Source organism: Zalophus californianus, chromosome 7, assembly GCF_009762305.2.
Source record: "Zalophus californianus isolate mZalCal1 chromosome 7, mZalCal1.pri.v2, whole genome shotgun sequence".
NCBI classification, from domain to species: Eukaryota; Metazoa; Chordata; class Mammalia; order Carnivora; family Otariidae; genus Zalophus; species Zalophus californianus.
The window spans coordinates 16,462,268-16,534,356 of NC_045601.1; the positions used below are offsets into that span (position 1 = coordinate 16,462,268).

The window sequence follows — 72,089 nt, forward strand, 5'->3', positions numbered from 1 at the left end:
CATTATAGAAGTTGCCTGTTCATGGATTCTTAACCAGCTCTGTGATTGTGATTCTCATTGGTAAAGTGGAGTCATTGTCCCAGGGGGCTGGGTGCCCCGCACAATGGCCTCCGCACCCCTGGGCTCAGCACAGAAGTTCCCAGAGGACTTACTGACCCGGTGCTCTTGACTCCCAGGATACTTCCAGGCTCTGTCTCTCCAACCCACTTGTGCCTTCTGTTGCCAGACTTCTCTTGGAATTCACCTACCACCTCAGCCTAGATGAGCCAAACCCCCCTCTCTCCGCATGCCCGTTTCCCCTCTGGTTCCAGCCTCACAGGCCTGGGGATGGATGAACGCTGAGCGTCTCACACTCCAGACTTTGGGAAGCTCCACTTTGTCCCGCAGACCCCCTCCCTCAGCACAGCCTCCTGGCTCGACAGTGGCCCGTGAGCTGCTCCTGCTTCTCCCTGTGGTGCCCCCAGGAGTCAGCATGCCAGGGGTGGGACCCTGGAGGGCCCCCAACCGTTGCAACAGTAGAACGGGTCCTTTGGGTGTTCAGGGGTGTAACTGCTGCTGGGACAACCGCGTCTGGTGGCCAGAGCCCCTCAGAACTACTCTGCCGGCTTCTTCACAGCAGTGCCCCATCTCTTCCACCCATGGAGACCCACGTGCCCCATGGCCCGAGGCCTTCCTGACCTTTCTTCATGGATCAGACTTTGTGAACCTGAGTTGAGGAGGGAAGCAGAGCCTCTGGTGGGAAGCCCTCCGTCACCCTGGCTGCACTGGATTGTTCTAGAGTCTTTACTCCTCTGGCAACATGACCTTGTACTGTACTAGCTGGGGTCCAGGGTACTTTCCCAGGGGCTGACTTTGGGCGTGGCCGTGTGAATTCCTTTGGCCAAAGAAATGTTAGCAGCCACAGTCTGACCAGAGGCCTACCTTAACTGTGGACTTTGGCTTATCCTCTTGCTAGTCTTAGGTCTGCCCTTCCCCTTGGTCCTACGCGCGGCTCCTGCCTGCTTCCGCTCATTACATTCAGGTACCTGCCTCAGGGCCAGGGAGGTGTGGGAATACAGGGCCTGAGTAGCCTGCCGGCCCACCTGCTCCCTGAGCTCACTCCCTGCGTAGCTGCTCTGGGCGCCCCCTGCCCCGTCTCTGCTGCCTCCAAGAGCAGGCTCCCTGGTGTTTTTCTGTCTTGTGGGATGACTCCTCTCCCAGCTCCTCCACCATTTCCAGTGCTCCTCCTTTCTTCTCTCACCTGATCCCACATCCATGTTAGCTTTCAAGACTTGAAAGACTTGGGTCATCTACTGACCCTCTGTTCTGTAGCCAAAAATCACACTAATTGCTCTTCACACAGACTTGTCAAATAACTTCCAATCAAGCCCTTAAGTACACAATACGTTTGAGTGTAATAGTCGACGGCAGTGAATACATTTTTATGAAAGGAAAAAGCAGCAAAGGAAATGGGATTCCTAAATATCTGAGTGTAGGTTCAAAACCCCCTATTATCGGTGGAGTTTTTTATCCGTAGGTACTACAATTCCAAAGTGTGTTGAGTTCGGCTAACATGGGGATATTCGCCAACACGTGTGGTACTCAAGTGGATCTTGATGACTTTCTCCAGCATGAGAATCCCACCGACAAGAACCTGTTTGAACCTACTTGATAGGCATGTCATAGGCAGATTCGTTCCTCTGCAAGGTTAAAGAAAAATTATTTCAGGACATTTTAATCTTGCTCTCTGAGACAAACTCTTAGTGGGTAAATTAACCCTCTTTGAGTAAATTAGACACGTCTTGAAAGCTGCCTCAAACTATCATGGGCGTGAGACTTGTACAGTTGCCGAGGGCCTGCACTCTGAAGAGCCTGCTCCTGGTTAATGCTCTGCTCTCAGAATTCGTAATAATTTTGAACTGGGGACCCTGCATTTTTCTTTTAGTACTGGACCCCACCAAGTATGAGGCTGGTCCTGCTTCCAGATCATTATAGAAGAGGGAGTTTCTAAATATCACTTTAGTATCTTTTGTTTTCTGTCCAATTGTTTGTTAATTCACATGCACTCTTGGCATCTGCTTTGGTCACTGAAACCCTCATCCACAGTAGACTGAGCTTTTAGAAACCATCTTTCACCCCATTTAATTACGGAGGGAAGGGGCTGTGGGAGCTGGTGTGATGTCACTGATGTTCAAGGCTGGTGGACATATCATATTCCCTAATCAATTCAGAACACACCCTTAGGTTTATGTGCACCACCGAAAGCCTGCTTTTCTGTTGCCTGCCTCCTCTCAGAAAGAAAAGGGTAAGAATTTGGGAGAAAGGACCAGTGGAGCCAACTTAAGTTTGCATTTGTGGTAGTTGTTTAGAAAGTAAATCGAAAAGGTGGAGAAATGTGAACACAGTAGGCAGCACCCAGGTTCAAAGGACAATTGAGATGTGGGTGTGGCAGCTGGACCAGAGTCAGCCACTGGAGGGGCAGCTCCCAGTGAGATGTTAGTCCCTCCGCCCCCCATAAGCAGGAGACAGCCACCTCCCCTGGAAGATTGCCCATGAAGGATGTGGGATTATGTTTATGAATATTTAATTAGTACCTTTTAATGGGTTGGGTTTTTATCATCTTTCTTATTTAAAAATAATTCTGACTTCATCACCCCCCCGAAAAAACGTAAATGAAGACAAATTAGCGCTGAGAAAGCATTTCCTATGGCTTCCAAATCCTTGTATAATCCTTATTTTACCGTGCAGGACACAAAGCTCCGTGGTATGCTTGAGGTTCAAGATTCTCTGAAGTGCTTCCCCCTTCCTTGATCTCCTCCCGCACTGCCTGAACTTCACCTCTTCTACTGGAGGAACAGCTCAATGATGAATTGCCAAATATGAACTGGATTAATCACGGATCTTTAGTCTCCCCCTGCACCCCCCAATATTGAGTACAACTATCTAGAGAGCTCATCGAGGGTGTGCCGGTTATGCTAGTTGTCCCTGAACAGAGATGAATGGCAAGGGATACCCTGTTTGCCAAACCAGCCACTCACAAGCACAACCACATGAGAAAAGTCACTCAGACAGAGACCCGAAATGAATTGAGATTTAGTGCCTCTGGGATAAATTGCAAATAGCGGCAAATGTTGGAGAAAAGACAATATTGACCCATTTAACCTGTCCCAGGGTGACCTGGCCCTGGTTTTGGCTCAGTCGATCAAGAGCAGCGGGTATTTACGTGGCGCTCTATTAAGTGCCTTTAGGTACGTTACCGTATCTTCCAGCCCCTGAGCTGAGAAAGTGCAAAAGGGCAACTTCCCACTGGAGACGCTCATTAGGGACTTGGAAAATAAATAATGAAGCTAAGACCTCTATTTATACAAACGAAGCGTCTGCAAGAGCAGAGATGGCTCCTGCAAAATTGCCTAATGGGAGGGCTTTCCTTCATCCTTCTTTGCTCCTTTTACATGTTTTTTTTTGTACTGTTCTTCCACCTGTGGGGCTCCAGCCCCTCAGACTGTTCAGGGCTGACTGGCTACCCATCCCCAACTTGACCTTGGGGTTAGGTTCTTCTTGCTACATTTCTCTCCTTCCCAGAGCTCCCCGTTATGCACAGGGCCATGTCCGAGCAAGGCCCCTGGCCACCCTGATGCTCTTCCCTCGGCTCCGTCTGCCACCTCTCCCCACCTCACCCTCCCCGCCCTGACAACACTGCTCGGAGCGGGTGGTGCCCTCACCTTGTGCTTCGGCCTGGGCTGAAGGCTGCCTTGCCTGTGCTCTCAAGGGCCAGATACTCAATATTTGAGGCTTTGCAGGCCACACAATTTCTGTGGCAGCTACTCAAGTTATGAAAACAATCACAGATAATACATAAACAAATGAAAATGGCTGGGTTCCAATAAAATTTGATTTATAGACACAGAGAATTAGAATTCCGTATCATTCTTGCCACTTGCAACAACGTGGCTGGAACTGGAGGGTGTTATGCTGAGTGAAATAAGTCAATCAGAGAAAGACGTGTATCATATGACCTCACTGATATGAGGAATTCTTAATCTCAGGAAACAAACTGAGGGTTGCTGGAGTGGTGGGGGGGTGGGAGGGATGGGGTGGCTGGGTGATAGACATTGGGGAGGGTATGTGCTATGGTGAGTGCTGTGAATTGTGCAAGACTGTTGAATCACAGATCTGTACCTCTGAAACAAATAATGCAATATATGTTAAGAAAAAAAAAGAAGAAGAAGATAGCAGGAGGGGAAGAATGAAGGGGAGTAAATCGAAGGGGGAGACGAACCATGAGAGACGATGGACTCTGAAAAACAAACTGAGGGTTCTAGAGGGGAGGGGTGTGGGACGATGGGTTAGCCTGGTGATGGGTATTAAAGAGGGCATGTTCTGCGTGGAGCACTGGGTGTTATGCGCAAACAATGAATCATGGAACACTACATCAAAAACTAATGATGTAATGTATGGTGATTAACATAGCAATAAAAATTTAAAGTAAAAAAAAAAAAGAAGAATTCCATACCATATTCTTGTAGTCGTGAGATCTTGTTCTCTTGATTTTTTTCCCAATCACTTAAACATGGAAAGGGGCGCCTGGGTGACTCAGTCGGTTAAGCCTTCAGCTCAGTTCATGATCTCAGGGTTCTGGGATCGAGCCTCATGTCTGGTCATGATCTCAGGGTCCTGGGATCAAGCACCATGTCGGGCTCCCTGCTCAGTGGGGAGTCTGCTTCTCCCTCTGCCTTCTGCCCCTCCCCTCTGCCCCCTGCTCATGCTCCCTCTCAAATAAATAAATAAAATCTTTTTTTAAAAAATGTAAAAACTATTCTTGTCCATGGATTGTATAAAAACCTCCAATTGCCTGGATTTGGCCCATGGGATGTAGTCTGCCGGTTCCCGATCTAGACTAATCCTAGCTCTTCGCGGCCGTGTCAGATGTTGCCTGCATCAGGAAACTTCTCTGAACGTTGGGCATATTGGGCAAAAGGCCCTTCATCTGCACTCCCACGGGACCCAGTTCGTGCTTCTTTTTCAGCTCTTTCCATAGGGTATTGGAATAATCTGCTTCTGTGTCTGATTTCCTAACAACTAAGTGCCCCCAGGGCAGGGCTGGTGTCTCCCTGTTCTGGGCTCTAGGGCGTGGCTTGGGGCTGCCAACTGAATCAGAGCCCTGATTTGAGGCTTGAGTGGCCTGAGTGGAGTTGGGTGTTGTCTGAGGCTTCTCCCCTGGTTTGCCTGGGCCCTGAGGAGAACAGAGCACTGTAAGTGAGAAAGGGTGTGAGAATTACACTGTGGGGCAGAAGGCCACCTGACCTGGAGAGAAGGAAGCAGTAATTATGGCAAGCATGAGAGGTACTTGGAACACGGACAGGAGTACTCTGGGAAGGAGAGCCACCCCTCAAAAGGTGGAGCATGTGGAAGGGAGGGTTCTTCTCTGTTACAAGTTTCTTCCGGGGCCAGGGATATCTTTTTGCCTCAGAATCACCAGCCTCACCCCACGGCTACCGCTCAGAATGGCCTGTGGAGCCTGGGGAGCTGAATTTTAAACAGGTACCCCAAGTGATTCACCACACCCTGCCGCTGGGTAACCATGTCACACCGCTTGAACACAGATTCCTTCGTTGTCTCTGAAGACTGATTCAGGCTGCGTCAAAGTTAGGGAGTGCCTTAGTCAGTATGAGCTGCTATAACAAAATACCCCAAACTGGGTGGCTTATAAAGAACAGAACTTTATTTCTCAGGGTCCGGGTGCTGAATGTCTAAGATCAGGGATCCGTTGTAGTCAAGTTCTGGAGTGATCCTTCTCTCGGGTTGCAGACTGCCAACTTCTCGTGGCATCCCCACATGGCAGAGAGCAGAGAGGGGAGGCAAGCTCTCTCACGACCTTTAAAAGGTCTCTGTCCTCATGACCTCATCCAAACCAAGTTATCTCCCAAAGGCCCTAACACTATCCTAATACTATCACATCGTGGAGGTAAGACTTCAACATGAATTTGGGAGTGGGCGAGACACATTCAGTTCATCACAGAAACAGTGGGTGAAACAACAGTCTAGAACCCATACAGCTCTGGCAAGGAGCATGGCCACCATGGGGGCATCAGCAACTGGTAGACCACAGGGTGTGAACACAGGAGCGGTGGCTGGACTAGGAGCTGATGTGGAAAGGAAGACACAAGAAGGCATGGCGAGGAGAGCAGAGGCCAGAGGCGGGGAACAGGAAGGGGTGTTTTAGCTTCCTAGGGCTGACATAACAAAATACCACAGACTCAGTGGCTTCAGCAGCAGACATTTATCTTCTCACAGTTCTGGAGACTGGAGGTCCAAGATCAAGGTGTGGTCTGGTTGGGTTGGGTTCCTTTTGAGGCCTCTCTCCTTGGCTTGCAGATGGCCACCTTCTTGTTGGGCCTTTACACGGTCCTTCCCGTGCATGTGCGCCAAATGACTCATTGTGTATCCAAAATTTCTCATATGAGGACACCAGTCAGATTCGATTAGGTCCCACTCTCATGGCTTCTTTGTGACTTCATCACCTCTTTAAAGGCCCTGTCTCCAGGTACCATCACATTCGGAGATACTGGGGGTTAGCGCTTTGGCATATGAATCTTGGAGAGACACAATTCAGCACATAACAGGGGGTGAGTAGACCAGCAGATATAGCACAAACCTAACCTCAACAATTAAGCAGCGTGGAAAGGCACACAGTCCAGTTAAATGCCCAGACTCTGTAGTCAGCCTCTCGGGTCTAGAGTCCCAGCTCCACCACTTACCCTACCTCAAGTGACCTTGAAGGGGTTACTTCACCTTTCTTTGCTTTGGTGCCTCATCAATCAAATAGCATGAACAACAGTTCCTACCATAGGTTTGTTGTGAGGAGAAAATGAGTGAATATGCGGCAATGAGTTAGGGTAGTCTCTGACATATGGTGAGCACCATGCTGTCATTACCATCATTACCAGTAACACCTAAGGGCACAATTTACTAAGTTGGAGCTTAGCAAATAGTTATTGAACTGCTCCAACTGACTTCAGAAACACTGTGTCCCTCACTGCCCAGCAGGTACCATGCCCCCAAACTGACACTGCCCCCCTCTCGGGGTCTCTTTCCCAAGGCCAGATTTCGCTCCTGCCTGATGGGGTGTGGCACAAGTGGGCTGGATCTGTTGGAGTTGTATATTAAGAAGTGGAACATGACATTACTTTCTTTTTTCTTTTTAATTTTTTTTTTAAGATTTCATTTATTTATTTGAGAGAGAAAAACAAAGTGAGAGAGGGAACACAAGCAGGGGGAGTAGGAGAGTGGAAGAGGAAGAAGCAGGCTTCCTGCCGAGCAGGGAGCCCGATGCAGGGCTCGATCCCAGGACCTTGGGATCATGACCTGAGCCGAAGGCAGATGCTTAATGACTGAGCCACCCAGGCGCCCTGGAACATGACATTTCTTACAAATAATTTTGTATCGGGGCACCTGGGTGGCTCGGTCTTTAAGCGTCTGCCTTCGGCTCAGGTCATGATCCCAGGGTCCTGGGATCAAGCCCCTCATCAGGCACCCTGCTCGCAGGAAGCTTGCTTCTCCCTCTCCCACTCCCCCTGCTTGTGTTCCCTCTCTCGCTATGCCTCCCTCTGTCAAATAAATAAATAAAAACTTAAAAAAACAAAAAACAAAAAACAAATAGTTTTGTATCTCACCAAACTCTATATTGCTGGTGTACAGGTGTAGTAAATACCAGAATATTTTACGCCCAATGTCCAGCTTCTCTTCTTCCTGACATGGGTTCCTGGGAACAGTGCTTGACAGTGGAGTGCCAGTAGACGTGGTGGATGTCACCTCCCGACTTAAGTGGAGGATGATTTTTGCATTCTTCTCTTCTCTCCCTGGCTGATAGGATGCAAAGCATTGGTGGAGGAAACAAAAGCCCCAGAAGATGGCAGAACCGCCAGCGAGAAAGAGCCTGGATCCCTGAATGAGGGTGTGGATCCTGAGAGACCCACGGCCAACTGTGATGAGCGTGAGATATAAGCATTTGTTGCAATAGAGCCCCTGAAATGATCAGCATTTTGTTACCGCAGCCAGCATTTCTTGATTATGACTAATGCTGGGTATAAATCATACATAAATCTTTGCCATCCCAGAATGTAGTTTATTCTCCCAAAGCTGAATCCAGGTCTACTTTCTTTAACATTTGTGTTTTCTCATAGGACATATCATTTTTTATTTATTAATTTTATTTTATTATGTTATGTTAGTCATCATACATTACATCATTAGTTTTTGATGTAGTGTTCCATGAGTCATTGTTTGCATATAACACCCAGTGCTCCATTCAATACGTGCCCTCTTTAATACCCATGACCAGGCTAACCCATCCCCCCACCCCCCTCCTCTCTAAAACCCTGTGAGGAATTGTTTCTCACAGTCCATAGTCTCTCATGGTTCATCTCTCCCTCCTATTTCCCCCTCTTCATTTTTCCCTTCCTACTATCTTCTTCTTCTTTTTTTTTTTAACATATAATGTATTATTTGTTTCAGAAGTACAGGTCTGTGATTCATCAATCTTGCACAATTCACAGCACTCACCATAGCACATACCCTCCCCAATGGACATATCATTTTTTAAATAACAAGAGCACCAAGACCCTAGACCATGGTTCTAAGGTACAAATGTATGATGCCACATCTTATTACATGATATTTGGATCCAAAGAACAGAAAGGTGGGGTTTATTTATTTATTTATTAAGATTTTATTTATTTATTTGACAGAGAGAGACAGTGAGAGCAGGAACAAAAGCAGCAGGAGTGAGAGAGGGAGAAGCAGGCTTCTGACTGAGCAGGGAGCCCGATTCAGGGCTCGATCCCAGGACCCTGGGATCATGACCTGAGCCGAAGGCAGACACTTAACGACTGAGCCACCCAGATGCCCAGAAAGGTGGGGTTTAAAAAGAAAAAGGAAATAAGGATTATTAAAAATGTAATACTATATAAAAATTGATCCAGAGTATTCAAAAGTTAAAAGAACTCTACTTTTTAATGAATGTCAAAGTGATGCAAGGTTCTGTTTATATCCCAAGGACAGAGCAAGTAAAAAAAAAAAAAAAATCTTTACCCATACACTTCTAGAATTGAAGGTCATCTCTGAAGACCTCAGTCACATACTTATAAATAGATCCTAAAATCTTGTCCACACAATTGAGAGCTGTTTCTTAATGTTTTTCTCTTAAAACAACAACAACAACAAAACTAGATCACACCTTGTTTTGTAATTTAGACTCCACTATTTCTGTTTCCCCCTATGGAAAATGAGCACCATAAGGAAATTGAGGAAAGCATGCCAGTGTGTCTATTCTTACCCCATACACCTTCCACCATCTTGGGTCGGGTCTGCTGCCCTTTCCTCAACACCTCCCACTCCAGGGGCTGCCACCACCTCAGGAGGGGTCTCTTCTTCAGATTCCGTGAGATCCCAAACTCAAGAATTTCTCAAGACAGCCACAGGCACCCAGCCAAGAGGTGGAACTCCCAGCCTCCAGCTCCAAGTCTGCGGGTGGTTCCGGCTTTGCACTTGTGCAGGACGAGCCTCATGATGGCGGCATGTGCAACACTGTGACCTTAGACTAAGGGAGTCTCATTTCTCTCTTCTCGCCCCTAAGCGTCTTGCATTAGTTTCTTCTATTGGCTCTGGACTTGCTAGCTTTTCCTCCGGGGGCCCACGTGTGTCTGGCTTTAGAGGGGGTGCTGGCTGGGGCCAGAGGGGATGGGGAGGGGGCCCACCTCAAGTGATCACAGGTGGCGCAGTCTCAATAACATGCCTGGTCTTGCTGGTTCAGCTTCTGACTGTGAACAAAACGTTTCCTCTCATTTTTTGTTTTGTTGTGTTTTGTTTTTCAAAAGGCAAAGACAAAGCCGGGTCTACTTTGTGTCTCGGGACATTTCTTTTCCGTAACATCATTCCAAAAGCTGGAGCTCCCTAACAGCGCAAAATCAGATGAGTGACACCTTAAAGAGGGCTAGGAAATTGATGTACTGGAAAAGAATTGCGAGCACATTAAAGATAGTCGTTTCCCTGTCCTTCAGTCTGTGTACAACAGAAAAGCGATCCCGTCCACTGATGTAACTGTAGGAAAGACAGAGGAATGTGTGACAAAGGAATTGTCAAAATACTTGAACTGGAAACAAAGGGAAATGCTCCGTTATACGGTGCGGAGTTAGTCACCGAACAGTTGATTTGAATGGCTGACTCTAGCACATCTGTATTTACATGATCTGGAACACACAGGAAAATTCTAGAGGTGGGGGCAAAAAAGATGCCAACGACGGCTCCTGAAGTATCTGATGGAGTTATCTAGTGAGAGTCATTCTCCTCCCTGCTGAGCTTGATCACATCCGGCGACACGGTGCCATCTAGTGGCTGCACGGGAATTGCCGCCAGCCGGAGTTCCTGCCTGTTCAGAAATGTGCTTTGAATTGCCCATTAGCTGCGGTAAAAGGGGGTTGAAGGAGGCTTTCTATGGCACCCACATGTAGCTATTTCCCAACTACTGAAGCCAATGGAGTGAAAGCTCATGAACTTCACACAAATGCCTGATTTCACGCCCGTGAATTCATCATGTAAAATGGTGAATTCATCCACTCACTGCCAAAATGTGCACCAGTGTGTGTATCACGGTGTCTTCAATACACCAACCGGCTCTGTCTGGATTCAGTCACTACCCTCCAGACGCCTGTGTCGAGGAGAGGAGTTACAGACTTCTCTTTCCTGCTGTTTTTAAGGTGCTAGGAGTTAGAGATAGTATTAGTAGCAACTAATAAACAAATAGAAGAGGAATTCCCAAACTCAGTAGACAGCCTTCAAATAACCAAAGGCTGACGCTCTTCATGAAGCAACAACATTGACCTCCCAATTCTTTGCTCTGAAATTTGATGATTTCCGCTAATTTTAGTTCTAAATGTGAAGCCTGGCCACACCAAACTTTTGGCTCTCTCTTACTTTACCTGGAATCCCTTCCTCCTTGTCCTGTTCTGACAGCCCCCAGCCCCCCCAAGTTTCCCCACATAAATGCAGTTCTGTGCTTGGTCTTCTCCTCTCTGTTTGAGTGTGGGGGTCAGTGCCCACCACGGTGAGAGAGTCAAAGGAGATTCGGGAAAGAAAAGTTAGAAAACAATCTTGATGGTTTATTTTACAAGTTGTTTTGAGATGACTGTGCATTTCACGTGGATCTAGAAAAATATATAAATGTACCGAATGGTAAACTAGCTGAGCCAGGAAGGAAGCAAAGCTGGGGCAAAAGCCTCCGTATCCTTTGGAAAAGCGGGAAAAATAGAAGAGTTTCAGAATTCTAGAAACATATTCGACGTTTGAAACTAGAACATTCCAAATAGTCAATATTATTTTTTAGTGGTATTTTTTAGAGATACACATAACACAACACAAAATTCACCATTTGAAAGTGTATAGTTCAGTGTTTTTCAGACCAGTCACAACGTTGTACCATCATCACCTGAAACTAATTGTGGAACATTTTCATTACCCCTCAGAGAAACCCCTTTCCCATGGCAATCATTTCATATCCCCCCTCCCCCTCCAGTCTCTGGCAACCAATAATCTCCTTTGTTTCCCTCTGGATTTGCCTAACCTAGATAGTTCATATAAATGGTATGTGCGTGGCCTTTGGTGTCTGTCTTCTCTCACTGAGCATGTATTCCAAGTTCATCTATCTTGTAGCATTACAGCACTTTATTCCTTTTTGTGGCTGAATGATATTCCATTGTCTAGCTATATTTCACTTTATTTATGTGTTCGGTAGTTGATGGGCACTTGGGTGGTTTCTATTTTTTGGCTATCATAAATAGTCCTGCTTTGAATATTAATGCACAATTTTTGTATAAATGTATGTCTTCAATGTTCTTGGGTCTATATCTAGGAGGGGAATTGATGGGTCATATGGTAATTGTACGTCTAACTCTCTGAAGAACTACCCAGCTGTTTTTCAAGGTGGCATTACATTCCCACCAGCAATATATGAAGGTTCTAATTTCTCTATATCCTCACCAGCACTTGGTATTTTCTGTTTAAAAAAATTACTGTTGTTGTTGTCATTACTATATTATTATAGCCATTTTAGTGGGTGTGAAGTAGTCACCGATTTTTAAGAGCAAATATTTAGGCAAATATAGACTGGAAAAAAAATGCATGATCTTTGGGCATAGAAAAGACTTGGCTATAGTAAAGTCAGCTATGTGCTTTGACCATACCTAACCCAGAGGAGAATAATCATATGGCTTGTTTACATTTATATTCGATGACCAGGGTACTTCTAGAGTCTTGGAGTCAGAACGGAGATTTCTCTACCTGATGCAAGAAAGTTCTCTACAATGTATCTGACAGTTTCTTTCATCCAGTTCATCCAATAACAGGGAACAGTTTTCTTCACAAGGCTTACCATTTCATTTATAATTTCTATGCTGGTCTTCCTTACATGTAAAGTTTGTCATCTTATAACTTCCTGTAAAGTTTGAGACCATGTGAAAAAATCCTTTTTTTTTAAAGATTTTATTTATTTATTTATTTATTTATTTATTTATTTATTTGAGAGAGAGAGAGAGAGAGAGCAAGTGGAGGGAGGGGCAGAGGGAGAGGGAGAGAGAGAATCTCAAGCAGATTCCATGCTGAGTGTGGAGCCCAATGTGGGGTTTAATCTCACGATCCTGAGATCATTGCCTGAGTTAAAACTAGGAATCAGATGTGTCACTGACTGAGCCACCCAGGCAGCCCCCACGTGAAAAAATCTTAAACTATGTCAAGGCATCTACTATATTCCTGCCCTCAATATATATCCCCACTAAGCTAGCTATCTTTAGACCTTTACCTTTTCTATAGATTCATGGATTCCATTCCTTCACCATCTTCCTTCCTTTACATATTAAAATGTGTCAATATTCTCTAAACATGTATCACTCAAATGTGAGCAAGATGTGCTCCGGGGAGTGGGGAATAGAATGAGGGCATAATTTGGCTATAATACTGGGCTTCCTCTAATAATGTAGTCTAAGACTACATGACTTGCAACTATGCAATATATTAGCTCAAATTGTGTTTGCACCAATCAGCTAACATCCCTGAGACCGTTGTCAATGACCGGCTGTTGCCTGGCTGTTTTTGGGCAGTTGGTTTTTACAATTTGTGGGACTTTATATCTATCCCTATAAAATCTCATCTTTTAAATTTTAGGCTATATCCAGCTTACTAGACTCTTTTGGATTCATGAATTTGTCTCCACTACACAACCTCTCTCAGCTTTATGTTCATCATGAATTAGAAAGGCATTTTTTGTTGGTCTTTGACTACCTCATTGTTAGGAACCAGACAGAAAGTGTCCCTTCCTGCATAGTATCTGTTCTCTCATGGAGCACCAGGACGCAGTAAAATACCTGTTCACTTGTCTGTCTCTCTGATGGGACTCGCCAGTACTAGTCACTCAATATGTGTCTGTTGAATGGAAATGGACTAAATCTCCCTTTCAAATGCCGGCTTAGAGCTTAGCTGATAGGACCACTCCCCAGTCACACGACACGAGACACCCCCTGCCTCTCGCTAAAATCCCACCGTTGAGCTATGTTAAGCCATGGTCAAAGAAAAAATGAAAAGCTGGGCATTGACACATTCTGCATAGCTAACAGTTAGTTCACTTTGTCAGACATCCTCCTTTATCTTCCTAGTTCCCATAGCAGTACCTGGTGTTTTTCGGCCTTTTCTACGTGCTTAGAAAACGTGCTTAGCTACGTGCTTAGCTACGTGCTACGTGCGCTACTGTTTTCTATGTACTACCTCATCCCATCCTCACAGCAAACCTGTAAGGTACGCAGATTTCTGCTGGTGGCTGGGATACCTGTCTTTCAAAAATGAATCCCTGGGAATGGATGCCTGGGAGAGAGGCAGGAACAGCTTGAGACCTAGAAGAGACTGGGGAGGTCTTACATATTCATTTCTAATGCTTTGCTTCTTTTATTTCCCCCAAAAAAAGCCTGCACGATTACAAAAGGTAAATATATCCACTAATTCAAATGGATTCGTGTGTGTGGTTTTTTTGTTGTTGTTTTTTGTTATTGTTGTTATTTTAAGTAGGCTCCATGCCCAGCATGGAGGCCAAATGCAGGACTTGAATTCAAGACCCTCAGCTCAAGGTCCGAGCTGAGATCAAGAGTCTGACGATTAACTGACTGAACCATCCAGGTGCCCCTCATGTGTGTTTTTATGTTCTCTATACTTGCTGGCATTTTTTAAAAAGATTATTTATTTATTTGAAAGAGAGAGAAGAGTGAGCGAGAGAGAGCATGAGCGGGGGGGAGGGGCAGAGGGAGAGGGAAAAGCAGACTTCCCACTGAGCAGGGAGACGGAAGCGGGGCTCAATCCCAGGACCCCGGGATCATGACCTGAGCGGAAGGCAGACACTTAACTGACTGAGTGGAATACTAGTTGCAAAACTAGTATTTCAAAAAGCAAATCCACAGGTATGTGGACATTTTGATACATGAGAAACTGCTGAAGCCACCATTCTTTTTGAACTTTGAAAGTCCCGCCGAACAGAGGGACAAACAAGGGAACGGGTATTTTCACTGCCCCCTGGTAATTGCATGAGGGAACAGACACTACCCAGCGGAGGACGCCCACTTGTGTGGTTCATGACATCGGATTAGTCAAAAACCAACAAAATTGTCCTCAGATTTCACATTGTATCACAACACATTTAACATATATCAGCAAAAAATTAATTTAAAAATCCCTTCAGAGTGACTACAACATTCTTCATAGTTTCTTCTAGAAGACCAGTTTGGCTCACAACGGGAGGGGAGAGGATATCCAGATTCCCTTTGGCTCTGTGGATTCCTCTCAGAGGCTCTAACAATAAGCTTCTCTATAAAAAGCTAGGCCAAGCCATTAGGAAATGAGCTAATAAAAAATCTTAGTGCTATGCGAATTTACTGCCCATGCTGACAACTAGAAGGAAATAAAACAAATGGCTGACAATGAGTATTTCTAAGTTATAAGATTGTGAGGGATTTTTTTTCGTATTCTTCATATATGTTCCAAATTTTCCACAGAAAAAATAAAAATTTGTTTTACTATATCCTACTTTGTGTTCCATTGTTTTAATAGTCATCTGGAAGTTATATGCTGTAACACAGTGACACTCCTAAACACTATTAAAGTTGCAAGTACACTAGAGAATTAACTGTCCCCAGCCTGGTATCTGTGAGTACATCTAGGTTTATAGCTGTCTGTCTGTTGTTGAGCAGACAATCATGTCTTCCTTCACGTTGCTTCTTCCTGTTTTCCTCACCTTCTCTCACCTTCCAGGTTGCAATTTAATTTACTGTATGCCGGAAGTGAAATAACTCTGCTTTTTAGACATGTTCATAAAATAAATAGACTTCGGGTAAAGAGCTGAGGACCTTTCTTGTGGATTGTTCTGGGTCTTTAGAATGGTTTTGCAACAGCTGTTTAAGGCTCTGAGGGAAAAAAAAATGTTCTCTTCTGAGTTGGAACTTATGAACCAGGGGGTTGAGATTTTTATAAATCCAAACATCTGTCAAACAAGTCATTTCTGAATTTGATAGAAACTCTACACACTTGACATTTTTACCTTTAGATGGTCTATGAAGAAATTACCTGCTTGCTGCTGAAAGTGGTGCCTTGAAATTCAAAACTAATTGTGAAGACATTAACGGTTTTATTTTCTATTTCTAGACTATTAGATGATGAAAGTCAGTCTTCTGATTTTTTTTTTTTTGAGAGAGAGAGAGAGCACATGAGAATGTGAGCAGGAGTAGGGGGGTGTGGGGGGGGTGCAGAGGGGGAGAGAGAGAATCCCAAGCAGGCTCTATGATCAGCAAGGAGCTGGATGCAGGTCTCGATTTCATGACCCTGGGATCATGACCCAGGCCAAAATCAAGAGTTGGTCACCCAACCGACTGAGCCACCCAGGCACCCCAGCATTCTGGTTTTCTAATCCAGCAATTTTTATTTGGAGCAAACTCACTTAGCAGTTTGGGTGCCATGATCAAGCCAATTTGGACTAGGACATTATAAATTGATTTTTGAAAAGTACTCTTTTAATATATTATTAATTATTGAATTAATGTTAGTAAATATATAACTATGCAATTGTTGAGTGTTTAAGATGCATTTTATATGATTGTTTCTATTTTCCCCCAAAAAGCCAATGGTTGGGTCCATTGTGTTTTGAAGCTGCAGATCATTAGAAAAAGCTGTCTTTTGATTTTCAGATTTGATGGAATTATTTTGGTTCTGCTTTAAAGTGGCTGTCCTTCACTTGCTGTCCTTCACAACAGAGGGCAATGACACACTGATTCCATTTTATAGGAACATACTTTGGGTTCTCTTTTGGAGTAAGAATAGTTTGCATTGAATCTCCAGTATTTCTGTCCCTACTGTGACTATCACATCTAATATATAAATGGTGCTTTATAGCTTCAAGATATAAAGGATGGTATTTGAGTCTCACAATGAACAGTAGGAGGAGACATGGCTGGTGTTACTCACCCAAAGAGGAAGAACCCAGCGGTTGTTTTCTGTCTCTTGGTGTAGGAGGCTTTTGACCACTCAAAATACCTGGCAGCATCTGTTCTTGAGAAGGCAGATTTTCTGTAATCAAAGGGTCCTGGCTGACCCATGTTGGCTCTACAGTTTTTGTCTGTATTTGCTTCTTAATTGTAAGTTATGATAAAGAATCCTCATCATAAGGCTTCATTTTATAAACGAATAATTACAGATTAGAACTAGTGAACCGTACACATGATTTGTTATGTAGAAGAACATCAGTGAGCTGTCAGAATCTCTCCTTTCTAACCTTGGCTTTGAAAAGGATAGATCTTCTCGTAACTGGCTGGCACCTATTACACTCTGCTTTTTATGATCAATCATAGAAATATGGCTTATAAAAAGGGAAAATGGCATTTTAAGTCATATCTATTCGTATGTAAGGCTTGGAGTTGTTTTAATCCTTCAGTATAATTCATCATCTTGAAGTGGGCCATTTATCTCAATGGCCGTGATCGATAGCTTCTCCTATGACTGATATACCATGTGTCATATTAAAATTGACTCAGCCTGCAGTTTTTCCTGATAGAGAGAAAACTCAGAAGTAGTCTTTAGAAAAGCCTTTCCACATTCAGACTGTTTTCAAGGGTTCTTATGCTGAGATAACAGTGAAATGTCGTCATCTTAAATTCTATACATTTGCACCCCAGGATGCTGAAAGAGGACAATATCTCATTAGAAGTTGTCTTCCTTATTGTCTTGAACTCTTCTATTTTTTTCTGTTTGTTTTTGTTTAAAAAATGGGTTTTGATAGTGTTAGCAGTCTTAAATCTTTATGGAAACTACACCTATTAAAACAGTAAGAGGGGTCCCCATATTTAGCAAATACTCATGTTGTATTGAGTGCGGACCTGGCCGTGAAAACCAGGGTTTGGACATGATGTCTTAAAGAATTAAAGCCACCATCTATTAGCTTTGATTTTCATGTCCCCTTTTAGTCTTGATTAGTGGACATCTGCCTCTTTTAAGCTTTATTTTCTCTCCAGCTTCTCCCCCACACCATTTTCTCGTTACAGGTCACTGACAGAGTTCATGCTGGCTCTGGTTTAGTTTCTGCCTCTAAGCTAGGAAATTCTGAGTTTTACTTTCAGCATGGAAAAAAAAATCATGCATGGATGGAAACTGGCCTAAGTTCAATCACTTCATTTCCTTAGACCTTAATTAAGGGAATTGCAGAAGTGTTAATTTAATTACATTTAAACACCTAATTGAAAATCAGAAGTCCCTAGCTTCTAGGTACACAAAGAGTTTGTGATAAAAGTTTCACGCGTTTCTCCATTTCCATTTTGTGAACTGGATCCTCGATACTTGGGAGGTCTCTTGTGTTTGATAGAGTCCTTTCTTGTTTCAGTGGTTAATATGTTGAGGATAAGGCGTATAAACGTTTGGGATCTCTAGCCCAATTCTTATTTTTTTTCAGAAATCATACTATAACTTTACAAGATAAAGAAGCAAGAGCATACAGGAACTACGAAAGCAGCTGATTCAAGAAACCAGTTCACAGAGGCACAGGCTTTGGATGAACAGGCCCGGCCTGCCGGCCAAATGGTGCAGGGGTGGGGGTGGGGAGGTATAGGCTCCGCCCCTGCAGTGGTGCAGGGGACTCTCGGCTCTCCCGCCTGGGGCTGGGTGCGGGGGGGGGGGGGGGGGGGGCACATTGCAAGCCCAGGGCCCTCATTCCACAGGTGCAGTGCATTGACCCTGATTTGCGCTGGGGCGGCAGCTGAGCCCGGCAGGCTTTGAAAAGCCATCGTGAGACAAAAGAAGGGCTTATTTTGTCTCTCCTCCTTCCTGCTGCTAGTTTAATTGGGTCCTCACCAGTTGACATTTGGCAGGATGCCAAGGCAGCACTCGGCGTGCGCTGGTGCAAATACCGTCCGTTAGATTAAGGGCCGAAAATGGACGCTATCCGACCTCCAAGTCCAAATATTTCCATAGGAGGAGGATCGCTGCAGCTTTCTATTTTCCGGAGCTCGCCAGGGGACACTTGAGGACTACAGGACCACTTAGGAACCTTCCTGGGATTAGAGCTCCCGTATTGGTTGCCAGGCACTGTCCTAAGGCCCTGAAGTGTGTTAACGCCATCATCCTTACAGTCACCGTATAAGGGAAGGGCTACCGGATCGTTTCCCGCTTCCCACAAGTGGGAGCACTCCGTGACCAAGTGGACACTTGCCCAGGAGCACCCGGTTAGGAAGTGGGCTGGAGCCCAGACTAAGGTTGCCTGCCCACCAGGCCAGCTGTCCCTCAGGTGAGACGCGCAGGGCTCCCCCTGCGGTTTCCGGGGGGGCTTGGAGGTCAGGAAGAGAAAGGCCTCAGGTCCTCACTGCAGTCATGGCTACCAGGGACCACTATAGTTTTTACTTTTTAATTTTAAATGTGCTATTTTCTTTTCTAGAGGTATCTAGAGATCTCCAGAAAAGTTCCCCTGTTTTTAAAAAAAACATGTTGGGGGAAGTCTTAAAAATAGGAAAGGAAGGAAGAAGGGAAGAGGAGAGGGAGGGAGAAAGGCTCAGCTGATTGGAAGCATGGGTGGGAGTTCAGAGGGTGGGAGGAAGCACAAAGTCAGAGTACTCTTCTGTGGCCGCACTGCCCTGTGGCACCAGCACTGCCTGGCCTGCCATCCATGTTCCCGGCTTCCTCCAGGTGGTCCCCTGCTGAGGCCCCATCCCCCACCTCCCACCAGGCTGGGGGGGGGGAAGGGGGCGTGGGGAGGGGTGGGGAGGGGAGAGAGGAGGGTAAGGCCCATCAACCGCTGCCTCACTGTCTCCTTTGGTTTTCGTATTCCCATCACCTGTGCAACCAATTTCTTGTCTTAAATCCCCTTGATGGAAATACCCAGAATGGTGTCTGTTTGCCTGGCCGGGCCTGTCTAATACACCCTGTCATACCTTTCTTAGAACACAGCAACATGGGGGCCATCCATCCCTTCCAAGGGCAGAGGGTGGGCTTAGAAAGAGATTTTCAATGCCTTTTTTAGTCCAAAAATTGCCAGAAACATGCTGTTTAGTCAGCCCAATGCTCCTGGTTTGTGACCAGAAACTAAATTTTGAACTCAGAGAGCCAAGGAGTGAGGAGGTTGAGCTTAGTTTAATCCCACCTTGCCACCCCCTCCCCCAAACACATGTCCCCACTCTGCCCATGACTGTGTGGGTTTTGGTATAGTTTTTCTAGCCACTAAATCTGAGAGATTTGGGCTCTTCTTTTTTTCCAAGATTTCCCACCGAAAATGCAGAAAAGACTTTGGTGCCATCACCCAACCATCCCGTGAGAGCATCAGATTGCAGGGATTCTCTGTAGTGTGAGTCCCATCGGCCAGCACTTACCAGACAGTGGCCATGGGCCAGGCCGGGGGGTGAGGGGTGCAGAGAACATGGGGCTGAGCTGAGTCAGACGTGGCCCCTGCTCTCCGAGAGCCGGGAGTCGAGTAGAGGGCTTGACCCGAGGAAGAGGAGGGCAAGGACCACAGGAAGGGACACTTCGGATGCTCAAAAGAGAGAGATGGGTCTAGCCTTGTCTTCCCTAGTGAAGTCTGACTGGAGAATCTGAGGTGACTTCCTCATCAAAGCGACAGGAAGCCTGAAAAGAATGGAAAGGTATTCTGGGTCCTAACAGGGAGGGCAACCATGGGGGGTGAGTAAGTGGAACACCATGGGGGGAAGCAGGCCACCTGAGTGATGGACGGACACCCTGGTGCTGGATTCTTGGGCTTGTTCTCTTTCACACATGCTCCATACACACGCTTAGTCCAGCCTGCTCTGTCTCTCTGTCTCTGTCTCCGTCTCCCCCTCCAAGTATCGAGTCTGGCACAGCTGGTCTTGGGGAACTAGGAGACACTCACTTCCTTGGTGACTCGCAGCCCCCCTCCTCTTTGCACCCCCCTCCTGCCTGTTTCTCCCCCTCTCCCCTTTCTCCAATCGCCCTTTCTTAACCTCACTTTGGGGGTTTTCTTTTCCCTCCCTTTGGTGGCCCTGCTGTTTGCTTGCTTGCTAAGTGATTGATACATTCCAGGCTGGATCCAAGACTGTGTGGGATGAAAAGCAAATGCAAATCAACTAGAAAGAAAGGCCAAAATAAACACAAACTTAATGACCTCAAACTAACAGCTTCCAAGGCTCTGCTCTTACGAGCTGTCCTCACCGAGGACGTGCAGGGACCTGGGGAGAAGGTTCCTCTGCATTCCTTCTTGACCATGTAAAGGTTGATGCAATCTCAGGGCTTGACCTACGAGCCTCTGCTGGATCAGCATTCCCTCTGCCTTCGAAGTGGCCAGCTCTCCCCTGCTCCCCCTCCTCTGTGGGGGTCCTCCTGCCACCGCAGCAGCCCCATTTCCTAGCAGCTCTGTTCCTGCCCACTTGGGCTCAGAGCCTCACCTTCTGAAGACTCTTGGGAAACTATAACTCCCACCTGCACATGGAGTGTGTGACTGGCTCACACTGGCTCAGGCACAGTGGGAAGTCCCATGGGTTAATCAGTGTGACCTCATTCCAGACTTTCTTCCTGTCTTCCTGGGGACAAGACCTTTAGACCCATGGCTCAGGGGACTGTATTAACAATAACTGCTTCCTCTTAGTCAGGCTTTATGGAGTCAGCAGCCTGGGCTCAAATCCTGGCTTTGTCACTAAGATAATTTTGTAATTCTGGGAGGGTCACTGCTCTCCTCTGGGTCCCCATTTCTTCAACAGTTCAACAAATATTCATGCAGCAGCCTCTGTTCTAGGCACTGAGAATATAGAGGTGGACATGATTGATAAGATGACTTAGAATTTAGTCTGGACATGGAGATCGTCAATGAATGAGCTTAAAACCCTGGCAGTGGGCGGGGGGGGGGGAGGGGGGCCCTTAGGGGAACAATTTATAATATCTAGTTGAAATATGAATGCCCTTTGACCCACCAATTCTACGCCTAGGTATATACCTTAGGGAAATTCTTAAACATTTGCACAACCAGAAAGAATGAACATGAAAGAATTTAAATGCCAACTCACAGGAGAATGAATAATGTGTGATGCATCGACAATCGTGTGTAGCTGTGAAAATGAACAATGTGGCTATCTGACAACACTGGCCTGAAGAAGCGGGTTGCAGAAAAATATGTAAAATATGCCATCTATGCAAATTTAAAGTATACAAAATAATATTATATATTATTAAGTGGCAAAGGTATATTTTTAAATGCATGGGAATGAACAACGCCAATTTCCCTACAAACAAGGGAGCCTGCCAGTTTTGTGGGTGCTGGCAGAAGACATGAGACATCTGGGTCAGACCGCAGATTTTATTATTCATGGCAACAGGCAGTGTGAGCTTTGTGTTTACACTGGTTCTCGCTGCTCCCTTCCCAAGGGCACTGTTCAGAGGTAGAGTCTGCAAGTCGGTGCTGATGGATTTAGATGTAGGGAATAAGAGAATGATGGGAATTTAGGATGCTTCCTAGACTTGGGGCTCCACCCAAAGGAGATAAACTGAGGGCCCAGGCAAGCGGTGATAAGATTGTATAAGTGCTACTTGGAGGGTGTAAAAGTTGAGATGCCTAATAGACACCTAAGGAGAGGTGCATAGAGACCAGTTGGGGGTAAGCGTTTAGGGGAGAGGTCACGGCTGGAGGTGTAGACTGGGAGGCTCCGGCAGATGGCGAGGACTTACAGCCCTGAGATAGATGAGCCCATGAGAGAATGCTCTCCATGTTTACCTGACTCATCTGATCAGCAGAATCACCTGGAGAACTTGTTAAAAACACAGATTCCCAGGTCCTGTTCAGATCTCACATTCTAAAATTGCATGATCATAGTTTCTATCATATATAAATGATATATATATATATTTATGATATATATTGCATAAATTCCATTTCATCAATATCTACTGAGTGTCTATTATGTTTCAAGCACTGGGCTGGGTTGTGATGGGTAAAACTGTAACAGCATTGCGTGGCCATGAAGAAAACCTGGAGAACCACCGAGATTTCATTGAACTGATGAAACAGCATCCAAACTTGTCATTATGAGGGAACAATAACCCCTCTTTATTTAAGCCACTCTCGTTGGGGGTTTCTGCCCAAAACACCCTAAATTAATATACACGTTTTATTATTATATTTATAGATCTAGCAAGTGTAAATAAAACAAAACTAATCACTTTTGGGAAGAGAGGTTTTGATTAATGTTTGATTAGTTCAAGTTGAATAAGCTAAACTCCCTTAAGCCATCAGTCTCATTTACAAGGAGCATTTTGTTAAAATCTCTTAAACATTTTAAACTCCTTGGATAGTCTTACCATACTTGATTTTCTGTTTTAGCCCTTCGAATAATTGACCTGGCAAGTTGACAACCAATTAAGTCAAATGTTCTCATATATTTAAGCATCTTTTCTAACTGTAATAAACTTATAAATATAGTGAATTTTTTCTTTTTTAGTGTATAGATAATTTTTAGAACATTTTTATTACAGTATAATTAACATATAGTGTCATATTAGTTTCAGGTGTACAGTAGAGTGATTCAACAATTCTCTGCATTTCTCAGTGCTCATCAGGATAAGTGTGTTCTTAATCTCCTTTATCTATTTCACCCATCCCCCACCCACCTCCCCTCTGGCAACCACCAGTTTGTTCTCTGTAGTTAAGAGTCTGGATTTTTGTTTTTCTATCTTAAGATTTATTTATTTATTTGAGAGGGAGAGGGAGAAAGCATGAGTGGGAGAGGCAGAGAGAGATGGAGAGAGAATCTCAAGCGGATTCTGCACTGAGCTTGGAGCCCAACGCGGGGTTCAGTTTCATGACCATGAGATCATGACCTGAGCCAAAACCAAGGGTCAGATGCTTAACGACGGAGCCACCCAGGCACCTCAAGAATCTGGGTTTTTTTTTTTTTTTTGTCTCTTTTCTTCTTTGCTTACTTGTTTGTTTTGTTTCTTAAATTCCACATACGAGTGGAATCATATGGAATTTGTCTTTCTCTGACTGATTTTTTTTCACTTAGCATTATACCCTCTAGGTCCAACCCTTTTGTTGCAAATGGGAAGATCTCATTCTTTTTTATGGCCGAGTAATATTCCATTGTGTATACACATCTTTTTTATCCATTCTTCTATTGATGGACACTTAGCTTGCTTCCATATCTTGGCTATTATAAATAATGCTACAATAAACAAAGGGGTGCATGTATCTTTTTGAATTAATGTTTTTGTTTTCTTTGGGTAACTACCCAGCAGTGGAATTACTGGATCATATGGTAATTCTACTTTTAATTTTTTGAGGGAACTCCCTATTGTTTTATAGTGAATCTGTGCTGGGGCACCTGGGTGGCTCAGTCGATTAAGCATCCAACTCTTGATTTTTGTCTCAGGTTATGATTTCAGGGTCATGAGATTGAGCTCAGCGCAGAGTCTGCTTGAGATTCTCTTTCTCCCTCTGCACCTCCCCCTGCTCAAGCTCTCTCCTCTCACAACAAATAAATAAAATCTTAAAAAAAATAATTTATAGTGAATCTGTGCTAATACTGTTAATGAGCAAATTTTCTTACACCTTTCAACTTAAAAGCACAAGCCTAAAATCAATTTCACATCTTAAATTGGCATCGTGAATTTTGTAAACATTTAAATCACTTAAATAAGAAACATATACAAGATTATTCCTAAACTTAACACAAAAGTATCACTGCTGTGGGTTTGATTTATTTCATCATTTCCATATTTAATTTGAAACATCCCCAGATGTGAAAAGTCACTTATTCAAGAAGAGAACAGATTTTCTACCTCAAGGGAGTCAAAGTTCCCGGGTCAAAACCTCGTGACAACAACATGGCAGATACCTCAGATAAGCCGAGGTTGTGTAGGAGGCAGAGTCAGAAGGAAATCGAGCACCTTGACCCTTTCTGTTGTCCCCATGACAACAAGGGACCCCCTTTAGAGGGATTTTAATGTAGAACCTTCATTCCAGTTACCTCTTTTTATTTCTAATTATTGAAGAAGGAAGTCTGCAACCCCGCCTCCACTGGAGTTAGCGAACTTCCCTTATTACTTCATTGGCTTCTGTGTTTATTTGGCCCTCTGCAGATATCGCTGGCACATTTTCATGTTGCTCTAAGGGCACTTTAATGCTGTTGAGTTTAATCCTGAACACTGGCTCTGTGCCCTGACTTTAAAGTCATGATAATAACACAAACCATGCCCATTCCTTGTGACTTTTTAGGAATTCCCAAAATGAGATTATAGCATCTCACATTTCATCAGAGCTACTGCATTTAATTGGACGGGATCTCTGCTTCAAGTCCTGTTCTCCCTGAAGCCTGCTGCGGAACATCCTCTAAGTTAGCTGAGGCCACCCAAAGGGGACGCTGATCTGGTCCCAACCTCAGATGCATTGGCCCATTCTCTCCACTCCACTGTAGGGAGTCTACTCCCCATCCCTACCTCTCTGTAAAAAGTAGATAAGTACCTCCTTTTTGCATGTCCAGCGTTTTTGTGTGTGAAACTGTGGGCCTCACAGCAGCAGGGGGGAGCAGCAGTTGTTTTAGGCCTTTCATTGTTTGTAGATATGTGTGGATTGAAACATTACAACTGTTCCCATTTCACTAAATTATCATGGTGCACTCTGCTCATAAATGGCATTTCTCATGCCTCTCAGGCAAAATATTTGTTACAACTAGGTTTTTCTTCAAGTTATAACTGTTCCTGAAAGATATTTACAAAAATGTTTAAAAATGTCGTATCAGTTTAAAAACACTTTTGAAAACTGCAATATTGATAGGAATTCATTGGTAGATCATCTTCCTAAAGCGAATAATCCCCCCTAATTTGTTCATGTGGTTTAAAGTAGAGTGTACTTTGGTTGGGTCTGAACACGTGCAATGACCCATTTTCCCCCCAATTTCACTGACCAGAGAAGTCCCTTTTCCTTTCATAGGCATGAGCAAATAAGAAGTGAAAATAAGGACTTTCTTCTCAGATAGAAGTTTCCATTTTGTGGGCAAAGGCAGGAACATTTAGGAAAGAGAATTTTAGTTTCTTTTCCACATATTTGTATTGATTTTCTTGGCCCAGACTGATCCCGTACTTAAAAGTTGCACGTGACGAATGTCAACCATCTCAACATTAACCTTTCAGGAGAGAATCTTCATGCCTTTCATCAATTTTTTCAACTTTCCATTCCTATGCTTTTGTTGTTACATCCACGTTTATTCCCTAAGTTCAAAATTCCTTGTTCTTGGGGAAGAGACTTCTAATGCCTGTCCACATTTAGATCTCCTCCCCAACCAGGTACAGGAGGATGATACTCCCCCACCCTCTGGACAGACCATGTGACTAGTCCTGGCCAATGGACTGTGAGAGTGAGGAAGTCACTCCTGGACCAAGGTATATGATTGTTGGGGTGAGCACCTCCCTGAGTAAGGAGGCCACGTGCTGTGGGGGTGTGTGGCCACAGGAGAGCTGAGTCACCTTATGGAGAATAATGGTCTTGGAGGGTTGCCAGGGCCTGCAGGGGACTTAGCTTGCCCAAGAAATACAATTTTATCATGTTTAGTCACTGACGTATTGGAATTGTTAATTGCTACAGCCCCATGGTTCTCAAAGTGTGTCACCCAAGCAGCAGCATCATCATCTGGGAACCTGTTGGTCTCAGGCACCACCCAGCCCTACTAAATCAGACACCCTGGAGGTGGGACCCAGCCATCTGCACCTGAACAATCCTTCCAGGGGGTGGTGTTGCAGGCTGGCATTTGAGGACCACTGCTCTGGCCCATCCTGGCTCACATAGCTCCCCATTACAAATTCCTCCCGGCAAAGTGGGCGTTTTCAAGTGAGTCCTATCAGTGAGACACAAGTCATTTTCTAAGTTTCTTCATTATTCTTTCTCGCAGTGATGAAATAATCCAATGATTCCCCCTATTGTAGGGTCTCAGAACTACAAGGGAATCTATAAGCCTTCCAGATCACTCTTTCTGCTTTGAACACAGTGGTTACAGGACTGCGTTTAAAGAACACATAGAAGAAAGAAGAAAGAAGCTCGAGGCTGCTGAGAGAAGAAAGAGAATTATCTTTACTCTTCCAGGCACAGCCACTGGCAGGGGGCTGTGCTGATATGCCCAGATTATGAAGCAGCAGGTGAAATTAGTGTGGGGTGTCTTGGGGCAGTGGGAGTGCGAGATATAACCGGTTTCCCTGGAAGGCTCCCCATCCCAGGAGCAGATAGGATGAAATGTACTTTTATATTTTTTTTCCCCAAGCTCCTCTCCCTTCCTTTACTATCCAACGGGCTCTCTGCAAGCAAGTTAAACCTCTGGCCTTATTTCTCCTATGATTTCCATCTTCCCACCTTAAACTCATCTCCCTGGGGACACTCCAAAATAATCTAAATGAAATAAACTTGATCTCTGGTGTCTTCAGTGAATGTCTAAACTTAACAATGGGCTTAGGGGGCATGTTTAGGGAAATTGTTTCTATGACTGAAAAAAATGCTTATTTGTATGTGGCATTTCCATTCCGATTTAATTCTAAGTGGTTTTGTTCCTTCATCTTTTCACTTTGAAAAATTCCAAGCACACAGAAAAATTCAAATAAAAGTATAACGAGGAAGTGACATCAGCAAGGTGGCCAAATAAGATATCCGTCCTTGTATCTGTCCCCTCAACAAAAACAATACGGCACCCATCCATGGGCACCAGTGCCTCTGTGGGAGCTGTGGGGCCACACTGAGTAGCAAGGATAGAAAAATGACCTTCCTGGTTTTTTTCCTTCATGACATTAACTTGGGGAGGGTCTAGGCCTATTTCTTGTAGAATGATCCACATTCTTGGTTTTTCTGATTATTTCATCATATCAATTAACCAGTTTCTCTAGCCTCTGTATTTACAGGCACACCTCATTTTATTGCACTTCACTTTTGTGCTTTGCAGGTACTTCATATTTTACAAACGGAAGGTTTGTGGCAACCCTACGTCAAGAAAGTCTATCAGCACCATTTTTTCCAACAGCATTTGCTCACTTCATGTCTCTGTGTTACATTTTGGTCATTCTCATAGTATTTCAAACATTTTCATTATTATCATATTTGTTATACTGATCTGTGACCAGTGATTGTGACTCTCTGAAAGCTCAGATGATGGTTAGCATGTTTTAGCAAGAAACTATTTTTAGATTAAAGTATGTACATTGTTTTTTAGACATAATACTATGGCATACCTAATGGACTACAGTATAGTGTGAACAACTTTTATGTGCACTGGGAAGCCAAAACATTCATTTGACTTGCCTTTTTGCAATATTCACCATTTTGCAATGGTCTGGAACCTGACCCGCAATATGTCTGAGGTATCCTGTACCCTAAACTGGAAGGTAGATGTACCAGCTTAATTGGTTTCCGTTTGGACATTTTGGTCTAAAATGTGATACTGAATCCTTCATGTTGTATCCCAATGGGAGGCACTTCATGTCAGTTATCCCTTCTATTTGATGGTGTGTAATCATTGAGACAGCTAACAAATGGGTCAAGGTGACAACCACGTCTTCCCATTGTAATTTTTAAGTAAAAAGGTGAAAAATACATGCAAACAGACAACTTAACTGCTTATCAAGTTGGTAACATTAACCACACAGAGAAAAAAACCTCCCAGTGGTGAGACCTGCCGAGGAGCTCTCTGACTCGGTGAGGCTGGTACCCCGTGGGCCAACTTCAAATGGTCCCGCATCTGCCACCTGAGCCACAGCGGGCCTTCTCCTCCAAAGAGGGGCCGGTCTCTCACCCACCCTGCTTACTTTGCTCACCTGGATCCCGAAGTAGGGCTGCCTTACGAGGACAGTGGTATCCACATCCACCACCGCCGCAATAAAGACACCTAGCAAGTAGAAATGCTGTGTAGCAGGCACTGTGCCAAACTCTGCAACGTAAGTATGATTACTGCCATTTTACACATCAGAGAAGAGCCTCCATTAAGCAATTAGCTCCAGGTCACTAGAGAAATAAGAATTTTTTTCTTTAGCTCTCTGGTAGGGCAGGGATCAGACCGTGTGATTTCTAAGCTCCTGTGCTTAACTGTTACCCCCAAGGCCACCCTTGTTTCACAGACGTGATCTTGAAGCTGATACTGCCATACGAGGCTGCACCATCTCCTGCTCTCTGGGAACGTTCCTGAGAGTTTATGCGCTTGGTATCTGAGGGGCAGACTCCAGACCACATTGAGATTTGCCTCTTTGTTCTGACACTGATTGTTGTCATGGGATCTTACTTTATGTCCCCGTCTCTCCTCCCTGAAAATAGCCTTTTTATGACTCATTAAATAGACCCCTGCAGAGGTTTCCAGAACCCAATCAGATACAGCTAAAGTCAAGCCTATAAATCCTTAAGGCAGCCCAGGCTCAAGCAAAGATAGCAGATACATTGCTTCTAGAGTTTAAGACCATTTGGTGCATTGAAGATAAGATTCTTAAAGGGTGTCAATTTATTTATTTATTTTTTGCCAAACATGCATAGCACCTAGCATTAATCATTGTGAGACTACTACTACCACTAATCCGAGGAGCCAAAGATAACAGCTAGCCCTCAGTGCTACCACGTTAGGAACTTCATGGGACTCACCACACACAAGGTAAGTGCAACTTTTACCTTCATTTTACAAATGAAGAAAATGAGGCTTGGAAAGATCCCCGTTTTTCATGGCCACCTAGCTGGTGCGTACCAGGCGAGAAACCAGGGCATCTATGCTGTGCTGTGGAGACCAAGAATCACTGTTACAGTTGCCCCTCAAACAGCACAGGGGTTAGGGACGCCGACCATCCCCCACCACCACACACTCCCAAATCCGCATATAACTCGTATAACTTCGGATCCCTCCAAAACTTTACTACAGACAGCCAACTGTTGACAGGAAGCCTTACCGATAGCATAAATACCCGATTAACACATATTTTGTGCGTTCTATGTTTTATACACCATATTCTTCCAATAAAGCAAGCTAGAGAAAAGAAAATGTCATTCAGAAAATTGTAAGGAAGAGAAAATACATTGATAGCACTGTCCTGTACTCATCTAAGAAAAATCCGTGTTGCTCAAGGGTCGACTGTAATTCCATCCCCCAAAGAGAAAGCTGGCTGTCGAGCTTCCTGAATCTATGTCTTTGCACATTTGTTCAGCATCTGTGAGAAACCAGGGCTGCGTTTCAGGGCGCAGGGATCTGGAAGGTGGGCAGGCCTTGGCAATCTGTTGCTGGAGGGCTCCTAACTCACGTGGCTGGGCTCTCCCTTTCCTCTCAAGTGACTCTGTACTTGAAGATGGTACTCGGACTCCCACCCGTGGCCATTTTCCCTCTTCACCCCACTCCCCGGAGGCAAGATTCCCTTGTACACCTCAGCCCCCTCAGCAGACTGAACTAAAACTAGCACACAACTCTGGGCTCAACTAGTTTCAAAACATAAGAAACAGAAGTTTATCAGTATAACTTCAATTTCATTGCATCGTAACACCAAAGTGTATTTATTATTCTGATACTTGGAACTCTCAGAATCTTTTTCCTACTAAAAACAATCTGAAATACAATGGTTAGGCTCCCATTCCAGCCCATGTAAGTCTTTAACAATGTAGTTAAAACAATGCTCATTTACAATAAAGAGTACAGGACAAATGCCTGTCACAATACTAATTATTTTTTTTAAAATAGAATGGAAACAAAATGTAAGAGAAAGTTTGCATTTATTAAAATGTGGAGCCCTGGGGAAAAGCATGTTTAGAGAAAAATGAAACTATAGATGGGCGATTTTGGAGATTCTAAAGAAAACTTCTAGATCCTTCAAAGGACTTCAGAAGTGGTTGAGGGCACAGGTTCTTGTGATATCTAATTATATTTTCAAGGGGAAAAAAAAGTCCTCCTTTTCTCTAATACAGATTCGTCACCAACTCTGACTCATCAGAAATCCTGAGGGCTTTCGTAAGTTGTGTGACTCACCGGAGGAATGAAAAGAGGCAGGAGAGATTTTTCTTGAGGAAGCTGAGTAAGAATATAGAAAAAGGGTGACAAAAGGGCTACAGAGGCCAGTGGGGATGCTGGATGAGAACTGATCCGAGCTATGAGTGTGTGCAGTGCCCCAGGAGGGAGGCAGAGTGATGGGCAGAAGATGGGGTCTGGTATTCCCAACCTAACACCTCCTACCCCATCAGTCCCAAACCACTTGACTTGCCATCGGAGAAAAGGGATAAGTCTTCCGTGGGCTGGAGTAGAAAAGAAGGGAGACACCGTGAGTGCTGCGTATGGAAAACTGTTCTCTTTAGGAAAAAGAAACCAAGCCCTGATTTGTAGTATCCATCGATTGCAGTGGTGTAAATACTCCCACCATGGGCGATTTCCAACCACAAATAGTTAAATAACAGGCTCACAAAATTCCTGAATATTTAACAATCGGCTTCCACAAGCTGGTGCGAGCCAGCTCCAACACACCACTCGATGATGCGACTAAGCCTTCACATGCTCAGATGGTTACGGGTCAGAGTCACCTGCTCAAGCATGCACTCCTCTGTTCTGTGACTGTGATGTTTGAAGTATTTTGACAGTTACTTATTTTAAAAAGGGCAGGATATCCATGAAGTTCAGTAAAAGAGTAAATCTTAAAAGCACATCCTGGTCTAAAAGCCACCAGAAATCAGAAGGCAGAGGCTATATGATTAGTCTAAATTTAAATTCAAGAATGATCACATAGCTGAGTTCTCGGGCTACACGTTCTGATGACTCCTTCCTATCTACCAGCTTTTAAAAATGTAAGAGAAGGGCGCCTGGGTGGCTCAGTTGGTTGGGCGACTGCCTTCGGCTCAGGTCATGATCCTGGAGTCCCGGGATCGAGTCCCACATCGGGCTCCCTGCTCAGCGGGGAGTCTGCTTCTGCCTCAGACCCTCCCCCGTCTCATGCTCTCTCTCTCTGTCTCATTCTCTCTCAAATAACTAAATAAATAAAATCTTTAAAAAAATGTAAGAGAAAAAAATCACCAGCGACTTTTCTGGAACGATTTTAAAAACTTAAAAATCAGGGCCTGTACTCTGTAAAAGGTTAATGCATTTCCAGAGCGGATGAGACATGGAAGTACCCAGTGCCCTCTTACTGTTTACGTTCACCTAATCACACTATGGGGAGCAGGGCTTCTTAGACTCCAAGGGCCCGATGATGTGGAAAGTTTCTTGAGTGGAGTGGCACGCTGGGGAGACCTAACACCCATGGAAAAAGCAACCTGCACACCCAAGAGGGACCAGAGTGGACCAGGCCATCGTCTGTCAGCATTCCTGACGGGCTTCTGCCTACAAGATCACCATGATCTGATCCAGAGGTTTTCGTGTGAGGTTGGGCACTGTGGCCTCTTTGCTGGGGTACCCCACAGGGAGCAGCATCAGCAGCTTTTCGTTTGTGGGGCGACCCAGGAGCGCCTTCAGCCGGGGGCCACAGTTGAGAGGAGTGGTAGTGACAGTCACCAGGCCTGCATTCTACAACAGGAGGGGAGAGAATACATTGGCAAGTCAGTGGGCGAAGAAGTCACGGCTTTTCCTGTAGCCCGGGGACGTTCTGATCCCTATGAGGCCCGCTTGTCCTTTCCCTGAAGCCTGGGCACCCCGGGCAATTGTATCTTGAACCTTACCTGCTCTCCTCAATCTCCCAGTCCCCACATTCTTTTGACCAAACGGTGAGAGGCTTCTTGAAGAAGAAAAATACTAGTCTTATTTTTCACCAATGGTTAAGAATTAGGAATGGTTATTTCATGGAAGGAAATGTAGGGAATCCAAATACCCCAAAGGAACGGCCCCACAACCAGGGAGTTCCTATGCTTATAAAGTCAACAATGGAGGCAGAGTATCATCCCCAGCTGAAAATACCTATGTCCAATCACAGAAGACCCAGGGGCCCGGGGATCCATTGGAAGTAGAGGAATTACTCCATCAGCTTCTCCCCAAGCCCCTCCAGATAACAAACACCTAGTCAAAATCATGTGCAGCTTCAAGATGCCTCCCGAGCTGACTATCTCCATCCCCCTACTTTCCCAACCGGAGGGTCACTGCTAAGCCTGAGCCAGGCAGAAGTTCTGGAACTGACTTTGAGAGTCGTACAGGAGAAGCTCTTTGGCCTGGTGGTCATTACGGGGGGATCTGTGCAGGTGGGGGTTTCAGGAAGATGGGGGTTTCAGGAAGATTCTGCTTTCCTCCCTCACAAATAGGACCTACACTCAGAATTAGGCCTGAGGCGACGCTAGAGGGCAGCAAACTCGACACTAACGTGACGGGGCTGCCGACTCAGAGCTTGGGAAAACTGTGAACTCTGCATTTCTTCCAGCACCCTAAGATGAATGAACGGTGGGGCCATATGGTCCGACCTTGCACATCACTTCCTCTATTTAACTGCTCACAGGATCAGGAAGGAAATAAGACGTCACCTCCTCGAGGCCAACTTTTCAAGTAATCTAAAAGCGATTTTTTTTAAAGATTTTATTTATTTATTTGAGAGAGAGAATGAGAGAGAGAGAGAGCACATGAGAGGGGGGAGGGTCAGAGGGAGAAGCAGACTCCCCGCTGAGCAGGGAGCCCAATGCGGGACTCGATCCTGGGACTCCAGGATCATGACCTGAGCCGAAGGCAGTCGCTTAACCAACTGAGCCACCCAGGTGCCCTAAAAGCGATTTTCTCTTCTGTGTAACAATGACTATATTTTGCAAGGTGTTTCTGGCATGCACATTTTTCTTGAAGAAGCACATAGGCTTTTAGAATTGACTGTCCCTTGAAAGTATGATCACTCGTTCTTATAATCTTGTTTGCTTCATTTGCCTTGTGTGTTTCCTGTCTCTCCACCAATGGACCCCAGTCCCCAGCGGAATGCACACACAGTTCACGAGGCAGCTATCCCTGGCACCCACCCCAGGGCCTGTCACACAGAAGGAGCTCAGAAACTATAGGCTGGGTGAATGAACTGAATCATGTAAAAGGTGTACCTCAATCCTGCTCTATTTCATGCTTAACATTGCTCCAGCTACTACATAGATGGGATTTTTTAAAGCACATAGACACCTTTCTCATGCAATACAATGTCAGTTCCACTCTCCAGGAAGAGCTCTATGATAGAGTCCTCTTTAGAGCTTTGTAATTCCATTGCCTCAGACAACAGTGAGCACGGCTAGGCAGTGTTTCCGCCAAAACGCTGGAAGCTTCCTGTCGTTACAGATGAAGGCAAATCCAGTGACTGTTTTTCTGAGCCTGAGTGATGTTACAAGTGAATTTCTGGAAGAATTCCAGCTTGTTGCACCATTAGACTCACCTATCCAGGTTTCCAGGGTGACTTTTTACATCAGAGCTGCCTTACTTAGGAATTCAACTTTAGATAAACAACTTCCAGATGTCTGAAATGTGTGAATAAGGCCACTATTTGGCCCTCGAGTATTGCTTCTCTCTTCGGGGCAGGGTGGGAGGGTAACATACCTGCAGAGCGGCCAGGAGGATGCCGCAAGCAATGGAAACACTGATCTCATTGTAGTAGTGGACCTTTCTTTTGCCATTTGCAGCAAAACCATGTACTTGTTTGAAAATCAGAATCAGAATGGGAGCTGTGTCCAAGTACTCCTTAATCCAATTGGTTCTGAAGGGAAAAAAAGATAATTCCAGAGACTATTTGCTCTTAATGATTTTTCCCCCCTTTTTATAACATTAGCTTATTTATGTCTAAAATAAAAGCATTTTCTTGGGGCGCCTGGGTGGCTCAGTCAGTTGAGCATCAACTCTTGGTTTCGGCTTAGGTCATGATCTCGGGGTCCTGGGATCAAGCCCCACGATGGTCGCTGTGCTCGGGGGGTAGGGCGGTGAGTCTGTTTGAGGATTTCTCTCCCTCTCCCTCTGCCCCTACCCCCCCTAAAATAAATAAATAAATCTTTACAAAAAATAAAATGAAAGAATTTTCTTGTCTTTTATATTTCAATTGAAAAAGAGCAGAATTTTTGTTTGTGTCCTAACATATTTTTCTGTCCAGGGTCATTCAATCCAATAAACCTATGTTCATACGGGTATAGTATGGCAAGGCACATGAAATGCTGAAAGATAGAAAAATGGATCCTATAACCCAGAGGGCAATATGTAAAATTTGGCAAACTAAAACCTGGCAAGTGGAATTAAAGAAATGTAAGTCAAGCGCATTAGGAGTCCTCCAAATTAAGTGTTGATAATTTTGAATAAGCAGATTAGAAGAACTTTTACAAATTTTCCCTTGAGGTGGGGCACTGAGGACCGGATGGAGAGGGGGCACTGGGGAGGGCATCCTAGTGAGTCGGTGAGTAAAGGCAGATTCAGGACAGAGGAGGCTTAATAGGCCAGGGAGTTTTCAGAAGCCTGTAGGCTGGAGGATGGGGTGCATGGTAGAGCATGGGTGGGCTGCTCCATACTTCATTTGGTAGGTAATGGAACGTGACTACAAGCTTCTGAGCAGAAGCATCATGGGATCAGGTCTATTTCTGGAAGAGGCAGATTGATGTGGGCAAGGGACCAGGAGAATTTGGGGAGGTGTAGAAGCTGGAGCTGATAGGTCTGGTACAGGAGCAAAGGAAAAGGGTGATGGTGAGGTTTAACCAAAATCACAGGGGCAGAGATAATAATGTTATCAGCCCAGCTGTGGAGAATAGGAAGGGATCTTTGTGGGAGTGGGAGATAATTCATGTGAGGTATAAATGTTAACTTTCAGTTTTTGCTTTCCAGCTATGGAGGATATCTTTCTCTGTTCCATTACCCTATCCCATACATTTGGCAAAAGTTTTATTCCAGCACAGATACTCAAAGTAGTACTCATGCAATGCTGTATATTAGAATTTTTTTTAGGATACAGCTACATTAGGTCATTAATTAACAAGAGATGATTTCATTTTAAGCCTAGTTATGCTTCATTCTTTTAAAACATACTAAACTCACTTGTGCAGTTTTCTATGGTTCCTCTTACACTCTTAACTTCTACAGGTTACATTTCCAAAGCTACCTTACCATGCTTCAATCAGCTTACAGCTTCTCTGCCTTTTGGCTAAGATCAAGTGTAGAACCATGCTTCAATCAGTCACACTGGGCTATTATCAATCCTTTTCTCCTTACAAATGGGGAGAATGTTTATTGTTTACAAGAGGATAAATTCTGGAGCTGGCGAGTTTTGCCATGTTGGGCAACATCCTGAATTTCCCATGTTTCAGTTCCTGCATATGTAAAGGGCACTATTAGACACTCACCCCATACAGCTATTGTGAGGGTGAGATCAGTCAAATAGATAAAGTACCTAGAACAGTACCTAACCTAGCACACTGATATGTGTGTGTTAGTATTATTACTACTAATATTATTTTACAATGAATAATTTAAAAAACATTTTAATGCAAGATGAAGATTAAGCAATTTACCTTGGTTCAAAGGCAGATTATTAATTTTCAATGATTTTTGTACTTTTTTTTTTTTGCCTAGACATACATTAGTATCTAATATTTCTGGTTTGTTCAATTTTACAAGAATTTATTATGACATCACATTAAAGCTAATAAAAACACAGCAACAAAACCTATTAAGAGAAGGACAAGTAGCACCTTCTGCCTGGGGTGGAGGGCTGAAACCCGCAAACAGAAAAATATAAGGTTTGACAAGTAGGTTGGACCCAGGTTGTATATTGAGTCTTTAATGACAGCTACGGGTTTCAAAGTGGACTCCAACAGGATGTCAGGACATATGCTCATTTGCAATTCAATTCAACAAACATTTATTCAGTTACCTACTATGCATCAGCACTAGGCTAGATGATATAATGTGACATTTTAAATTTGGACCCCTAGAGTTTGTACATACTGCCTTCAGAGAAAGTCTATAAGCTTTCTAAAATATGGCCTATAACATGAGAAGAAAAGTAAACGAATAATTAAAATGCTATGTGATAAAATGGCCATTTTAGATGCACAGAAGTTGTATATTAGGTGCTTGGAGCACAGAGATGAGAGAGTGACTAATTCTGCCTTCGTTGGGGAGAGTGCCAGGGCCCAGCAGCATTTTGTAGGCACTGTGCATGCAAAGAGCAGGACATCTAAGGGTAGGAACTCAACTTAACTTTTACCCATCCCATTTTTCCCCATGAATATGCAACAAGATTTTTATATTTATTATTAATATCCTGCACTAGTTCCAGAGTATGGCAACAAGTTACAACTTCATAAGGCATCAATTTAATAGGATTTAAATATCTTAGGAAAAATATGTCCTCTGGGGCCAAATAAATGAAACAGGAGTAGAGCCAAGAGGCCCTCTTCCCATCACCCAGCCCTGACTCCTGGATAAGAGGTTCCCCCTTCTCCCCAAGGCTGCAATCTCATTGCCCTTTCTTTCTTACAAGCTTGGGTCACACTGGGGTTTTGGATAACACCCCAGGACTGGCCACGGAAGGCCCACAGTTGAGAGCCAGAGGTGTGAATACCTCTGTATTCCAAGTGCCAATGACTAGAGCAAGCTTCCCTTCTCTGAAGTAAGAACCAACATCTCTGCCCACTGTCCCTCCTCACGCTCAGCCTCAGGGCTCCCCGGAGGGGAAAGGAAACGGCCTTTGTGGGGAAGGCAGTGTTTTGAGGACTCGGTAAATGACAAGGCTGAGTCTAAACAATTGAAAGTTACTTTTAATGACAAAAGTGACTGAGAAGTTATGGAATGCTTCTGAGATATTATGAAGGATGACCGGCCCTCAGTGGGGAAAGAGGACTCCACAAGTCACTGCTGGTTGCAGCTACTAAAGGAACTGACAACTTGCAGGACGTACCCTAATGCACAGAGGCACCGCATTAAATCTAGTTACAATGAGTTTCACCACACTTCCTTCTGGGAGATAAGGAAGCCCGCACAGTGACTAATGCCTAATAGATATTACACTTGTATCTACTCTTACTAAGCATGTCCTAAAACTAAAGCCTGCTTAGTAATATCACTTGGAAGACAGTATCACTTTAGCAAAGGTAATTTACTTCAGTCAAAGTCCTGAGAAATATCTCACAATCTCACATTCCAGATGGGAGAAAAGTGAAGTAAGTCCTCCACGTTTTGTTTACTATTACTTGGGTCAAAGCCCATTTATTTCCCAAAGATGCATATGGCACTTACTAGGTGCCATCATTGTTCTGCATGTTGGCAAATGTGCTTACATATTTAATTTTCATAATGAAGTAAATCCTAGACATTCCCATTTTACAGATGAGAAAACCAAGCACAGAGAGGTTAATAACTCCATCAACTTTTGTACCTCAGCTTCTTCAGGTCTGTAACCCACTGGCGTCCCATCCTTTTCAAGTAGTTTACTTCCTCCTCCTCCTCAATGATCTCCCGAATCTTGTGCTTCATGTCCATGTCCTTCACAACCACAAAGGTCCAGGGCTCCGTGTGGGCCCCACTTGGGGCAGTTCCTATCATCCATTAAATTAAAATCAGGAATTAAAACACAGGAAAATGCAAGAAAGTTCATTAAGAATAAATATAATAGGGGCTCGTGGGTGGCTCAGTCGGTTGTCTGTCTTCAGCTCGGGTCATGATCCCAGGGTCCTGGCATCGGTCCCATATCGGGTTCCCTGCTTAGCGGGGAATCTGCTTCTGCCTCTGCCCCCACCCCAGCTCGTGCTCTCTCTCTCACTCGCTCTCTGTCAAATAAATAAAATCTTTTTTTAAAAAGATTTTATTTATTTATTTGAGAGAGAGAGACACACAACAAGAGAGGGAACACAAGAAAGGGGAGTGGGAGAGGGAGAAGCAGGCTTCCTGCGAGGAGGGAGCCCGATGCGGGGCTCAATCCCAGGACCCTGAGATCACGACCTGAGCTGAAGGCAGATGCTTAACGACTGAGCCACCCAGGCGCCCCTAAATAAAATCTTTTTAAAAAAGAATAAATATAATAACTCACACTTGCTCAAAATGAAGTTAGATCACCTGGTGAACGAAGTTCTTGGCCGCAGACACTGGTGTGTTGGTTTCATTCTGCATCACTTTAGGGGCAACAAACCAGCTAACTGAGGTCAAGAAGAATGGTTCTAGGGCTATGGGAATTTATCATCACTTCCGTAAAACATTCCTAAATAACTGTCCCATGACCATTAAGGGAATCCAGAAGGGAAGTTCTGACAGCCCAAATTGTCCAAAATGTTGTTTTGCTTTGATATTCTTGAAAAAGGATAAAGTCACGAAGCTAATTGAAGATGATAAAAATTTAAATGGTAAAATGGCTTTTAAGCACTTATGAAATGTCACTTAAGCATCTGACTCTTGATTTCGGCTCAGGTCTTGATCTTGGGGTCATGAGATCGAGTCCCACATCCAGCTCCACACTAAGCTTAAGGTTCTCCCTCTCCCTCTGCTCCTCTCCCCACTCAATCTCTCTCTCTCTCTCAAAACAAAACAAAATTCACCTTTAAAAAATAAATAAATAAATAAATAAATAAATAAATAAATAAATAAAACATTCATGAAAGGTAAAAAAAAAAAAAACCAAACCTATAAATGGTTTGGTACCTATATCAGAACTCTGAGTGTGGCACTGTGGAGTTTGTCCCCACTGCTGGGGACACATGAGATCTCCTGGCCCTGGGTGCTCAGTACACATAAGTCTGTCTTCAGCTCTCATGGGCTATGGGAACCCTCAGCCCACACTTGGGTCAGTCCCAGTATCCTGGGACAAGCTTCATAGTGCATCTCAGTGCCCAAGGAGCTTGAATTCTCTTTCAGATTCCAAACAGGGCCAGCTTCTGATGTGAGTCACCCTGCTGTCCTAGAGATGGCCTGCTGCTCCTGGCGAGAGACCACAGTGACCCACAGGTAGGATATTTCAGAAGGAACTATTCCTTTTTCCCTAGTGAGTAACTTAATGACATAATCTCTACACCAGCAGGGTCAGGACTGCCTGCTTGATGGGGCTCTTGTTTGCCCCCCACCACTCCCTGTGGTTGAGAGAGCATGACTGGATTGTGAGATGCAAGTCAAAAGCTAAACACAAAGCCCACATTTCTGAACAGAGTGATTCCAGTTCCCTTGGTACCTATGTTGTCTGTCCACTAAATATTTGTGTCACTACACATAAGAAATATATTGTTCCCTAATGTTTTCGATTATGCCAAATTTATCTGCACATCATATGTATACACACACACACATATGGATACAGGTTTATACACAGAAGGAACTTAGGGACTACTATAGTTAAATAAAAAACTAGCCAGGGCATTTGTATTCTCAACTGAAATAAAATGCTTTACTCTTGCTTCCTTTCAACTTGAGCAACGGATTCACAATGGCCATGTAATACTTTTTGCAAATGAACTTAATGTGATTTCTATAAGAATAATACTCCCACACTCTAATAATACTCAAATAGGGGGATCTGTCTTACATCTCCTCCCCCCTTTTTCTGTAATTCTTTTATTTTCCTTCATGGAGATATCAATCTATGTTCAAAATGGGTTTGCTTTGCAAATTCATATAGGTATATGCTGCTAGTTCATTAGAGAACAGTAGTAGAGCACTATGGTGTGTAATATAAAAAATTTGGTTCCAAAAAGAAATGCATAAATGTGAGTGTGTGTGTGTGTGTGTGTGTGCACGCGCACGTGCATGTGTTTCAAGAGGAGGGGAAAGTAAGGGCATGTTTCTCTTCCGGTGTATAATGGTATGTTCAGAAATTTTAAATTTTAATAAAAGATCATAATATTCAGTAATTTCAGAAGTCTTAAACTGTTGTTACATCTACTCCCAGGAAGTTTGTAACAGTCAATAGTTTGTAGAAAGTGGAAATCATTATGTTTCTGGTAGCCAGTCAACAGCTGGGTAAGACATTAGAGATAAATGTTCACTCTAGGCTTTATTCACTGTGTTTGAAATTTATTGCTGCAGTATTGTCACTTACAGCTGACATTCTCAAAGACACAATGTGCCCTTACAGACCTGCTGCTTTGATGACATTATCAATGACTTCCATGGGGACTTGCTCATTACTTATGAATCTGACAGACCGTCTTTTATTGAGAAGTTCATAAAATTCCTGGGATCGCTTAACCATTTCCTTTTCAGGATACCGGGTGTGGGAGAGTGGAATATGTTCAACATTTTCCTCTGAGTCTTGCCAGTCATCAGCATCTGCAAATACGAACAAGAAAGGCAGCAAATTAAATGATCTCTCTTGGTCAGGAAGGGTAGAAGAATATGCCACCCCAAAATATGCCTTTTTGGCATAAGGATTACATTGAGCTGATAATTTTTAAGAAACAACAGACACAAGAGAAGTTCTGAAAACCAGAGTGAAAGTTACCGTTTTGTAAGGAACATTTATTTTTATAGAGGATATCCCCATTCCTAAGCCTTCTGTGTACCAAGAAGTAAAGGATGATTCTCACAAGAAATTCTTATCAATGGAGAAGGTGGACTTAAATCTGCACAACAAGCTTACCCTTGTTTAAAACACTGTGCTCTTCTTAATGTCCACAATAGCCAAACTGTGGAAAGAGCCAAGATGTCCATCGACCGATGAATGGATAAAGAAGATGTGGTATATATACACAATGGAATATTATGCAGCCAGCAAAAGGAATGAGATCTTGCCATTTGCAACGACGTGGATGGAACTGGAGGGTGTTATGCTGAGTGAAATAAGTCAGTCAGAGAAAGACATGTATCCTATGACCTCACCGATATGAGGAATTCTTAATCTCAGGAACAAACTGAGGGTTGCTTGGAGTGGTCGGGGGTGGGAGGGATGGGGTGGCTGGGTGATGGACATTGGGGAAGATATGTGCTACGGTGAGCGCTGTGAATTGTGTAAGACTGTTGAATCACAGATCTGTACTTCTGAAACAAATAACGCAACATATTTTAAGAAAAAAGAAAAAGAAGAAGATAGCAGGAGAGGAAGAATGAAGGGGAGTAAGTCAGAGGGGGAGACGAACCAGGAGAGATGATGGACTCTGAAAAACAAACTGAGGGTTCTAGAGTGGAGGGGCTGGGGGGATGGGTTAGCCTGGTGATGGGTATTGAGGAGGGCACGTTCTGCATGGAGCACTGGGTGTTATGAACAAACAATGAATCATGGAACAGTACACCAAAACAAATTATGTAATATATGGTGATTAACATAACAATAAAAAATAAAAAAAAAATAAACAAGTGGCTCATGGGAAAAAAAAAATAAAATAAAACACTGTGCTCTTCTTGATAACCTCCCATAACTGGATCCTCCTCCCCCAACATCTTTCTTTTGTTTTTAGTGGAAGATGGTAATTAAGGTGGTGGCTTGGGCCATTTCGGGGACTTACGCAATTTTCCTGGATCTGTCCCATGTATACAGGAGGTATACATGTTATTAAGCTCTTATTTTTTTCCCTCTTCTTAATCTGTCTTTTATTACGGGGTTGGGGGGAGGGCTGTCTCAGCCAAGAAGCTAAAAAGGTAGAGGGAAAATTATTTTTCCTCCCCTACAGTCATAAGATGGCCAACAGGAAAAGGAAATAAACTTCTCAAAAATGTCTGCAAGATTATCATTTCAAAAGCATCAGGGAAAAATGAAAAGAATGAGTCCACAGAATCCTGAACTCTGATCTTGACTATTGGCTATCCAAGTTCCACACTGGTTAAAAATCAAGAAAAAGAAAATTTTACCTACACAAAGATGAAGAATGAAAATTTCTATTAATGGTGAACTGGTGTATTTGAAACAATATCCCACTAGCTGGAAACCACTAAGATCATGAAATAAAGTATCTTTAAAGTCTTTTAAAAAATCAACGAATTGCTGACAACATAGTAAGAAATTCCTAGGCCAAAACTGAAGAGAGATATGAGCCTGTAAGACAAGTAAGCAAAGAAGCCACATTTCCTTTGATAGTATTTGCCAATCTCTACATATTTGCATTTTTTTAAATTTTTTTATTGTTATACATATTTGAATTTTTATTTTTATATTTTCAGGGGTTGTGGGGGACAAGAATCAAAGCCAGACCCACACACAGTGAGAAGGCTAATAAGCTGGGACCCCAAGATTACATCCTTAAAGAAAGCATGGATTATAAATATAACAGCCCCCAAGGGGTTATATCATTTGGTGGGTCCTGCCTCAAACTTGAACTTGGAATTAGGTGGTCCTGCCTGAAAATACCTCCATTGCCTAACAGAAGCAAATGCCAACATACAAGTAATTTTAACTACAATTACTAGCAGCCCACCAAAAACAATCAAGCATAAAAAGAAAATATTTTGAGCAAGAAACAACAGAGTTGATATTTAAAAATGTCTCCAAATATTGGAATTATCAGACTCAAAAGATAAAACAACTTTGATTACTAGGTTTAGAGGGAAAAAAACACAAACTTATATAAATCTGTAGGGTACAGGAAAAGATAAAGGTGACACAGAAAATATGAAAAAATAAACTTCTAGAACTGAAAAATAAAATAATAGAATAAAGAACTTAATTTATGGATTTAAAGCTGGATATACATACCTAAAGAAAAAATTAGTGAACTGGAAGATAACTCAGAAGAAAATATCTGGAATGGAGCAAGGAGAAAGTAACATATAAGCAACATAAAACAAAGCAGGGTGAGGTGTATATTGGAGGGAGACAAAAGTGAAGGAGGAAGAACCATCGAGAAACCACTTCAATAGCCAGGGTGTGATAATGTTGGCCCAGACTAGGTGTGCAACAAAAGAATGACAAATTCTTGGAGCATCTTGGAGACACAAATGATGAGACCTGCTGAAGTGTGTGGCTGGAGTGGTGGGAGAGAGGGACTAAGGATGAGACTCAGGTGGCGGGCTTTAGCACCTGGGGAGACCATGGGACCACCTACTGAGATAGAGGATGAGCAATGAACCATCTGGGGGAAGTAGAGGTAGGAATCACCAGTCCATCACATTTGAGATGCTTGTGAGTTGTTGAGGTAGAGATGTCTAGTGTGAAAGTAAAAGTCTGATTCCAGAAGGTGGGATGTCACTTTGGGTACCCTCACATAAAGATGAGAATGATAACAGGAACAGAAGGAAGAGAACAAGAGAATCCAGTGCCTGGCCCTGAGGGTCTGGAACATTCCAGGCAGAATTCAGGTAGAGGATTAACTTTCTCCTTCACTCACATGCACACACTTCACTCCTAGGTCTCTGAGGACTGACTGGGGAGGGGGAAGGCAAGAGGGAATGACTGAAAACCTCAATGGCAATACCACGTCGGCAAGTACCATGGTTTGCTCATCGCTGTTAGTGAGAAAATTCCTTATACATTTTACTAGCCAGGGAAGTTTGGGCCCAAACTGTACACATTTAATGAGAAGGCCCAGTTACTCATTAAAAGGAAGTGGGTGTGATCGGGGAGTGGCAGCAAACACCTATCCGTTTTCTAGTGATCAATTCTGAACCAAAGCCAGGTGTCATCAATATCAACCCTGAACTTATCAAATATGTCAATAAAGACTTTCAACACCAGTGATAACTTCTATATAATTTGTTATGAAGTCTGACAACCTCTGTCCTTAGTAGGCAGTAAATGAGCAAATGCATGAAATGCCTCATTAACTGTTTGAAAGGTAAGTTACCAACTCTTCATATCCATTCAGCATTTGTATAGGCTAAAGGCAGCCTAGGTGCATGACTTGGCAGTTTCTGCAGCTTCTAAAGTCCAAGGTAAGCGTTCCCACTGTAGCAGAATGAAGCAGCTACTGCCTGAACGTTATCGCTGAGCAGGGCAGACAAATGGCCTGATCAATGCTGGCTTGGATTCTCCTGAAAGACTTGCTCTTCCTGGAGCTTCTCCCGGAGCAGAAGGTCTGCATCTTGCCTGGGGAAAGGGGGAAGGCAGAGCCAGACTTGGAGAGAAAGAACCCAGGGAACAGCAGGGCAGTGAACCAATACCAAAGGTCCCTTTCTCCTTCCCCTTGACCTTCTGACTGCCCCAAGAGGAAAGAGAACAGCCTCTGTAAACTAGTCATTCTGCCTCCACGCTAGATGAGCCAAGCCACTCTGAGGGATTCATTCAAGCATAAAACCCATGTATTTCAAAACAAACGTGTGCTATTATGGTCCACTTTTTGCTATAAATCTGTGCTGCCACATTTGGGATTTACTATTGGCACCAAGAACAACTCTCCTTTTATCATTGCTTTAATGCCAAGGAACCCTAAACTGCACCATAATTAGGTTTCACAGCCAGGACATTCTAGGCCACGTGTATTCTCTAATGTTTAACACAAAGGTGGGTTTTTTTCACTGCATCTCTATAGAAGTTGCTTTTGTGTTTTTGCAGTTCTATTTCAAAATCTTTGCAAATGAGCCAAATTTTCTAGCTCTGAAGCTAAAAGGCCAATTTGTGTCATGTCATCCTTGTTCCCTCCTCAGAATTTTGGGGAATGTGGAGGAGCAATGTTAATAAGGCTGAGGGTGATGCAGCTCTTGCAGGAGACAGATTCTGAAGGTGGGGACGGAGCAAGGTCAGAGCTCAACCCCTGCCCTGAGGACACCTCCTTCCCACCTGCCCCGGCCCTCACTCTGTTTCCACATGGGCCTGTCAGTCATTTGACTCACTGCAGTATATTTCACTAGCAGCTCCTGTGGTGTGAGGGGGCTGGGGAATTTGGGGGGAGTTCAGATGGAAAGTTCTTGAATAGAGCAATGCTATTGTAGTGGCTCAGGGCAGGCTGCCCCAAAAGGTGCCACCATGGCATATTGATTATTCTGAACTGAAGCTACTTGGGAAATAGCCGGTACAAGAAGGACACTCTGCCCCTCCCCTGTCCCCCTGAAAGCAGGAAATAGATCTCTCATGAAAGGTACTCTCCCTGTACTAGAAAGTAGAGAGAGACCCTTATCACCAGAGACAGGGACTTTAGAGCCAAAAGAAAAGCTGTATAAACAAATCTTGTTACTTTTTACTAATCTACTACCTCAGCCCAAATTCTGTTTAGAATTCCTTCCTAATTGAAGCTCTTGAGCATTTTTTTCTCTGTCCTATCAACTCCTCACAAATTTATTGTCTCTGTCTAGAATGTATCAAATCTGCCTGCCTTGGTCATTTCTTTGGGTCTCAATTTTATCATTGGGTCTCTGTGCACACGTAATTAATTGTGTTTTTTTTTTCTTCTATTAATCTGGCTCATGTCAATTTAATTCTTAGACCAGCTTGAAGAACCTTGAAGGGTAGAGAGAAATTTTTCTTCCCCAGTGTTATCCTGAATGAATTTGACAGAATTTCTTTCTGAGCTCCATCATCTCTTGTGTTATCCGGAGTGCCCTTCCCTGCTCTTCCCCGCAACCCTGCGTTGATCCTTACTCTCCCCTAGGACCCACCCAGCCTTGATCTCAAAGACAATGTCTCCATTCAAGTCCTTTCCCTTTGCTAATTTTCTGTCATCTGAGTTTACCTGTCCTTTGCCCTAAAATTTTAAGGCTTTATAAGAGTCTTGGTAAACCAACCTCTTAAAATCAACCAGGTAAAAGTATTAATGGCTGTGTGTATATGCATGTGTGTTTGTGTGTATGTGTCAAAGGATAATGAAATAAAAAGACAAAGCCAGATTTATTGCTTCCTATAGCAAAGGAGAGTCTCTGTGAACCCAGTAAATGCTGTTGACCTTTTATAGCATTTTTGATAGTGGTGTGCTAATAAACCAGCTCTAGGAGGGGGTGGGGGAGCCTGACTTATAGCACTTGCCAATTTCCATTGTGGCCTGACTTCAAGTTGATGATTCAAAAATGGCCCACAAAATTCCTGAATATTTAACAATCGGTTCTTGCTTCTTCCATTGGCTAACTATACAGCACACCACTTGGTTGGGGAGCTTGGAGTCCAGGGATTGGTGGACTCCCAGAAATGTAATAGGATTAATACCATCTATAGGGAGAGTGTTACTTGTTTGAAACTGTTGTTGATTGGTTGGTACTGAAGTGAATTCATCCCTGATTGGCTGGCTTTCAGAAGCAAGAAACTGTCACTGATTGGTCTGCTTGCTAAGCTTTTACTGAGGTGAGTTGTCATGGATCTATTGAACAGATTTGAAACCGGTTCTGACAGCTGCTTTTGTGTGTGAAATTTATAAAATCATATACATACACATACATGCATATCTATGTACATATATCTATGCTTACCACTGAGCACTTTCCTAACACACGGTTTTCCCTTGCTTCTGTCCCCCACTGCCTTTCCTGCCTTCCATTGGTATGATTGAGTTTTCTCCATTTTATCTTTTCTCACCTGGAAGTTACACAGTGTCTTAGGTTAAACTATATGAAATTGCTAACACAAGCCTTTCTTAGTAGTCACTGGACAATCTGGGACAACCAAAATTTTAATTAGGACAGTAGTTTTTGGATGGTCAGTAAAGCTAAGTGAAGACAAATTTCTACCAACATTAAAACAAACATATCTTGATGAGATGTGTTCCCTATATCTTTTTCTCTTATTTCCATTTCCGTAAGCTTCCATGAATCAGGCCTCACTAGAATATGTTTGTGCAGGATTTTTGCCTCATTTTAGGGAGACAATCTAAGATTTTCTCTTTGTCATCTCTCCTCCTTAGGCTGCTGCTACAGTTAAACAGGAAACTGAAAATACTAACAGAACACATGTTTGACCGTCCCCAAAGGAAGTCTGTGCCTGATGTCTAGTAAGCATGGCCACTCTGCACCCCTCCGGCATTTCCCAAGCTGCCCACACACATGCTGATTCTCTGGTCTACGAACCTGGAGTAGGAATTCTTTGTGAGCCAAAGCCGGAGGAATTTGGATTGGTACCTATTATTTTCCTTAACTCACACTAGAAGGGCCTAAATACTTATTTTATTGTTTTGTCTCTTATAATTAACTTTCAACATGGTTTGAATCTGGTATCCATTTGCTGTCATCAAAAGCTTCTCCACGTCTCTTCAGTAATGGAATCCTTTCTCTTATACCCCTTATACACCGCCCCCCCACTCAGTCCCCTCTAAACCTGTTGTTGGTCCTGGTACAGTGAATCCTCTCTTGGACTGTGTCCACCCTTCCAGGGGTTAGGAGCAGGGACTTGGGTGGCAGAGAAGCCTGGGTTTAAATGTTGCTTCTCACCGATCATCCATGTGACCTCAGCAGGTATCACTTAAGTGAACAACAAAAATTCCAACGAGAGACTGAACTGTAACATTCAGAGCAGAGGTGCCCATGGCTGCTGGGGAGGCCACTAAACGTTCAATTTATTCTTCTGTGTGAGGAACAGAGAAAAAAGAGGCAGAGGATTTGGCAAGAATGAATAAGCACGCAGAGAACAGAACCAGACAGGGCCACACAGCTTTGTTCTGTGTTCCCAACCTTCAGGCCCAGCCCCCGGTCCCTGGTTCCCCACCACCCTTACCAATCCCTCTCTTATCCCCCAAACTCTTAAATTCCGGGGTCTTTCCTCAATGCACACTACCTCTGATCTCTTGGGGCATTTTTTTTTTAAAGATTTATTTATTTATTTGAGAGAGAGAGAATGAGAGCGATAGAGAGCACGAGAGGGAAGAGGGTCAGAGGGAGAGGCAGACTCCCTGCCGAGCAGGGAGCCCGATGTGGGACTCGATCCCGGGACTCCAGGATCATGACCTGAGCCGAAGGCAGTCGCTTAACCAACTGAGCCACCCAGGCGCCCTCTTGGGGCATTTTTAAGCCTGCTGGTCTTCTGCTGCCTCTGTTCTAGGTTATTCTCCTAGTAGAAAGGCAGCCCAGCGCCTGGTTGTGTATCTGGACTCCAGAACAGACTGCCTGGGTCCCGGCTCTACTATTACCTGCTTGGGCAGGTCACTTAGCATAGTTGAGCCCCAGTCTCCCTATCTGTAATGTGGGATAATAATAGTGCCCACCTTGCTGTGTTGACGTGAAGACTGAGTGGTTTACTATACATCAAATGTGATGCTGAGTGGACAGAGCCAGTGCCTATAAGAGCCTGTCGTTGTCATTTTCCTAGAGCTCCTTCCCCAGGTGGTCTTCTCCGTGGTCCCTTTCTCCCACCACAGGCCCTCTTCTCTGCAGGTGCCCAGCTTATTCTCAGTCTTCTTGCCAACAACATCCCCTTAGGGAATTCATCAGTTTTCCACGTTTCAAGTATCACCCCGTGCTGGTAAGCATCCAATCAATATCTGTGGATCCCTCACCTGGCCCGCCTTTCCCTGTCTGCTTAGCTGTGTTATCTTCTCAAATCCAACACGTCTTTGTGGACGTTCAACATCTTCTTTGTGGATCCTCCCCCCTCCCCCACGTATGATGGTGTCTTTCCACCTCTCCCTGCCTCCAGCTCTCATCCTCTCCTTCTCCCCATAGCCAATGTATTACCAAACCCCGTTGTTCTTCCTTGAACTTTGCCCCAACTCACTCCTTCCTCTGTGTTCCCACAGCCACTTCTGCGTTCCCATGGCCACCACCACCCAGGCCATCCTTACCAGGACAGACCATCACACAACATCATAGCGGATGTCCCTTTGTTCAAGAAAAGTGCTTCTCGACTTGCCATCTGGGTTGGGATGTCCTTCAGTGAAAGAGTGAGAGGCAGGCCTGCTAAGAGGCTGCCTGGGCTTGAATCCTATGCAGTACATTTAGCATTGCTGGCTCCCAGCACTGAGTGCCAGCTGTATACCCCAGCCCCCAATCCTGAGACGAGAGCAGCTCAGAGCAGGTGTGCACAGACATGCACACAGGCACACCAACACACCTCCACACCGTCCAGGTGGCCTCTTCTGGGGGCGGGGGGCTTCGTGAGTCCAGCTGAGAATCACTGAGCCTCTTCCAAATTGAATCCATCCCACAAACCACAAACCCACCTCAGACGTGCCTCAAATACTGATCACTCAAGCCGCCTTAAGAACGTCTCCTTTCCTGCCTGCTCCCTCACCACCTCTTCATCCTCAGGCCAGCCAGGACTGCTGGGCCCATGCTCACCACCCCAATTCACTTTCACCCGTCCTCTCCCCGACTGCTGTCCTCCTGTCTCCTCAGCAGCTTTCCCGGGGGCTCTATCCCTGCTCTTATGCTCTTTCTGCTCCTTTCGCCTGAGATGCCTCCTAACCATAGCTACTCATGTCCTATCAATCAGCCAGGCCTGACTGTCCTTTCCCTGCACCCCCACCATGCCCCTATGCCTCCTTGAAACCCCTGACGATCAGTCTGGCCCTTCGTTCCTCCCGAATTTTGCCTGTTTTTTTGCCTTGTCCGCTAAATTGGACACCCAGCTTTGAGGACACGGCCAACTGGACTCTAACCCACAGGGTCTGGCACAAGGAAGGGTAGTGAGCGCCCGGACCAATGCCACTTTTTACATTTCCAAGTCCTTGATTCAGACCTGACCACTTCCCCCATGGCTACCAGCAGCCGGGGATGTGCCCCTTCAGAAAGAGTTTACAGCCAGAACAGGATTGGGGTCAGGGAAAATGGCAGCCCCTCAACAGCTCTTCGCTGACTCTTTATCCAGAAATCAAGGGGGGGTTGGTGTCTGCAGGTGCCAAGCTGGCCACCTGAGAGAAATGGTCTGTCTCTGTCACACACTCATTTGCACAGCAGAGGCAGCTGATGAAACTGTCCCGAGTGTTTCCTCCTCTCCATAAGCCCTGCTATCAACTGGCGCTCATCAAAACAACGCAGAAGGTGGGAGCTAAGCAGCTTTGTATGCTTACCTTCTTCCGCGGGGTGGAGGTCAGAGCTGTCCTTTAGGTCCTCATCCACCCAGGGACGAGCCTCGGCCCTGGCTCTCCTCTCCTCTTTCCTTCTCTCGATGTTTCCATCAGCATTTTTAAAAATCCAGGCAATCAAAAGGCAGACAACTGCTACCAAGACTGGAGTCAGGCAAAACATGGTCGTAAGACTGACTCTGAACGGGGCGCACTCTTCTCACATGGTATTTAAACAAACAGAGCCAGGAACGACGAACGCTGGGGGATGGGATGAGGGAAGAGAGCGGTGTGCCGCCATGGGAGGAACCCGGTGAACTCTCTGACTCTAGGAGGACTTTGTAAAGAAGCAAAGATCACGGCGTGTGCATTCAGGGTGAGTTGTGGTTTTGGCAATGCACAGGTGCATCCACTTTTTAAAATTGTGCTCAATCAATATATGCCTAGACAATAATTGCCGGGATCTAAGTAAACACTTTAATGCACCAGATCTTGCTAACAGTGGTCCAAGGGGTTTGGTCTTCCTCCTGCCTAACTTTCTCCAAGAGCAATGTGTCTTCAACTCGCATGAAGCTAGGAATCACCTGGGGAGCTTGTTTTTAAAAGAGGAGATGTCCAGGCACCAACTCAGATCTAGTGAAAGAAAATTTGTGGGGGGAAAAGACCTGGTAATCTGCATTTTAAAAATAGCATATTTGTGAAACACTGCCGTGAGGTTTTGGATTTTTTTTAAATGAGGCCCGAGGCAACAGATGAGCAAAGAAATTATCATGTTTTGCATTAGAGAAAAACTTTTCGATCCAGGAAAAGTGATCCAAAATCATTAAAAATGACAGTTTGGTTAACTATATAACTTAGGTAGGGTTTGTTTGTTTGTTTTTGTTTTTAAGCAGCTGTCTTAACATTTGTTTAGCAAATGTTGGTTTGGGTCTCTATGACAAAAATACCATAGGTGAGGGACGCCGGGGTGGCTCCGTCGGTTAAGCGTCTGCCTTCGGCTCGGGTCATGATCCTAGAGTCCTGGGATCGAGTCCTGCATCGGGCTCCCTGCTCGGCGGGAAGCCTGCTTCTCCCTCTGCCTCTCTCTCTCTCTCTCTCTCTCTCTCTGTCTCTCATGAATAAATAAATAAAATCTTTAAAAAAAAATACCGTAGGTGAAGTGGCTTAGACAGAAACTTTTTTCTCACCATCCTTGAAGCTGGGAAGTCCAAGATCAAGACGGGGCCCAATTTGGTTCCTAGTGAGGGTATTCTTCCTGATCTGAAGGTGGCTGCTTTCTTCCTGTGTCCTCACATGGTAGAAAAGGGAGACCGTCTCTCTCATGTCTCTTTTTACAAGGGCACTAATGTCACTCATGAGGACTCCACGCTCATGACCTCACAGAAACCTAAGTAACTCCCAAAGACCCCGCCTCCTCATACCACCACATGGGGGGTGGGGTTAGAGTTTCAACATCTGAATTTAGGGGGGAAAACACAAACATCCAGTCTATAGCAGCACGATACCCAACTATGTATGCTATGATACCACTAGAATAAAAATAGCAGAAAATACTACATATTTATATGTGCTTGTATATTCATAACATTTCATGAAGGATTATACCATAAATTTAAAACAGCGGTCATATCAGGACTTTTCTGGACTAGTTTTGCAATTTCTTTTGAGTCTATATTTACTTCAAAAAAAAAGTTAAGAAACAACAGTGGCTACTTCTTTTGGATGGGGTGTGGTATTGGATAGAGAGGGGGCAAGGGTGGGAGAGAGAATTATTACTATATACTATTCCATAATTTTTAAATTTTTAACTATTATGATTATATTACCTATTCAAAAATTAAATAATGTGATTTAAATCGCCCTTTTATGTTTTGTTTTATTTTATTATACATTTTAACATTTCTTTTTGTAAGAGACAACTATTCTTTTAATATATGCTGTGCTGGTTCTACCTCCAGAGAGCCGAGTAAGATTGTGGGCAAAGTTTACGATGGAAAAACTGGACTCCATAGGAGACACTGTCGTTGGGATGGTACTGTGCCATGCCCACAGCTCTTTGAAGGGAAGTCCCCTCCCAAGCTCCTCTGAAAGGACATCTGAGGTGGCCATGCATAGTACAATTGGATCCAACCCCACACGTGACCCAAGGTAGCTGGTCCATGTAATGTGTGGCAACCCAAGCTGTGGCCAGCTCACCTTGAAGAAGCACCTTACAGGTCACGAGGGAAAACAGACAGAGGAGCCATCGGTGGTGAATGCTTCAGTTCCTGGCAGGTCCCACGTCTAGCTTTGTTTCAGCCCACATGGCTCCTTATCCTCAAAGGATAAGAGTGATCCTCTGTCTCTGTAATCATGGAGCCCAACTCATATCGGTGCCAGGACAAGATGAAGCCAAGGAGATGGGGGGGGATGAGAATGTATTATAGCACAGTGGGAGGTACAGAGCATGGGCAGCCCCCACCCCCACCCATCTCAGGATGGACCAGCAATAAATAGCACACGGTGTGCAGTGGCTCGTTGGCTCATTAAGGTGTTGCTTACTTCTCTTTGGTTTCAGACCATGTGCCCAGCAAAACAAGTCTTTAGGAGAATTCTGAAACCATCAATAACCCTAAAAGATATATATATATGTGTGTATATATGTATATATATATATATATATATATATGGACAACCATGCTGGATAGATGTTTTTCATCATATTCGGCAACTTGTAGTGGGAAAAGAAGACTCTTACCCTGGATTTCTTGGCTTAAGGCAGAGAAGAAAAGCAGGGTGATCATTTGTTCCCTTATTCATTCACTCATTCATTCATTCAACATTATTTTTGAGGATCAGCATGAAAGGTATTGCCTTAGGTGCTAGCAATAAAATGGTGGGCAGAATGGACAGTACATGCCGTGGTGGAGCCATGGGCTAAGGAGGAGGCAGACAGGATCAAATGTCACAGTGTCACATTGCAACTTCCATAAGAACTATTGGGGGCCGAATAGAGCATGGTTTGGCCAAGTCAGTGAGATCAGAGGTTTCCCAGAGGAAGGAACAGTTGAGTTGAGGTTGGAACCACGAGTGGGAGTCGATTAAGTGGCGAGAGGAGGAAAGAACCTTCCGGTCAGAGGGGCAGTGTGGGCAAGGCCTGTGCTTTGGAAGGAGACGGCACCTCCGGGGATTGAAATGGTGGCAGACACAGGAGAGGCAGGGAGTCAGCTGATGTTAAGAAGTAGGTGCTAGATGATGCTGGGTTTTTTAGGTCGCATAAACAAAGTGTTTTCTTTACCCTAAACAGAATAGGAAAGGAGGGTGACAGGTCAGCTGAAACTAATTGAGTGCTTACCAGGTCCTCTCAGCATTTTATACATATTAACTCACACGTGCTTCACCACGACCTGTGCAATAGATCCCACTGTACAAATGAAGAAAATGAAGCACAAGGAGGTCAAGTGATAGGCCCGAGGTCCGTGTTATATACATGGGCCCGGAATAACCTCTGTGTGTTAGCCTAAAATCTCTCCATGTCATTTACTTTTCCATAGCAAGCTAGGATCATTAACCCAAGATGCACTGGAGCCAAACTGACTTGACTGGGGAAGGGAAGGTGGGATTTTATGAACTGAATGTTTGTGTCCACCCCACTCCCCCAATTCACATGCTGAATGGTATTTGGAGGTAGGGCCTTTGGAGGTAATGAGGTCCTGAGGGTGCAGCCCTCATTGTGAGATTACCGGTCTTAGAAGAAGAGACCACAGAGCTAGCTCGCTCTCCACCACGTGAGCACACAGCATGAAAGTGGTCACCTGTGAACCAGGAAGCAGGTCCTCACCAGACACCAAATCTACCAGCTCCTTGATCTTGGACTTCCCAGCCTCCAGAAGTGTGAGAAATAAGTGTCTGTTGTTGAAGCCACTCCTTCTGTGGTATTTTTGTTACAGCAGCCTGAGCCGACTAAGAAATGGCTTTCAGTGGCTCATGCTTAGCTTAGGAGGGACACAGACAAGAGGTTTAAAAACATGTACAGCACAGAATAAAGGAATGTAGCAGGTGTTTTCAGGTAAAGAGTGAGAAGAAAGAGTGCAGAGACAGTGAATGGTGGTATCTGGAGAGAAGGAACACAGCTCCCAAGCCTCAGTACCCAAGCCACCTTTTATCCCAAAGCACCTCATGGTGCTGGTCTCAGCAAAGGGTAGCCTACCTAAGGTTCTTGTTCTTAGATTTCTACGTGACTGTCCCCTTTCACTCCTTGTGAATCCCTACAGTACTCACCTGAGCTAAGCCGAGTGCGTCTTCACAGTTCTTTACAACCAACACAATCCCATGACCAGGCTTCCCACTCACGATAAAGTCAGGACAGTAAAATTCTCCGTAATCACCACCCAGCTTTATAGTAAAGGTTTCGATAATATCACAGTTTCAAATCAGTTTTACTTTAGAAACAGAGCATGGGGTGCTAGGAGACAGAGATGACATATTGCTGATTTGGGGGAGGCCCAATTCACCTCTCTACTGTGAGTCCTGCTAAAGCCATCCTGGGATAATTGCTGTCCCCACGCTTTGCCTTATCAAGTTAGGAGTGGGGAATGCGTCCTGAGGGTAGATGCCACACAGCATGGTATGAGACACTTCACACCATATATGGTGATTATTTTTTATGACTCACTTCAGATTCGTCTTCCGTTTTAGTTATTTCATTTCCACAGAGTGGCAGAAAACTTAATTTTGCTATCTAGACGACTTAACCTGTATCATTTTAAAATGGAGATGATTAGAAATGTCTGCTGTCCTTCCCTTTCCCTGGATACCCTCACTGTGTCCTGATATCGGAGGAGAGGCATCTGGGCCTTGGTGTGGGCCTTTTTCTTACTGGATTTCATGAAAAGGTACAGTTTCAGGCAACAGGCACAGTATGGGGGGACCTCCACATGAAACATCCTGTCTCCCTGCTTCTGTCCTCACTCTTCCAAGCCCAGATCACGGGGTCCTTCTGGTTGGACCATTCTCAACCTATCTCCATGCCCCTTTGAGTAGTTCCCAAATCTCCTGGGATATTCTCCTGTGGTTTTAGGGACTGGCGGAGGGATTACCTCTCTCATTCACTGTTTGCCTTAGGTACGTGTACATTATTTGAACTTGTTTCCACCAATATGTACTATTTTTTGTATTTTTTATTTTGATAAAATATAATAACATAAAACCTACTGTTTTAGCCCTTTCTCAGTGTGTAGTTCAGCGTCATCAAGTACATTCACAATGTTGTACACTCATCACTACTATTTCCCAAACTGTTTCATCATCCCAAACACAAACCCCCATCATCCCAAACAGAAACAGTTAGGCAATAACCTCCCGCTCGTCCTTTCCCGGGCCCTAGGATCCTCTACTCTACTCCCCATCTCTATGATTCGGACTGCTCTAGATACCTCATATGGGGGAATTGTACAATATTTGTCCTTTCATGACCATGTCTTTCACTCAGCATAAGGTTAAGGTTCATCCATGTGTTACCATGGATCAGAATTTCATTCCTTTTTATGGCTTACGTGTGCTATGTTTATAACTAACAAACGGATACTGAAGCGATACCACATAAATCCTTCGTGAGGTTTTCAAAAGACCATTACAATACCATCGGATGAGGGCTGTGCACTCACCATCCCTCATTCGGTCTGACACAGGACAGGATTCCCAGAAAACATAAAGCTTTTCCTGAGAAGACTTGAAGTCTTCTGCGACGGTGCTACTCGAGGAACTTGTGCCAGAATGATGTAATCAACTCATTGTTCTCTTCCTTTAGAAAGTTGTACTACAAAAACCCCAGCTGGCCCAAACAGTGTGGTGTAGTCACTTGGTTGGTTTATCAGAATTTACATCCTATAATGTGTGCCATATATTCCCTTTTATGACCAGTAATCAAGAGCGGATGGGCTGCCCAGTCTGCAGACCACACTATGAATGGCACTATTCTAGAAAACACGTTTTCCCAAGACATGATTTTTAACTTTCAATGCTGATGTTAAATCTGATTGACTCTGTCCCCACTTACCTCCTGTTTCCCTAAATTCCATAAGTGTATTTGCAGAAGCCAAATGAGATGAAAGAGAACTTTCCAGGAAAGCGACTTTTTAGGGCACTGAGTGAGGTAACACGGTTCTAATGGTTCACACAGCAAACTGTTAGCAAACATTTCCACCACATGCTCATTTAGCAAGTGGTTATAGCAAGTGTTCAAGCGAAAGGTTTAAAATAGGGTGTGCCTGTGTCTGCACCATGATGGTATCTCAGTTTAAGTGTGAAGTTGGGGAAAAAAAAGAGGATTCAAAAATGTTTTATTTACTTATTTGTTATTTTTTAGAGTACGCTCCAATCTCTCTACATCATCCAGAAGAGCAAAGCATTGTAAACATCAAATGTTTATTGAAACTTTTTCCTGTATGGTGTCTCAATAAGGCACGGTATCCTGCACATAAGCTCCCAATAAATATAAACTCAAAGTTTCAAGAGTGGAAAGGATGTTTTTAACATTTTATTAAGGAAGATGAATATGGCCACAAAATCCAGTGCTGATAAAAACCGTGGCCAGGAAGGCCAGCTAAGGATGGATTGCAGCCTCCGCAGAGGACAGCTCACAGAGCCTCGTCCAGGGGACTGCAGGGCTGGGAAAGGGAAATGGAGGCACACAGTCTGGAGAAAGTGGATGTGACAAGGTCCAGACATGGGGGTTAGAGAATGGGAATCAAAATTTACAAGCCCTCTTCTCTGAGCCCCGTTCCCACCCATGCTTTGTCTCACTCCTTCCTTGCCCTGGGGGAGGGAATGAGGGATTTCCTGGGCTTCCTGTGCCATTTAACCCAGTGAACACTGGAGTGGCATCACGGATTATCTCCCTGGAAGAGAGACCCTTCACTAGAAGGAGCTCTCAGGAAAAGAGCTTGAAAGAAAAGCTGGGGATTGTGCTGGAACGTGATTCATCAAGTGAGACTGTCTCTGCCCCTATCAAAACAGGACTTCTCAGTTGGGGATTTTCCAGGTGTTTCTTTTCCTCACCCAAGCAATATCCACACGATACTGCCAGATCATGGATTGGGGTCCACAAAAGAAAAATGACAGGAATTCTCCAACCGCTGTGTTATGTTATTTGTTCAAAACCATGCTGTCGTTTGAAAGAACTTAGCCACAAAGTATATCCGTTCTAGACAAGATGACAAAAACGTTGTGATATTCGTCTCGAATGTTTTTTAAATAGAAAATGGCATGTTCCAGAGCAATACTATGTAGCATTTACCAACACTGAATTTGCTTTCCCAATAGAGATTTATTACTTTTCTGAGAAGTAAAAAAGAAAAAGTCAGAACTAGGGATTGTTTCTCAATGTTACTTCTCCTCTGAGACTAAATTATGAGGAATTATTTTGACAAAACAAGGGGGCTCTTGATAAAGGCATTGGTTGCTTGGCATCGAAGATGATGCCTGGTATATTAGTTTCCTAGGACTGTTGTAACAAAGTTCCCTAAACTGAGTGGCTTAAAACAACAGAAATGTACTGCTTTAGTTTGGGAGGCTAGAAGTCTGAAATCAAGGTGTCAGCAGGATGGTGCTCCTTCTGAGGGCTCTAGAGGAGAATCTGTTCCAGACCTCTTTGCTCCTGGTGGTTGCCAGCAATCCTTGACGCTCCTTGGTTTGTAGACACCTCATTCCAGGCTCTGCCAACAGATACACCTGGGGTACTCCCTGTGTGTCTTTACATCCTCCTCCTTGTATAGATGTCTGTCTCTGTGTTGCTTCTTCTCTTCTTAAAAGGACACCAGTCATGGGGCACCTGGGTGGCTCAGTCAGTTAAACATCAGCCTTTGGCTCAGGTCATGATCTCAGGGTCCTGGGATCGAGCCTTGAGTCCGGCTCCCTGTTCAGCAGGGAGTCTGCTTCTCTCCGCTCATGCTCGCTCTCTCTCTCTCTCAAATAAATAAATAAAACCTTAAAAAAAAAAAAGACACCAGTCCTTTTAGATTAAGGCCCACCCTAATGACCTCATCTTAACTCGATTACATCTGCAAAGACCCTATTTCCAAATAAGGTCAATTCACAGGTCCCAGGTAGACATGAACATAACTCTTTTGGGACACATTTCGACCCATAGCACCTGGTAAAGTGGAAGTAAAGATACTTCCGCCTGTTTCCTTTGAGGCTAAGTTCACTATCCATGCAGACATAATTCAATATGGGGAAGTCTATTAATATATTACAATAATTGGTCAAATTTTAAAATTATGTAACAGTCTTCAAAGATTTCCAAAAGCTATCTGGAGATGACTTACTGCCCAACCTGATTTTTAGGAATTTCTTTAGAAACCAGAAATTTAAAAATATTTCTTCAACATGGTTTAAAAAATCTGTCTTAAACTGAATCAACAACATTCTTAATAATAAATACAAGAGGCAATTTCATTAAAATCAGAAATCATATATAAATGTAATTACTCAGCCATCAAAAAGAATGAGACCTTATCATTTGCAATGACGTGGATGGAACTAGAGGGTATTGTGCTAGGTGAAATAAGCCAGTCAGAGAAAGACAAATACCATATGATTTCACTCATATGTGGAATTTAAGAAACAAAACAGATGAACCCATGGGAGAAGGGAAGGAAAAATTAAATAAGATGAAATCAGAGAGGGAGACAAACCATAAGAAACTTTTCACTCTAGGAAACAAACTGAGGGTTGCTGGAGGGAAGTTGGGCGGGGGCGATGGGGTAACTGGGTGATGGGCATTAAGGAGGGCACTTGATGCAATGAGCACTGGGTATTATATACAGCTGATGAACCACTAAACTCTACTTCTGAAACTAAAAATGTACTATACGTTAATTAATTGATTTTAAATTAAAAAAAAAGAAATCAGCATACAAAAAAAAAGGAAGGAAGGAAGGGATGGAGGGAGAAAGGGAGAGAAATGAGGGCTAAAATCCCCATTTGAGTTTTACCAGTAATAAAACTAATATTTGTGTTCCCATCTGTCTAACTCCTGGGTCTATCTCTGAGCTCCAAGCAACAAAGAGAGAGGTGAGCGTTACACTCAAACCCCAACAGTAGACACTTTTTAAATCTTTATTTTATAGAAGAAACAGGCTTCAAGAGGTCAAGCAATATATGTGAACACAGGAAGGGCCACCATGTTCACACCTGCTGGGCACCTGTGGTGTGAATGGCACCTTCCTGGAATTGCACCGTGCAAACCTCTGTCCCCCACTGTGGCTGCAATGGTTCTGGTGCCTCTTAAAAGGAGTGTCCCAGGAAAGGAACTACTGGGCCATAGGGTAAGCAAATGTGTAGCTTTACAAAATAATGCCACACAGGCTTCCTGCAATCCTAGTAGCAGAGTGGAATGTTAAAAATATTATTCTGGCATTTGTGGAAGACTTTATTAAGGGACCACTGCAGTGGTGGTTTTGCACTAAGGGAGAGAGACTGGGCTCCACTCCAAAGACAACAAGGAAAGTGAGGATTGATCGCCAAGATGTGGGGTGGGTCCGTGGATAGAAAATTATTAAGAGGACACATCAAGGCTCAGTGGATTCTTGCTAGACCCAACAGGGTTCTTGCTGAAGGCAGGCCGGGGTTAGACGATCTCAAGGGTGGAATGAGGAATTTGATCAGATAGCAAGGGTGGGGGATTTTTGCTAAACTGACCCAGAGGATTCTTGCTAAAAGTTGGACTCAGAGGACCCAGGACACAGCCCCAGGTCTGGACCCAGCTGAGAATGAGGCTCAGGGGAGCCCGACTCAGTTTTGGTTAAGGAGAAAGTCTTTGCCAGTAAGTTTCCTTTATCCACATCTTCATCCACGTGTGACATTGTCCTCATCGGGGACCCCCATGGAGCAGCATACAATTGCCTGGATGAGTGAGTTTCTGATGGGTCAGTTAGGAACCTCAGAAAGTAGGTGAGCTGGAGCCATCTTGCTCCTGGTCAAGAGGCTGCCTTGTAGAGGACAAAGTCAAGGGGCTGCTGAGGGCGTCATGGAGGACAGGACCCAGAGGCGATGGAAGGAGGTCAAGTCGGAGCTGGTCTCCTACTTCAGGACCTCTCTGTGGGCACACCTCTCACCAGGGCACCTGGACCAAGTAGCAATTTTTATGTCAAAGAGTCAGAATAAATCAAAAGAAGAAAGTTTGACTAAGTGATTATATAAAAATTTAAAACATCTGCATATCAAAACAGCACAGACAAAATTAAAGGACAATCAAATCAGAACACAATTATCATGAAGATGACCGAAAGAAAATATACTTCACGTATGAAAAGTGTGAACAAACTGATATAAGAAAATCATCAGATTCAAATAGACCAAAAAAACAACAACAGAAAAGTAGCATAAAAGAAATGCATTAGTCCAGAAATATAAGGAATGTTCATACTCAATAGGAAAGTAATGTAAGTTAACAATAAGACACCAGGTTTAATTTACCAAATCAATACACCAACCCAGCCAGACCTTAGCCCCCTCATTTGAACCATATTAAAATATGATATTTAAGTTTGGCGAGGCCAAGGTAAAAAGTCTTTCTTGTTTCATACACATCTGAGGTATGTAAGTTATACAGCTTTTATGAAAAGAAAATTTCCAATATTTAGTAAATGTCTTTTGAAGAGTCATTTTAAACCAGAAATTTTTCTTTTAGGAATCAATCTTAAAGAACCTGAAACACAGAAATAACTGTTGGCCCAAAATGTTCACTTCACTATTCTTTATAATAAAGGATTAAAAACAACAACAAACAGCAAAGATATACAAGCAGTTAAGCAAGTCGTGATAGACTATTAAAAAACCAATTAAGGGGCACCTGGGTGGCACAGTCAGCTGAGCATCTGACTCTTGGTTTCAGCGCAGGTCATGATCTCCAGGTGGTGAGATCGAGCCCCATGTCTGACTCTGCACTGAGAGCAGTCTGCTTGAGACTCTCTTGCCCTCTCCCTGTGCCCCTCCCCCATGCTCTCTCTCTCTCTCATAAATAAATAAATAAATAAATAAATAAATAACAAATTAAAATTATGTTTTATGAGTATTTAATAATATAGGGAAATGAGTGGGAAATTATGTAAGTAAAATACATTAAATTGAAAAGAGCATTAAGTGAAAAATATTGTTATAAAAATTTTAAATATAAGCTATAGCATAATATAAAATTTTAAATTATATTCTATGTTAATATTAGAAATATGCATAGAAAAATATAGGACATGCATCAGAATGTTAATACTGATGATTTCTGAGTGGTATTGGTTTTTTATGTTCTTAGTTGTATTTTCAACATTTTCTATTTTTTCAACCATCAATATGTAACGTTCCTATAAATTTTAAAGGCGATATGCTCTCTAAAATATGAGCTTGAATACATAAGAATTCCTTTTGTGATGTTCTAGGGTCTAGAATTACTTAGAGAAGAGGTGTCACGCCATGGTGAGTGCACAATCTGGGCCAGATTGCCAGAGTTTCAGTCCTGGACTCACCCCCAACAGCAGTGTGACCTTGAACAAGTCACTTAAACCCTTTGTGCCTCAGTTCCTTCCTTCGCAAAATGGGCGCAGCAAGAGTCCCCACCTCCTGGAGTTGTGAGAGAGGCGACTGAGTTAATATATGTGAGGGGCATAGAGCACGCCCTAGGAAAGGCAGCCATTATTGTGATTCAGGAAAAGAAGGAAGAGTTTTAGCTTGCATGCTCCTTGAAAGTGAGGCCCATTTCTCTTAGTTCTTTTACATCTTTAATACCTTCTACCTGCTCTCCAGACAAAAACCTTGACAATAGTGCCGAATCCCTAGTGATGTTCTCATAGAGTCAAGGGTTAGTAACTTCTTGCCATTCCTCTCACTCCTTTACTTGAGTATTGCAAACTTCAGAAGTGACCTGCCCGGCATGGGGGGTAGGTGTGTGAACACAGCTCTACCACCATCATCATCATCCTATCATAACGTAGCGTTATTATTCATATCTTCAACGAGATATTGATGAAAGCAAATCCCAAAGCAGCCACTTTGTTTTTTGTCGGAATGCTCTGCATTCTTTTTGCCCTTAGATCAACAACAACACCTGTTGCCTTTAAAAGGGCTGAATGTCAAGGGCCTCTCCTTGCTGTTGTGAACGGAGAAGAGCTACTTAACCACGGGTGCTGGGCAAGGAATCCTAGAGTGTGCCCCAAACAAGGCGGTAGGAGCATCTGCTCTGGATTTCCAAAGTTGGCAAGCAGTATGTGAATAGGATCACATTCAAGGCGAGCCGTTGACGTCTAGGAGAGAATCAAGCTATCTGAGCAAAGTGGCTTGGAGGATGGTGACAGGAATCTTGGTAGGGAGCTGAAGGCGGGGAGGGGAGGTCCGAGAACAACAGACATCCAATCAGGGACAATTGTTGAGCACCAGGACGGGACACCATCCTCCATGCTGGGACTGTGGTCATGACAAACTAGTGGCGTGACATGATGGTTCCCCTTGGAGAGTCCTGGGGGTGCTGCCAGCACTCAGCCCAGCTGTCAGTCCTGGTGAGTCTTGCCTAATGTCAACACAGCCCACATTCAACTGTCAGTTGGGCAGAGATGCAAAGGCCTGGGTATCCAATCCAAACCTGGTCAGTTTTGAAGAGTCATCTCATCTTGATTCCCTGTAGGGCATCGGTTGAGATGGCGTCATGGCGCCATGGCCCCCTCTGTGATGCAGTGATGTCTCGCCCCTCGTCCTTCGCAGTGCTAATCCTGAGAGCTCCCTGATAGAGGCCTGCAGGAAATTCTCCACCTCAGAGTCTATGACAGCCCCCGCTCCCCTCCCACAGAGCTTACATCCTGCGAGTGGGAGATACAGAAAGTGAACAAGCAAGCAAACCAATGAATAACTTTAGAAGAAAAGAAGAACTAGAAAGAACATGAACTGGGGAAAATTGATAAGCAGGGACAGGATTGGACTAAGGGAACCAGGGAAGGCCTCTGAAGAAAGGACTTTGGGCTGAGATAAAAAGCAATGGAGAAGGCAAAGGTCAGGATTAGCAGGTGTTGGCCAAGCAGAAGGAAGTCACTGACCCTGCAGTGGAGCGATCCAGGGTGAGCTAGGGAACACAGAGTTGGGAAGGGCTTTTCCACGTGGGAGCTGGCAGGCATCACAAGGAGTGTGGGTTTCATCCGGGCTGAATGAAAAGACCCGGGAGGGTTTTAAGTGCTCCAGAGACCTGATCTAATTTAGGTTTTTAAAAGATTATTCTTGCTGCTGAGTGGAAAATAGATTGCAGGGAAGTAAGAATAGAAGCAGGGAAGACTATTCGAGAAATTTCTCCTTAATCCAGGTCACTGCTTCTCAAAATACAAGCCGCAGCCCATTAATGGGTAATGCAATCAATGCAATGGCTATGAACAACATTTTTAAATGAAATAGCCCAGGCTAGATTTGAATAGAATAAAACAGAAGAGAAAATTAAGTGTGTGGCATTCAGTAAGAATAAATATCACTTCATGATACTTAATGGGGTTAAAAATAGCCTTATACATCTGTATTGGTTGCGTCAATTAACCAAGACCAGAAAAAAAATGACTTAAAAATGAAGAAGAATGGCAAAGGACCAAAAGGGTGTGATGTTCTAGAGTAGGCAGTGGGGTCAGAGACGCCTGTGAGAAGTAGCAGGGAAAACAGCACATGGCTTAGGGGTACCAAGACCAGAGTAAAGACCAGAACAAGACGAGGTAGTCCAGGAGGGTAGAGAGCATCTGGAGTGAGCAGCTGCCTCTGGTACGTTGGGCTTTGATGCAGTATCAATCCCAGCAGAGGAAAAATGTTTTGTTTTATTTGGAAAAAAAAGGGGGGTAGGTCTGCCGGGGGAAGGCTGACCCAACCACAAGATGGCAGACACACACTTAGGGAGAGTTCCAGTTTCAGCCCAGACCCACTGTGCGGGCTTACTCAAAATGCAGGAGCACCTCCCCTTGTGGGGGCAAGTTCCATGGTTCCCCCGGAAACTGAAATGGACGAACAGTGGTGTCCGAGGCTGCCAGACATGCAAGTGATGTTGACGGTAATATTCAAGGCAAACTGAAGAGCTCTGTGAGCTGGCATTCCAGACGCCAAGGGTCATTGTTTCACAGATAGGTTCCACAAGTCCTTCATTCCACAATATTCTCTTCCATTATAAAGTGCTCTGGGCACACAAGTTGGGGAAACGTCTTGTTGTGGGTTCAAGTGCCTCCCCCAAAATGATATGCTGAAGTCCTAATCCCGGTACCTCCATACCTGACCTGATTTTTTTAATAGGGTCATTCATTGCTGATGTAATCCGGTAAATTAAGGCGAGGTCATCCTAGAATCAAGTAGGCCCCAAATCCAATCTGACTGGTGACCTCAGAAGAGGAGGAGAGACACAGAGACACAGATACACAGGAAGACAACCAGGTGATGACAGAGGCAGAGGTTTGAGTGATGTGTCTTCAGGCCAAGAGAGGCCACGGATTGCTGGGAAGCATCGGGAACTAGAAGAGGCAAGGAAGGATCCCTCCCTACAAGCTTCAGAGGGAATATGGTCCTGCCAACACCTTCCTTTCAGACTTCTAGCCTCCAGTGAGACAATAAATCTCTGTTGTCTTTAGTTGCAGCATGTTGTGAAGGCAGCCCTAGGAAACTAACACACTAGGCATCATCTTAGATGCAAAGCAACCGATGCCTTTTGGAAGGAATATAGCTCCATACATGTCATTGCAAATGGCAAGACTGCATTCTTTTTATGGTGAATAATAATTGATTATATATATATATACACATACCACTTCTTTATCCATTCATCAATGGATATCATTGTCATTGGACAATGTCAGTGTACATTTGTGCTGCTTCCATATCTTGGCAATTGTAGGTAATGCTGCTATAAACATAGGGGTACATGTATCCCTTTGAATTAGTGTTTTTGTTTTCTTTGGGTAAACACCCAGTAGTTCGATTGCTGGATCATAGGGTAGCTCTATTTTTCACTTTTTGAGGAAACTCCATACTGTTTCCCAGAGTGGCTACACCAGTTTGCATGAATGTTCCTTTTTCACCACATCCTCTCCAACACCTGTCATTTCTGTGTTTTTGATTTTGGCCATTCTGACAGGTGTGAGGCGATATCTCATTGTAGTTTTGATTTGCATTTCGCTGATGATAAATGATGTTGAGCACCTTTCTCGTGTGTCTGTTGGCCATCTGGATGTCTTCTTTGGAGAAATGTCTGTTCATGTCTCCTGCCCATTTTTAAATTGGATTATTTCAGGAGGGTGAGTTTTATAAGTTCTTTGTATATTTTGGATACTAACCTTTTATCAGATAAGTCATTTGCAAATATCTTCTTCCATTCTGTAGGTTGCCTTTTAGTTGTTTTTTTTTTAAGATTTTATTTATTTATTTGACAGAAAGACAGAGAGAGAGCACAAGTAGGCAGAGTGGCAGGCAGAGAGAGAGGGAGAAGCAGGCTCTCCCCTGAGCAGGGAGCCGGATGCGGGGCTCGATCCCAGAACCCAGGGATCATGACCTGAGCCTAAGGCAGCGGCTTAACCAACTGAGCCACCCAAGCGCCCCAGTTGCCTTTTAGTTTTGTTGATTGTTTCCTTTGCTGTGCAGAAGCTTTTTATTTTTATGTAGTCCCAATAGTTTGTTGTTGTTGTTGTTTTATTTTTTTTTTTGCCTTTGTTTCCCTTGCCTCAGGGACCTATCCTGGAAAAAGTTGCTATGGCCAATGTCAGACAAATTACTGCCTGTGCTTTTTTCTAGGGTTTTTATGGTTTCAGGTCTCACAATTAGGTCTTTAAGCCATTTTGAATTTATTTTTGTGTGTGGTGTAAGAAAGTGGTCCAGTTTCTTTCTTTTGCTTGTAGCTGTCCAGGTTTTCCAACACCATTTGTTGAAGAGACTGTCCTTTTCCCATTGGATATTTTTTCCCGCTTTGTCAAAGATTAATTGACTATATAATTGTGGGTTTATTTCCGGATTTTCTATTCTGTCCCATTGACCTGTGTGTCTATTTTTGTGCGAGTAACGTACTGTCTTGATCATTATAGCAACTTGAAGCCGGGAATTGTGATGCCTACAGCTTTGCTTTTCTTTTTCAAGATTGCTTTGACTATTCAGGGTCTTTTGTGGTTCCATACAAATTTTAGGATTGTTTGTTCTAGCTCTGTGAAAAATGCTGTTGGTATTTTGATAGGTATTGCATTAAATGTATAGATTGCTTTGGGTGGTATAGACATTTAACAATATTTATTCTTCCAATCCATGAACATGGAATGTCTTCCCATTCATCCATTCTTTCGTTTCTTTCATCAGTGTTTTATAAACCTCAGAGTACAGGTCTTTCACCTCTTCGGTTAGGTTTATTCCCAGGTATCTTATGGTTTTTGGTGCAATTGTAAATGGAATTGTTTTCTTAATTTCTTTTTCTGCTGCTTCATTACTGGTGTAGAGAAATGCAACAGATTTCTGTACATTGCTTTTGTATCTGCGACTTTACTGAATTTGTTTATCAGTTCTAGAAGTTTTTTGATGGAGTCTTTTGTGGTTTCTGTATATAGTATCATGTCATCTACAAATAAGAAAGTTTTACTTCTTTCTTACCCACCTGGATGCCTTTTATTTCTTTTTCTTATCTGATTGCTGTGGCTAGGACTTCCAGTACTATGCTGAATAAAAGTGGTGAGAATGGACATTGTCTCGTTCCGGACCTTAGGGGAAAAGCTCTCAGTTTTTTCTCCATTGAAGATGATGTTAGCTGTGGGTTTTTCATATATGGCCTCTATTATCTTGAGGTATGTTCCCTCTAACCCTACTTTGTTGAGGGTCTTTATCATGAGGGTCTTTATCATGATCATTGAAATGATCATGTGGTTTTTATCTTTTTTCTTATTGATGTGATGTATCACATTGATTTGCAAATATTGAGCCACCCTTGCAACTCAGGAACGAATCCTTCTTGATCGTGGTGAATGGTTTTCTAATGTATTGTTGGATTCAGTTTGCTAGCATTTTGTTGAGGATTTTTTGCATCTATCAGAGATATTATCCTGTGGTTCTCTTTTTTTGTGGTGTCTTTATCTGGTATTGGTATCAGGGTAATTCTGGCCTCATAGAATGAATTTGATTATCTTCCTTTTCTATTTTTTGGAATAATTTGAGAAGAATAGGTATTAACTCTTCCTCAAATGTTTGGTAGAATTCACCTGTGAAGCCATCTGGTCCTGGACTTTTGTTTTTTGGGAGTTTTTTGATTACTGATTCAATTTCATTGCTAGTAATCAGTCTGTTCAGATTTTCTATTTCTTCCTGCTTCAGTTTAGGTAGGTTATATGTCTCTAGGAGTTTATCCATTTCTTCTAGGTTGTCCAATTTGTTGGTATATAGTTTTTCATATTCTCTTATAATTATTTGTATTTCTGTGGTGTGGTCTCTCTCACTTGTGATTTTATTTGGGTTCTTTTTCTTTTTTTCTTTGTAAATCTGGCTAGAGGTTTATCAATTTTACTGATTTTTTTTTTCCCCAAAGAACCAACTCCTGGTTTCATTGATCTGTTCTACTGTTTTTTTGTGGTTTTTTTTTCTTTTTTTGGTTTCTATATCATTTATTTCAGGTTTAATCTTTATTATTTTCTTTCTGCTGGTTTTAGGTTTTTTTGTTCTTCTTTTTCTAGCTCCTTTAAGTGTGAGGTTAGATTGTTTATTTGAGGTATTTCTTGCTTCTTGAGGTGGGCCTGTATTGCTATAAACTTCCCTCTTAGAACCACTTTTGCTGCACCCCAAAAGTTTGAACGGTTTTGTGTTCATTGTCATTTGTTTCCATGTACTTTTTTATTCACTGTTTTATTATTTATTTATTCACTGTTTAGAAGCATGTTATTCAGCCTCCATATATTTGTGTTCTTTCCAGATTTTTTTCTTGTGATTGACTTCTTGTTTCATAGCATTGTGCTTAGAAAAGATGGATGGAATGCCTCCAGTCTTTTTAAATTTGTTGAAGCTTGCTTTGTGGCCTAACATATGATCTATTCTGGAGAATGTTCTATGTGCACTTGAAAAGAATGTGCATTCTGCTGTTTCAGGATGGAATGTTCTGAGTATATCTGTTAAATCCATCTGGTCCAGAGTGTCATTCAAAGTCATTGTTCCTCTGTTGATTTTCTGTTTAAATGATCTGTCCAATGAAATAAGTGAGGTGTTAAAGTCCCTAACTATTATTATATTATTATCAATTAGCTCCTTTATGTTTGTCATTAACTGTTTTGTGTATTTAGGTGCCCCCATGCTGGGTGCATAAATATTTACAATTGTTATATCTTCTTGTTGGATTGTTCCCTTGATTATTTGGTGTCCTTAAAGGAAACCATTCTTTAAAAAATATGTTCTAATCCCAGTCTTTATCTTCTTTTCAGTTTGAATACTTTATTTGGTATACCACTTATATGATTCTACATCCAGGTGCTTAACCAGAAGGGAAGAAGTTAAACACTCAGATCGTATTTCAGAGAGAATCCTGTAAAACTCAGAGGTTTGGATAGCTTCCACACCATTTCAGTGTTCACTGGGCAGTAATGATTTCTCCCCCTGTCCCTTGTCATCTGCTAGTGAGGCTGCCTGTTGGCAGCAGAGACCTCACAAGAGAAGGCCTTTCACTGGATGATGTTTATGTCTTCACTTCACACCCTTAATCTGGGTGGGAAGAAGGGCAGAAAAGAGATTTTTTTTTTTAGAAGGTACACACGTGAATGACAACAGTGAGCACCAGAAGCCATCACCCAGCAGATCCCAGTAGAATAAAATTAAATCAGAGGGAGGGTAAAGTGTTTCAACAGCCTGATAGAATCGAGCTGTCTTTTAACTAGGACGCTTCCGGCTCATTCCTCCATCTGTTTAATAGAGCATTTACATCAATTACTACTGCACTGCAGTAAAGCAAGATGCTAAAAGCAAGACTTCCCCAGGAGATGGGGACAGTGTTGCTGAGCAGGCGGGCAGGACCGGGAGCTGATGGTGGTGGCTGCCTCCCCCCAAACCAATCTACTTCCTCCCAGGGATTTGAGATGGAGTTCATAATGTGAACTTATTTCTTTGTTTGTTTCTCCCTTCTGGGGAGTGAGGGAGGTCACCACAGAAGTCAAGACTATTCAGAAACCTGAAACTCATTACTGACCACACACACGCACAAAAAAGTTAGTTTTTAGGGTCAGAAACAACACTTGCAGGAAGGTAACTGAAGGAAATGTAGAGGTGACATTTGAGGGGGTGACATAAAGTCCAAAGTAACCACAGCATCCAGAATTCAGACTCTGTAGCACCATGCTATCGCTGACACTCTAAAACGACAGTTTTCCTAAGGAAGAATCACCCGTAAAGTTAATTGTCGCTCTGCAGGACATCCATGAGCTTCCTGCCCTGTGGTAATTGGGCAGAGCCAGAGCTGAACTTTGGATTTAGGCAGCACAAATTACTTCAAGAGGCTTGGGGCGCTGAGGGATTTTGCTGATTCCCCAGTGATTTTTCAGCTAATCTGTACTTACAGGAAAAAAATGAAATCTCACTGGGAAGTATTATCCTGTATTCCTAGTTTCCATACCTGGCACTTACTGGGGATCGGTGGGAGAGAAAAGTGGATGGATCTGCTTCCCACCACCACAGAGTCACAGAATCTTGAGATCCCAGGTGAAACTAGCCTCTTAATTTACCATTGACGAGTGGCTTACAAGGGTTGCACCACTCTGGCCTGTAGATCCAACACCTTAATACGTCTCCCGGCTGTTCTCCCCACTCAGCCCTGGAGACAGATGATCTGAGATGAAATTCCTGCTCAGCCACTTACAGGCATAATAGGCACTCAATAGATATTTATTAAAGGAATAAATGAATGAATGGAGAATATTCATGACTTTAAAAATATTTAGTGGTGAAACAATTCATGTTAAAAATTTTTATCTGAAACTCCAATATTTTGCTCACCCAATTCAGCCTCTCATTTCCCTCCAGAAATTCCTCAAGCCCCTCCTAGGTGCCTCAGAACAGATAGAAAACCTAGAACCTTATAGAATCATTAACATTTTTATTCTCGTATTTTGGCCTTTCCTCTATGAAGAGATATTTATTTTTAGATTTAAAAATATGTTAATTGGACTTGTTCAAAGAATACTATTTTGTTTGTACCGCACACATTTTCATCAAATTAGACTCTGAATTCCCCAATAACAAGTATCATGTGATTTACACACAAATTGTATGTTGTTTAACATTCCTTGAAGCCATTCCATTTCATTGACTTCAGGCAGGTTACCTAACCGTTCTAATCTTCTTTTTCTTATCCATAAAACAAGGACAACAAAACCTGTTCTTTCTTCTCACCTCACAGATGACTGTGACACTCAAAGACACATGCAAAAGAAAATGCTCCTAATTGGCAGACATATTTACAAAGGGAAGACAATTATCAGGACTTCCCATCTGTGGGTGAGACTTCCCATCTTTGGGCGGGATGTCTCATCTCTGATGATGAATGAGGGGATGGCAAGCCCCAGGGCTCTTGAGTTCCTGTCAGGTAGATGCTAACAAAAATACCCGAACACTTTGGTCCTTTTTTTTTTTTTTTAAATACCTTAACGTGCAGAGTTTGATTTGAGTTAGGAATGTCAGGCTGCGGGGACAGCAAACACATCAGAGTTGGTTCCGACAGATTTGTTGTCAGCCCTTCTGAAAAGAAACATGGAGCCCACCTCCCTTTTCCTACGTCCTCCAAGCTCCACAGGTTCTTCTCATCAGCGTCACCCTCCCCGACTAGCACTTGCCAAAGGGTAAAAGAGAAAGGGGGCAGGATGCATCTCCTGCACCACCCTTCCGGTTGCTTATCCTTTTAGCCAGACTTGCATCTTCACCTAAAACGGAAGAGAAAGGACAGTTACTATGACATTCACAATCTTCCTTTGATTTCCATGTGCTCTCTGTAAAATAGTGCCAAGAGTGTATCCATTTTTTAAAAACATGTTCTGAAACAATAAGGAAGCATTGTTGTTATGTCATTTTTTTTATGCCAATACCTGAGTAAATATACGTTCAAGGGCAGAGGTAGGTGGTCATTTAGCATAATGCCAGCCATAATAGGCACTCAATAAATATTTATTAAAGAAATAAATGAATGAATGGAGAAGATTCATGATTTTAACAATATTTAGTAGTGAAACAATTAACTTAAAATTTTTTTTGTCTGAAACTCTAATATTTTGCTCAGTCAATTCAGCCTCTCATTTCCCTCCAGAAATTCCTCAGGCCCTTCCTAGGTGCCTCAGAACAGATAGAAAACCTAGAACCTTACAGAATCATTAACATTTTTATTCTCATATTTTGGCCTTTCCTCCATGAAGAGATACCTATTTTTAGATTTAAAAATTTGTCAGTTGGACTTGTTCAAAGAATACTATTTTGTTTGTACCTCACCCATTTTCGTCAAATTAGACTCTGAATTCCCCAATAACAGGTATCATGTAATTACACACAAATTGTGTGCTCTGTTTAACATTCCTTGAAGCCATTCTATTTCATTGAACTTGTTAGTAGAACTGATTGTCAGAAAAAACAAAAAGCAAAAGGATCCTGTCATGTGCCTGGTTTCACCAAGATTCTACAATCCTGTACTGATCTAAACAAGAAGCAACCTTATTTTCCTGTGGATTCTAGATGCAGCTAGGACAACTGAGTACAGTTTCTTAAACTGGATGGAAATATTTATATTGTTTTGTGTGTCTTGGTAGGAAGCTGAAATGTATTCTTGTGCTATTCACTGCAATGAGGATTTATACAATAAAAGAATTTTTTGCTGGAAGAGAGCTCAAGGGGGCCCTTCATCCATTTCTCA

The 72,089-nt window shown here is 43.5% G+C and overlaps 1 protein-coding gene across 2 annotated transcripts; it reads right to left on the reverse strand.

Moving 5' to 3' along the window:
- Positions 1-31,532: 31,532 nt before the first annotated feature.
- Positions 31,533-50,501, reverse strand: IYD (iodotyrosine deiodinase). Of its 2 annotated transcripts, XM_027603001.1 has the most exons (5): positions 50,222-50,501; positions 40,512-40,703; positions 37,831-37,990; positions 34,017-34,173; positions 31,533-32,039 (listed from the first exon to the last, which is right to left on the reverse strand). In XM_027603001.1, exons 1-5 carry the CDS (start codon positions 50,397-50,399, stop codon positions 31,857-31,859), a joined length of 870 nt encoding a protein of 289 aa, XP_027458802.1. In that variant the 5' UTR covers positions 50,400-50,501; the 3' UTR covers positions 31,533-31,856. The 2 variants fall into 2 exon arrangements, with proteins under 2 accessions (XP_027458802.1, XP_027458803.1); XM_027603002.1 differs by lacking the exon at positions 50,222-50,501 and having other exon boundaries at positions 31,539-32,039; positions 40,580-40,703.
- Between the last annotated feature and the right edge of the window lie 21,588 nt (positions 50,502-72,089).

Coding starts and splice junctions, on each gene's coding strand:
- IYD (XM_027603001.1), bottom strand. CDS start 50,399: ATGTTTTGCCTGACTCCAGTCTTGGTAGCAGTTGTCTGCCTTTTGATT. Junction 34,174..37,830: donor ACAGACCTGAAGAAGCTGAG/GTACAAAAGTTG, acceptor TTTTCCCTTCAG/AACCAATTGGATTAAGGAGT. Junction 32,040..34,016: donor TCCTCCTGGCCGCTCTGCAG/GTATGTTACCCT, acceptor CTCCTGTTGTAG/AATGCAGGCCTGGTGACTGT.